Raw genomic sequence first — 63,981 nt, 5'->3', positions numbered from 1 at the left:
GTTGAAGCGCTAAGCGAATAAAGTTAGATTGATCTTTTTCCCTTAACTTATGGTTTTATAATCCAAAAGTAATTTGATATAAACAATAAATTTGTATGCACACTGTCCAAAGAATAATTTTTTTAATTTCTCCTGAAAGAGTTCTGTTTTGCGTAGTAGCTTAGCGGAACAGTTAAGAGAATGAGGCTAAATTTTTTTTTTTAGACTACATGAATACATAAGCGGAGCGAGTTGTATGAAAGAGTGCGGACTCAAGAGTTGAGAAATCCTCATTCCCCGTTCACCAGGCGATAGTAGTCGAACTGTACTTTTCTTTGATTCTATGATACACCAAATAGCGGTTTGCCCACCACATTGAGCTGCACGACTCTTCAAACAGTCGTTATGCCCGTTTTATGTATTGGGAACGTTACTATCTAAAATTAAGAAGTGTCTAAAGTTTACGCAAGAAACGGCCAGACTTGTCATAGTGTGCGATACAGTTGACGCTTGACAGTTAGTGTATTTATTATCTGGTTCTCATGGCAATCGAAGCATTTGAATGTAGTCGGTTCGCCTGCCAGACTTGCTCAGAGGACATTGATGCAAAAAATCGTGAGCTCTCAAAATCACCACGCCTCGTTGGCGAGACTGAGACAACTCCACACTAAATTTTCCATTGTTTACTTAATTAAAAGGGATCGTTAATTCTAGCATGTATTGAAGTGCACCAATAAGCCTAAAAGATGTTCGAATGCAGAGAAACTCTCAAGTTAATAGCAATCAGACTTAAGCCCATGTCTTTTAAAAACTTAAATCTTAATGAAGTTTAAAATTTGTGTCCATATACAAAAATTTACAGTTTACTACTTAAAGAGGGGATCATCCTATATTTCTACCTTACTGAATTCTTCCTGGAGAAAAGTTGAGTCCCAACGCCATTTTATATTGCAATGTGTTCGACTTATCAAGCTTTTAAGAAATCCGACCCTCAGTCCGCACAAAAGAAGGCGAGTAGTAGGGCGACTATTTAGTGTATATCTTTAATTAGTTAAGTAGTGAACTGTATCGCCACAAACATATTTTCTTAAAATTCTGTGCTCTTCAAAAAAAAGGGTGGAAACTTTTCACATAACCTAATAATTTTTTTATTACAATCGTCTATTAAATTAATTTTTTATGATAAAAAATTTCATTTATGGCCCATGCTAACCGCGAAATAGGTTAATTTTCATATTTTTTTAACAAATATATTGATCAAGTGATTAAATTATAGAGCTTTCTTCTAAGTAAGCTATTAAAAAATACTACTTGCATAACTAATCTAATAAGTTGAGTACACCATAACCAGTTTTGATTATAAATCTTTACTTTTATTCTGTTCAATGAACTTTAATATTCTTCCTTAAGCTAAAGCAAGCCACTATGACAGTTTTGTTAACTTACAATTTACATCACTTTACTCGAAAATGGCCTTTAATACAAAAATAATACAGAGAGCTCCGTATATAAATAAAAAAATACTAACATAAAGCCTGCAAAGTAATGTACTTTTACAAAAAAAAGTTATTCATAATTTTATTAAAAGAGCTATGAAACAAAATAATGAAATTTAATCAGCCAAAAGAATTATGTAAAACTTCGGTACTAGAACAGCGCTGAGACCAAACTTTTATGGAACGCTCCTGTACAACCTATAACATCAGAGTTAAAAGTAACCTGAAAATTAAAAACTCCTAAACAAAATGCTTATAGTAAAATAATAATAACTAAATTAAAATTCCAAAAAACGAAATAAAACCTGTTCAGCCGCTAAATCGCTCTTAAGCATTCGTAACTTTTGTAAGGATGACTGATAGGCCTCGACAACATCATCGTTGTCTCGGTCCTCCAACTTCTGCGTCCTTAGTTCGTTAACCTAATAAGTTAATATACCTAATTAACAATTACAAAGATAATTTATTTACTAGTAAAAAAAAGAAAAAAACCTCTTTTTCTGCCTCAGCTATACAATCTACGATGCACCATTCTCTAAATTTATGAGCTTCTGCGAGCTGAATAAAATATTAATACCTTTACCCTTATGCTAGGTAAAAAGTATAACAGAGCTCAATTTACCCCAAACAAAATATTAAAACCTTTATCCTGAACGATTCACATAACTCTCGCTTTTTTTCGATGGAGCACTGATTCTTGAAGGTGTCAGTGGGGATGGTGGTATTTAATTTTTGAACTATTAAATCGTCTAGTCTCCTAAGATTTTTAAGGGATTGTTTAAAAACGTTGTAATCTTTGCAAGATATACGTTCCGACTGGGTCATTCCAATATTTGCAAATTTTAACAAAATATACAAGTTTAGCTAGCCCAAACGTACAAACCCAGTGACCCAGAAAAAATAACCGTTGCATGAGGCCACGTGCTATACCTGGGGGGAAGGATTCAGTTTACGGCTGTTCTACGATTGCGAGTTCGGGTGTAAGTCTAAAGCAGTTTGTGTTGTTATGCAAGCATCACAATATTTTAATTTTATGCTTAATTAGACTACGTAGAAAGTTCCAACCCTATCATAGTTTATTTATTAACTTTATAATAACAGTGTAGTTTTACAAAGTTATACATTGTATTTAAGTTTAAATTCAGAAAGCAGTAAGATAGTTTTGTTAACAAGAAAACGCTTTAGGTCACAGATTATTAAGGCCGTGCAAAAGCATTATTATTATAGTAATAAAGCTCATCCAGTACGTGCCAAAAAGCTTTTTAAACCTACACTTTCTTAAATTTGAACATTAAATGTTACCTGATACAAAGGAAGCTATCACAGTAATTAAGTATTTTTTTTACCCTTGAAATGGTTAATTATAAGGAGGGTTCCTTGTTTGTTTCGTGAAAATTTTAATAAAAGTTATAACTGATTCAGAGAAGTGTCAAGAGTTTCGAGCTTTCACTTTATAATTAGGTTATGACTATTTAGAAGTACAATTTTTACAATTTTCGTTTCCCAAATGAAAGCAGCAAGGGCTAATAATGTTAAACTTCTACTAATTTTAACTTTTTTACATGAAATCTGTTTATAGAAATCCTCAGCCTTTCTTAACGTGATAGTGGTGCTAAAAAATTTTATACTCTACGTTATTTTTATCTACTGCTTTCGCTGTTATTTTACTACAATAGCCTTGATAATGAGCCTACCATTCGAAATAGTCACTAGTACTTAGGTGGTTTATCAATATTGTTATTTAAATTGATAGTAACACGTAATAACATATTATTCTTATTCTAAAAACTTATCTAAATATAAAAATATTTCAAGTACCTAATTACATAAAATTATAATATTATTAACATTTAGGGTAGTTCCTAGTGCTCCATCTGGTTAAAAACACCGAAGTTACGAGCTCTTAACAAGGCGATAACGTCCGCCCCTCCGTGGCTTGTAATAGATCTCTTTAGCCAGTAACTGGTTAATATACCTATAAGACCGGTCTAGGTGATGAGGTCATAGTGTGGATAAAGGTTGTGAGGGGTTCAAAATTGAGGTTTCAATATAAAGCATCGTGTAAATCAACCACGGCGTACCCGATGTGTGGCGTAGAAGTATCTTTTATTTCACTTAAGCGAAAAGACTATCACCGGTGAGTTCGTAAGCCCAGGTAGCAGAAGCGTATGTTATGACTGGCCGGATACCAACACATGCAAGCATCACTTTTGTGTAACGACAGCCTCTTCTGGCACAACGTAAAAGATAAATAATTTAAGCAGCCGTTTTTTACTTTGCCACAACAAAGTTTACGTACAGCCTTTGAGAAAACTTTTATTAATGATACCCATATATTTCACCTTGGAGCCCCAAGAGAGGCGATTTGTGGCGCAGCGAGGCCAGATATTACGTGATCATCAGAGACCGAAAAAAGAGTCGCGTCGGTCGGAATCGAACCTCAGACCTTGAGTATGCTGCGTCGATGCTCTTAATCGCTGAGCTTCTGCAATAACTTCGATTCCGTTATGGTGTTTTTACGTATATATGACATGTTGTACCTCCATGTTAATAACCACCAGGTCGGTTATTTAGCCGAATCCTAGGTGCTCTTTCATTAAGCCCAAGCAGATCGCGTGCTTACAAAGCATTAGAATTCATGAGGATGAGGTTATATACGAGACCATCAAAGATTGGAAAAGAGAGACGCGTCGGTGGGAATCAAACCCATGACCTTGAGTTCACGCGTCAATATTCTTAACCATGAGCTACACCGACAACTCTCGATCAGGTATGATATTTTTACGTAGTTAACCTATTAAGTGTGCTACTTCGTGATAAAAGGGGCCTTGGTTTTTTCTGTATTAATAGTAACTTTCAACGACGACACCAGTTGGCTAGCTTCGTTAGGTGGCATTACGGATTTGCCGCACAGGCCGGCGACTTTGACAAAGAGTAATTGCCGTATAATATCCATATAAAACAATATATGTAGGTGGGGGTTGATGGGCTATGTCACGTGAAGCACTTAAAGAATAAAGAAAAGCTGAAGATAAGGGGTCTTGCGGGAGTACCGCTCTTAGTAGATTTAAAGGTTTGCGCGCATCGCCCACAAATGTATTGAAGAAAATGTTTTTCAATATTTGAGCACGGTAAAAAGGACAGTAGAGAGGGTTATGGCGTGCAATTTGCGAAGCAAGCCCTTGTGACAAACTAGATTTTAAGCTTTTTCAAAATTAAAAAAAAGGCGAATGTTGCCTTTTTATAATTTAAGTCAAGAATTGTCCACTCTGTCAGACAAATGCTGTTGCGTCGTTATATGCCCTTGCCTAGACCTCTGGCAGGGCATGACTTGCGCGACAAACTCTATTAAGCGGCGCAGTATGGGGCCTCAGCTACTTTGCCAACTACTGAAAAATGAGCTGATAGGCCTATGTTTGTTTAGCGTAGAGGCCGGTCGTGGTTCTTCCAAATAGCATCACAGTAGTCGTTTTTGGTAACAGCTGGTAAGGAGCCCGAAGGCAACCATCGAGTTGACGAGGCAACCGTCACCATTAGCATTTGCATCACTTTAAACTGGTGATACCCTGGGGGCCGAGGGCCTTCCGTTTCGGTGGAGTGTTAATAATCTTAATGTCGACTTTGATGGTTGGCTTAAACTGCTCTTCAGTATCAGAAAGGAAGTTCAATTCACAAAGCATCTTGTCACATTTATCCGGGCTGCCTTCACCGTAGCCCGAATTTTATTAAAAAAACTGGGGGATACAGTCATCTATGCACTATGAAGTACTGCCTATATAATTCGCTGGACGATTACATTCAGTCACCCAGTCTATTGTTATAAATACACATTTACGCTATCAGAGTTGGATATTGATGCCGCAGTCTTTGCCTAGAAGCATTTCCACTCTGCTTAAACTAATAAGTATTCTAGGCCTTTTTACCTAGGGATGTCCACTTTCATTAAACAAATGTTAAAACAAAAAAGTCTATAAAATAATTAAATTACAAGTTCAAATAAATATTAGAAAAATGACTAAGAATATCGCGGAGTTTTCATCATGGAAATTTTTAAGTTCTTTTAATCACACCATCTAAATATTATGATGACAGCATTAAAAACTCCGCTAGAGATAAATTTATTATGTTTACGCAATATTATTCTTGTTTTCTGAAATATTTACAATTACTCCTCCTCACTAAAACTTGTAGCCATTGCTGTGCCTAATGTTGTATCAAAAATGAAATTACATTAAGTATTTGAACCCTGCTTAGCATAAAAAACTGTGGAGCTAACGGTATATTTAGTCGTGAGACATTATTATTAAAGCTATTATTTTTACCGACCACCTGGCTCTTCAACTCGATATTCATTAAAATCAACTTTTTGAATTTAAAAATGCGCTGATGTCGTTTTATACCCATTCTTATAACTAGAAAACACCCTCATCTGTAAAGGTTGCGGAGGCCCTGATAGATACGAGTTTAAACAAAGGATGAGATGGAAAGGTACTATTTCAGTGTGATCAACTTAAGTGCCGTGGTAAGCCCTTCAAAATGCACCATATTCTAAGACTTTGAAGCTACAACTAGGGCTTATAACAATATGAACACCAACGCTGTTGTATTCTTTAATCTCGGAAACGCTTCAGTGAAGTGTGACAGCGCGGGCTATTTATTAAAAAAATCGAGGTTCAGGTTCGAATATCTTTAAGATAAATTATTAAATATTGTTTATTAAATAAAAAATTTACCGTCTAAATTTAACCGGTTATCTCAAAAATTAAGGGTGTAAATATTTGTTTAATAAAAATTACTTCCATTTATGCTAGTTTTTACAGTTAAAAGGAGTGCCCAAATCTAAGAGGCGAGAGATAAACTATATTCTCTAGCTCTATATACACTGTTCTGGCTATATAACTCTAACATACCTATTTGTACATTGGAAAAAATTAGTTTTCGTGAAGCCCTAATAAAGGTTTACATTGAGGTGGCGCTCTCATGTTAAATACTTGAGAGTAATTATTAACCCGAAAATATTAAAGAGGCTCTATTAATTATTTTATAAAAAGGGAGAATACTGCTAAAAATGTATTATAACCATTGTTAGTAAACTAAGTAATTTAAACTTAAACAAACTGCTCATAATAATTCGTTCATTTGTTGCATAACCACGGATGCCTGGTGGTTCGTGCGTGATACTCAATAGCAGCATGTTGGCTGCCCTTTTGGTGTCAACCAATTATTCATTCATTATAATAGAGATCAAAAGCTAAAGAAATACAGTGGCGTTCAGGTAGTCACCAAGCCGCTGTTGTTCTTACTTTTAATGTGGGCCGGTACAATACTTATATAAGACCTAGCGGCTGCTTGAATCGCTTCCAGTGAGCCCCTATTTTCACCATGAATATTTGTAAAGTTAGTTTTACATAGTAAAATAACAGAAAAGTATACGTAATTTTTTATGTTATCTTATAGATTGATTTATTTATAACTCCTTTGCCGAGTACTTGCTTATAGCCGGTAAGCAGACAACGAAATTCTTGGCCCTTCGAAGCGGTACAAAGATAATAATTTGATTTAATTTTCTTAGTATGTCAAACTATCTAATAGCTTTGCACTTAGTCAGACAAGGGTTCGTGGCTGTAAGTATAACTTACATAATCTCCCAGCAAAATTACTCACTTTTAAAAGTTGACGTTCTTCTTGTAAATGACTCTCCAGTCCTTTACATGCAAAATTAAACTAATAATACGCTTCTATACACAGCTGGGTTTTAATACTGAAACGTTTCCTCTTTATGGGCTAGACTGAGCACGTAAACTGAAAGTCTTTGTGCCGCACTCTAAATGTTGCTCTTTAAAAGTATATACGTTTTTCAACGGCTAGAGGATCGCTTGTAAGAATCCTCGCATCCCTTGCCGTCCCGCAAAAAGAATTAGAGAACTTCTCTCGGTCTTTCACAAATATGAGCATTTCATCTTTACGGATGAATGCCTTTGCCGACTTCAGGAATGCGGTGATAGAGGCTTACATCGAAATGGCGACACGTGAACTTACCTACCGCTCTAACCGCCTTTTCTGTGGACTTAAAACCCTAAGCAGTAGCGTGGCTGCTTCATAAAAGACCACAAGGCCGTTATGGGAAAACTGACGCTAGACAGCTTACACCAACGTAGGTACACCCAATCTTCCAATAAGAGGTGGAGCTGAGCAAAGTAACGAAGGGGACTACTAGAACTTTTGAAGTGAGTTAGGTTAACATCACCCCTGCCACTGCGCGACAGCTATATAGAAACCGAAAGCAAAGAAATTAAGGCAAGACTTTTGCGAACTATTTTGCTAACAAGTTTATTCCGTCAACCTCCCCCACCGCCATTAACAAGTTTCATAAAAAAATTTCAAAAACGTTAAATAGTTCTCATCTCATGTTATCCAGTCTAAGTATAACTTTGCATTTCTTTGAAGTTTTAACGCTGTTATCAATGCTGAGATTATACTTATAATCATGTATTCATCAGTTCTTAATGTGCTAGGAATAGCTATGATATGAAATCGTAAAACCTTTTTAAAGCATCATTGTTTTTTATTAGAAGCGAAATGCCATAAAAGTTTAGAAACCACTAAGGCTAGTACCCTGTTGTCCAGTTATTAACGAAAATTTTAGTAAAAGAAGGAAAAAACAAAAAAAACTCTAGAAGACTTAGGGACCCTTTCCCTTGATTAATTACGTCTATGATCCCTTCCGTTTGAGGTAAATAGCCAAATAACTGTTAAATCCATTGTCAAACTGTGCAACGTTCAATTATAAAAAAAATTTAAATATTGACCATTGAGAACCACTTCGGGTTATAAGTCAGGTTTTAAAAGACTCACTAAAGTCACCTCTATTCAATACTACAAATTTATAATAATTTTTTAATAGGCTGTTTCTTTTTTATTGTTTTTGTTATTTAGGCTTAACGACAGTTGTTAATAAGGACTGCATAAACTCAGTTGTAAAAGATGTTAGGATACCCGCGCTAAAAAAGAGCTAGGCAGGCCATAACGTTGCAACTTATAATTGAGAGAAAACTCGGAAAGTTTGATAAGTGCACTCACTTTTATGTTTCTATAAATGAATTTTTTTTTAACTTCTGTTGATCATTTGAAAAAAATAAAATTAATAAACCGGAGGGCCTTCTCATGTACTCACCTATGGGCAACACTTGATTACTTTTTCTTTCTTGCGTGCTATACTTCAGTTGTATATTAAGAACACGAAGAATTACATATCCATATCTCTTCTAAAACGTTGCTGCAGTCCAATTATTTGCCTAGCTCTAATTTCAATGAAAAGAAAAACTTCTCAATACCAATTCTGCTAGTAATAGCTTATTTAGTTTGATAATTTTGCCTTCCCCCGCCCTAGTACTTACCGTTGATCAGAAGAGCCATTTATATATTTGTATTTATGCAAACATATTGCATGTCGCAAAAGTTATAAACTTATTTCACTAGGAAAAAAGAAGAAATGAAACATCACTAAAAAGTCGAGCGACCTCTTTACAGACCCGAAAAATGCGAGTTGTCATCGCCGGGAAATTGAACCCGCGGCGCTAAGGTTTGTGTGACAATGCTCTAACCACTGAGCTACGGTGATAGCCCACATCTTCTGTCGATAAATTATGTATACAATTCTTGTTAGTAAGCCTCGTCTAGGAGGGTGTGTTTAGAAAATAACTTGGACCGTATATGTACACACATAATGTTAACAGCTATTGTGTCAATTTAATTATGCTTGAGGTAACAGTTGAGCTAATGTCAAACAAATAGTATGTGTAGCGAACCTTATCATTTTGGAAGTTTAATTATCGTGCTGTAATGAAGTACCTTAAAATAGGTAATTGTGCCAAAGAAATCACTTATTCATATTGATATTGTGCTCCATCAAATGCGACAGTCAAGAGGTGGACTCAGTTTTTTAAAGAATTACTAGAGTTATTCAAAAACGATGAGCACCCAGGGCCATCTTATACGGTGGTTACAGGAGGAATTATTAAAAAAGTGGAAAAAGACCCTCGAAGTTGGGTTCGTCAAATAGTAGAGAGACTGAATATCAATAAGGATAGTGTTGGGTTGGATATATCCTTCATAGTCATTCACTATGCAAGATGGGCGCGCGTTGGGTGCCTCAAAATGTTAACCCGGTCAGGTTGGGAATGAAGAGTAAAAAGTGCGCGTGAGTTTCTACGTTTACGTGAGCACGGTTTGGAGGCAATTTGTCATCGCATTGTAACCTGTGATAGAAATGGATTGCTCAGTACGATCCAGAATCCAAAGAAGAGTCAAAGGAAGAAAGGAAACTGGGCAAGTTCAAGGTTTAAAGAGCGACTATTAAAGTTATGGCAACGAAATTCCGGGATAGCGCAAGGATGGTTTGGTTGATTTTTAACGAATAATGTGCTGACTTAATCAACCAATTGCGCCAAGTCATTATTGAGAAACGCAGGACAAACTCTGCAGAGGGTTTCTCCTATTAAAAAACAAAGCGCCGTTTCACACAGCTCGCTTTGCAAAGCGTGCCCTATGGAATAAGGGCCTCAAGGGAATTAATTACCTACCCCAACAGCCCAGGTATGCCTCCAAGCGATTTTTACTTTTTCAAAGATTCAAGAAAGTCGTTACATAGTAGAAGATTTTTGCATGAAAACGAAACGAGATCGGTAATAGATGAGAATTATGTAGATAAAGTTTCGGAATAATTTTCGCGAGATAAAACAATCGCACGGACGATATGGGAGGTGTATTAATATAGATGGTGAATATATTGAAAAATTAAAAATGTATAGTTTCTGAAAGCCAATCTTACTCCTCTAGGCTTCATTTCCACCGGTGAGCCCTCGTAAGTATAGTTTACGTGAGCCCTAAGTCAATTTCAGTTTTGATATTTAGTGTTCATAGGGTTGGTAATTCATTTAAATAATGTTCTTGATATAAGCATTGTAAGCATTCGATGAGAGGGAGATGCTCTGATAAGCGCAAATTTTTCATTTGGAATCTGCAAAAGATTTTATTGCACTCAGCAAGTTATTCTAAAGAGTAATTAACTGGCTCTTCATTTTTTCAACGCAAAGCCGGAATCGCAAACAACCAAAGGAAAGTAAAGACCCTAAGAAGACCCTATGTACTATTTTCTAAAATGTGCTCTAATTATTTAAAGGTAAAAAGTAGCGGTCTTTAAAAGAACAGGAGCACCCTAACTTCATTAATTATATAGAACAAAATACCATAGTTTTGCGAAGAGTTCGCCCACGTCGAGAAATACGACTATATAAGGGTTTTGCTCACATGCTAATAATTATCTTAAACAGTGTTCAAGGAGGGAGAGTAATGACACTATATAATAGAAAGCTTATTTTTATATTATATAATATAATTTTACAAATATAAGCATAAGCAATTTTTAAAGTCCTGTTAAGTGTGTGAATTGCTTGCACATTTCTTAACAAGTCACTTATCCTACTATGAACCATATTTTCGCCAATAAAATAATATGTGAGTTAACACAGCAAAAGTTAAAAATGTATTTAAGTAGTTTTCTCGGTGTTAAGTTCTAGCAACCTTTTTATGAATTACTTTATCTGACGCTTTTTAAAGTACTATTAAAAAATATAAGTAAACGACACTCAAGTGCCATGCTTTATTTTCTTGCAATTTTAGAATAAACAAACTTCTGTTTCTACTTTCTATTGCCAGTTACCTTCAATACAATAACTAAGTATTGAGGGGGAATCAATTGTTTAACTATTAAATGATTTTTAAAAGACAAAGTTTATATTATGAAAAAGAAAGGGGGCCACCGACACCATATATCCTCCATAGCAATAACTACACACTTATGGAGTTAAATATTACTCTTTAGTAAAGAATCCAAGGAACTAATTAAATGCACTGCTATTTATATGACTCCAGTTGAAAAAAACCATATTAACTAGTATACTGGCAGAAATACTGGGCTAGTTTATAAGAGGAAACGAAATATAACAGAAATTAAGGTTAAAAAACTTTAATTATAAAACCTTGTAAAGAGACTCAGGCTTGGGATAGGCACGCCAGTGACGTATTTACAAGTTAAAATTTTATTGTGTTTAATTGAAGTAGCTTAAAGTTATTTTTCGAGAAAGGATAGAAGGTAAATTTCTTAAAAAAAATTAGCCCTTTAAAACTTGAAACCGAAAAAATAGCCTTTAAGTTTATCATATAAAATAACCCACGCACAAAACTTCTCAATAAGTATTTGGTCAATTGTTTTATAAAGCTACCCACTCTAATACACTAGGTTAAATAATGTTTACGAACAATACCCGAGCGCTATAGAGCTTACTCGGTGATCATTTAATTATCATCGCAAAAAGGTAGCAATTTACTCTCAAAAAAAATTTTTTTTTTATTTTGATTCAAGGATTAAAATATCATCTTGAACCAGTGTCTGGAAAGCTGGTAAACTTAAGGAAATGGGGATGCCGTAAGTCCTGTGTAAACTTTTAATTTTTGCGTTAGGTAAATCTTTTCGTAGTTCAACCTCTAACTCTTCGACTATGCTTCTAACCAGAACATTAGAGGGGTAAATTCTTACAAGATGCTTTGAATCTAATATTACTTGTAACCGAAGATACCCCCTTACCTTTTTTAAAGCTTTAGTTGAATTAGAAGGAATAATGGATTGAAGTTCACATGAGAATACGTAATACACTTTAGGGGAAAAAGCAAACTCAGGCCCTTCTTGAGTACAACTTCTTATAAAAGAATTTCTTAAAAGACGTTGACAAAGGTGAAAAGCCTACAGTATTATATAAACATAAAAAGCAAGGATAAGGAACACTATTAGCAGTCAGCAATAAGAAATTTAAGTACACAAAACAAACGACTTACTTAACATAAAAGTTAACAGTAATAGTTAAAGAAAAAGCTCAAGGTATACTTATTTTAATAACCAACGTTAAGCTAAAAAAGCACATAATAGAGAGTTTGATATAAAAATACAATAATCAACACTTATGATATACAATAAAAAAATCCAAAATGTAAAAAGAGTGTATTATTAACAAATAAAATAGGGCAAACTATACCTGAAGTTCTTGATTCTTCGTATCTTCCTTTTTTGAATACTTATTAACCAAACACAATACTATGTCAGCTCCTGTAAAGCAGTTAGTATAATAAAACCGCCCAACCCTTTTATTTTTTCTAGGAATTTCAAGTAATAACTGTTCAACCAAGTTTTGTAAGTCATTTAGTTCTTTAAGCCAACTTCCAAAGGTGATTTCTGGTTCTTCAGAGGAAAAATTTTTCTTATAATCTTTAAAATTTTTCTTTTTTGTTTTGTCCCTCCATGACGGCTTTGGAGTAAGGCTATAGGTAAAAGAACATTTCAAAGATTGCTTTCGACTTAATTGTCCAGTTAGAAAGCTTGACTCTCTGTTAACGCTACTATCTTCAGTTTTCTTTACTTCTTTATTAGAAGTTGATTCTATTGAAATCATCTTACTAGAGCCGCATAATTGACTGTGGATCTCACTTCTGGGAACTGAGGCAGATATCGTCCTCCTAAAACTTTTTAATTTACCCCAACTGGCGAGTGTATCAAAAAAGGATTTGCTATGCTGTTTAAAAGGTATCTCATGGGGCTCCTTAAAAGCAGGATCACAGTTTTCCTTTTGAGTAATTCGACAGCCCACTCCCCGCTCTTCCATGTAGGAAGAGAAAAGTTATAACAGAGACCTACGTAACTCTATTTTTTTAGCGTTAACCACAAATTAACTGCATGTGCGATAAGTGGGTAACTATATTAACCAATAATTTTCAGTTGCGAGATATATAGGGGCCCACTAGAGTGGCTAAGAAAGTACGCTTTTATAAACGGTTGGTCGGTGTGCCCTAGGGATAGAGATTTGATTGTATGTACTTAAGTGAACCTTTGATAGTACAACAACCACGAAGTTGTAGTTCGTTAATTAAAGGAGGTATCGAGCTTTCCAGCTGGTTAAAAATAACCAAATATATTGTCGCAGTGCCTCTAAGTATTTTGACTAAAAAAATCATTATTTTAAATGCGCAGTAAAGTGTTGCCATTAGTACTCCTTCCGCAATAATTTATTTAAAATTTTAAGTCGTAAAAGATGCCCTAAGTAGTGTACGCCAACAACTTCCTGAATAATCCTTATATATACGTCCAGGTGGAGGGGCTTCTTAAAAAAAGTCAATTTACTAATCACCTGTTAGTGACGCCATTCGGACCTTATACCACCGCTACTACCGCCCATTTGTTAAAGCACGAAGACTTAAAATACTCTTACTTCCTTTACTATGTATACAGGATTCTCCTTAATTAAAATACGTTTTTTAAAAATACTTCATCCAAATTTCCGACTAATTAGAGAACTTAAAAGTAGGCGGATGGACCTTGCTTATCCGATAAGAGCGTTGCTCTTGATTAAGCTCAAGTTGCACGTTAATAGTTATCCTCTTAGTGTGTTTGGAATCTTAACTCCTCAATTTCATTTGTATTTGTTCCGTTGTGTTCTTTTAGTGAGCACTGTGTTTTTAGGTGGGCACATCACGTTATAACTTCCATCAGTCAACAGTCCTCCCAGGGCAGTAAGTCATGCATTTAGGTATCCAGTATAAATTAAGGGTACAATAAAATTAATGTTTCCCATAAATTAAGACGTTAGAATAACCATTCTCCTTTTACCCTTTTCTATGAAACAACCCAGAAGGTAACATCATTTTTTTGGTGTATATAAATAATCTATTAACCTAATGAAGCAGATTTTTGGGTACACCACCAACTTTGAATGATATCAAAAGTAACTTAAATAAAGCATTTAGGAGCAGGAAAAAAGTTTTTAAAATAAAGCTTAAAAGGGGCCCCAGGTTTTTAATAAAAATTAAGAGAAAGAAGAATATAAATATCTGAAATTGCTGGAAGGGAAAGAGCAGATTGTACCCCTTTATAAAAAAATTGAATTAAAGCTAATATGTCGTAAAAACAGAAATTTTAATTTTTAGTCCTCTACTGTCGTACCGCTCGAGTTGACTGTAGCGCTTATAACAATGAAACTGATATAAAGAGAGGTAGCAAGTTTATTGAATTATTGTGCGATTGCACCCAAAAAAAAAGGACCAGACATACTGCGCGTGCAATTCATTCGTTTAACGGAACAATTATTTAAACGTGCTAAGGTGGTGTTCTTACCAAAAAAGGTATCTTCCGTGAACCCCCTGGCAGAACCCAACTAATTTTTAGGGTATATAGAGAGAAAGGAGGGGGACACGCTTTTAAGCAAGGCTTGGACGCACAATGTTTAGCACTTAAATAGAAAGGGAAGGGTGTTTTAAACCTGTAGCATGTGCACCTATACATGCCTACTGAACATAAATTTTAGGGGGAGGGGCTCAACCCTTTCTGGTTCTATAAACCTCCCAAAATCAAAAATATTTCCAAAGGTGTTGAAGCAGCATACTGCGATACCACATGGCAAGTGTTCCCAACTAGGGTTTAAGATGCTAGAGTTGAAACTTAAGGCTCCTCAACTGCTCGTGAATGTTCGCCTCGTCGTCATGCAGAACCAGGCTTGTTTGCCGGCTAACGCACGAACAGCAATAAGGAGAGGAAAGGCCTCCGTAAAACTTTGGCGGTCAAATTGTATAGCGATTACAACACCCCCAAATATTATTGAGGCCATTAAATGGGTGCATAGAGTGAGCGTGCCCAAACTACAGCTGGGATAACAACAACTAATTATACTCTTCTATACTCAACCATTCTGTCGGCGTAGTTTCAAATATCACAGCAGGTTTTTCCTCCCAAAAGCTACTTGATTAGACGAGATCTTCTGAGTAAAAGGAAATTGAACTTCTTCAGTAGCATCTAAGTAGTCGCTTCTGAAACCTTAGAAAACCCCAAGCAAAGTGCACCTATTCTAAACAACTCATTTGTTACTTTGCTAGTGCCGAGTATCTTATACCACCACAAAACATAAAAATCCCTTCAATAATTGCGTTCGGTCTGATGGCTTCGTTAACGTCGGCATTCCGGTTGTTTTATTATTACCAGCAAAATCCAGTCCCGGGGCAGCTCTTTACCCCAAACTAGTTGCTAATTAGTGCCACCTTTTCACTGTGACTTTTAGCAACTATTACGCCATTATCCTATAACGATATTAGCGTATGGATGTTTCCACTCCTCTTGACGAAGCGCCAGAGAGATGGTCACCAACCATTCAAACAGACTTGCAACTCAGCAGTTGAAAGGCCTTTATAAAGAGCTTTAAGCTCTTTTTGGATGTGTCTAAGGATTTACGGTAATAATGCGGACAATACACGCATCATATAATAGAGTGGGAGTCGTTGAAAAAGGAAAAAAGGGGATAATGTCACATCAAACGTTAACATGCTTTTCATTTAGTTAATTAAGAATTTTGTACAAAGTTTCGCCGTGACAGTTCACTTAACATGAACGCGACTGACAGCTAATTCGTAGTTAGCTCATACCACGCCTTAAACTTTGTTGGCGGGTGACTGTTTCCTATGAACGGCTACGTCGTGCGGCACCTGTGTTGCGTACTTTTTGAGTACACCTCAAGTCCACGACTCCGCTTGTTTCAAGCTAAGTGCTTGAATTTGGAGTCTTTACAGAGAAAAAATGAGAGAGCTGTATTCGTAGCACAACGACCCAGCTATGCTCAACAGTTTGTTGGAAGGTTTGTATTCTAATCCATAGGCTCCGTGCCAGCCGAGCTGAGGGTAGGATCTTCTTAGTCTAAGACTACATCAGAGAAGCAACGCCTTCGTCGAGCTTGTCAAGACGAATTAGAGGCAGAAAATCTAATTGTCTTAAATAATTTTGCACCGGCCTCAATTTCGTCTCTCATAAAGAAGGTCACTTCTTTACACTTTAAGAAATTTTAAGCGGTTCGTCATTATGGAAACGCTTATAACTGGAATTTTACTGCAATGGGATAAGAACAGTTGCAAGTAATGCTGTATCACCAAATCCCACTGTTGTTAATAATTTTCTTTTCGCGATTCAATCACCGCTTCATCACGCAATTTGTTCTGTCTTGATTCACGCGAAGTTACGGTACAGTTTTTATGCACTGTGATTAATGCGGTTATCTTTCGCAGGAGCTCTAAATTTCTGTCTTCTTGAGCAAGTGCCCAAGTACAAAATTAGTGACCGCTGGGGCGGTTTCTGCCGGGTCTGGTGCTTTGCAGAGAACTGTAATACGCTGTAGGACAATGAGAAGTCAGCACACTGTAGCATCTTAATGTCGTCTATAGAAGGAGTGGTTGGAAAACGAGCATAATTAATAAACTTTTAATATAGATAAATTATTTTAAATTATAGTTACTTGTGATTGTCATGACTGTAGTTGTGAGTTATAAAACTGTGACAAAAACAAAATTTTTTCTTGAATTAATTGCAGCCTACCTATATCTAGAAAAAAAAATTTTTATAAGGCTCTTTTCGAAGTATAAAAATTAAATTGGCAAAGGTTTGACAAAGGTTTGGCAAGGAACGAAGCACAGGTTTATAGTTAGAAAGTTAAGTATTTAATAAATTACATAAGCATTTGCTAAGCTTGCCAAGTAAAAAAAGTCCATTTTAAGTTTCTTTTCGGTATTACGTGCTAATTGGCCTCGAGCTAATAGCCAGTAACGGCTCTAACTCTCTACTATATTTTATGAGCACTTAACTGATGCAATCTTTGCAACTATTAACTTTAAGCTTTGCTTATTAGCTTCACTTCACTTTCTATAGTAACTTAACTTAGCTCGTTTTTCTTTTTCACGCTAAAGTCGGCTCGACCTTCACTTTATGAATACATCCAGGCATCAAGGGGTCGGGCCTAATCTTCCTTTTTTAAGAACAAGGCCTCCTACTCAACAACATAACACTCCTCTTTCGACTTTTTCTTTCGAGTCACAGCAGTCGACACAACCTTCTCAGCATATACTTCGAAACTCACAATCTAAGCCTAAAGCCTATTCTTTATCAACACACTACTCTCCTTACAACTTATCAATACCCGTTCCAACGCAACAATCCTCCTTTCCGACTTTAAATCACCACGAAGATGGCCCTATAAATCATGCTCACGAAGAGCTTATAGAGCGCTCCTTTTCTAATAATCGGTTTTTGAGTGTCAATACTACGAGATTGCAAGGTTTCTTTTATAATGTTATAAAGTGAATTCTTTTGTTTGTTCTTTACTCTTCCGGCTTTTTACTTTACATTCTTTTTAGATTTTCACAAGGCGTCACTTAAATCAGAATTTAGTTTGTATAATGAAGACTTTCCCGCGTTACCCGGCACCTCCACGGCAAATTCTATACGTAAATTCATTGATAAATTTAAAATAAATAACTCGTTTTCAAGTCTATCTATTATTTAGTGTCATTTTTTTAACTTAGATTTTTCTATGAACTCGCCGTCGCTTCAGACACAAACACGGGCACATCAAGACCCTTCAGCCCCTTCAGATTCAATCGAATCTCTCGAATCGAAAACTTCAGAAACTGAAAGGAGCACTCTCTCGATGCACCCGCCCACACCTCCGTCGACTCAAAAAAAGAAATCGAGCGACTTAAAAAATCAGTGTTTTTCCTCTGCAATCACCCTGAAGAAGTATTCTGCTCCTCATAAGCACCCTCCCTCTTTATTGAAGTCTTCTCGCGCGGGACAACCCTCTTATAAGGCGCAACAGCAGTCTCAGTCTGTAGCGTCGGTGGCCTCGCAAATCCAGCCGCCTCCTTACTATAGACCCGCCCCGTTCCAGCAGGGTCTGACTACATGTACTTCGCATTCCCAGCCGTCGCGTTCGTTTGTTGAGCCAAATAACTTCTCGGGCCAACAGGATCCTTATGGCATGCACGGTCTTCTGAGAGCCCTTCAAGTGGCTGACACGGATTGGAATTTACTAGCATTAGGCCTGGACTTATCTACGCTGGGTCTGAACTTCAATTCAACAGAGTAACCTTTATCCTTCTACTACGTTATGCTTTTTGTGTCCTGTTAACTAGCGCACTGTGTAGCTCACTCATTTCTTCTGGGACCAGCGCCTCGCCCTCAAACCCTGAAGATGAATACAGGGCCCCCAGCTGCTATATGTCTGTGGTACACTTTCTTCCATGGGCACTTGCCTAATAACCAAACACCTCTTTCACAGCCGCCTGCACTCCCCCTCGCCACCTCAAAGATTAAACATTTACCAGAGGAGTGCTTGTTTTATATATTCTACGCTATGCCGCGTGACGTTTTGCAGCAGGCGGCAGCGGCTGAACTGTATAATCGAGACTGGCGCTTCCATCGTACGTTGAAGCTTTGGTTCACTCGCATGATGGATTCGGGACAAACTGGCGAACCTCCTGAGAAGAGCTCGTTCGTATACTTTGACGTGGTCACTTGGCAGAAAGTAATAATTGCGTTGCATATAGACTAAAGCTTTACTAACTTTTCCTTGTTTACGGCACCGCCTACCGCACCAGCAAATAAAAAAGGACTTTCTCCTGTCCTACGACCTAATAGACGACGTAAAACTTGCGCTTCCCTCGTGAATTTATATGATGGCTGTAAATATCCTACTTTGTTTTTAATGTTAAATACCGCCGCCTGCCCAGTTTCCAGGCACAACGTATATTTGCTTACATTCCCACTAATAAAAGTTGACATATTTGCTCCAGTAAGTTTACTACAGTTTTTAGTACAAACTAAGTTATTTCAACATTAATAAGCCTGACGGGAGGAGGCACATGTTATCAAAACGGTTTTAGGTCTCTAAGCTCTAGTTCTAAATATTTTTCAGTAGATAACAAAACCTTATTTAGTTGTATGACTCTAAAAGTTTTGTAGTCTGTAAAAAAAATATTTAAGTAACGTACTAAGCTAAATAATACAAGTTGGCCATAGCTTGGAGCCTGGTCACCCAAACTTATTATTGGGGGCAAGAACACCTCTCCCCTTCGTTCTAAGACGTTTTGAGTAGTTAATTTCGCCTCCATAACTTTTAAAATTATTGTCTACTTAAAATATAAGCCAGAAAAATTAATTACGATGAAAGTTAGTAGTACGCAATGGAAGCTGAACTCATTTACTTCTTTATCCTCCTTACACCAAATCCGGGATCAAGATTGTTAAACTTTTCCTTCCTCTTTGTTCGTGGTTCGCGCAAGTATAAAGCTATTTATTCAAGTATACTCAGTAGCGCAATACCCCTTTACCTAATACCCTTAAGCTAAATATTTAAATATTATAGCAAACTAGCTAAAAAATTTATAAACCTTCAGAATGGTACTTGGAAGCTACATGTACTTGACGGCTAAGCCCTAAGTAAGAGTTCCTAATAAGGAACACAATTATAAAAACCTACTTTACATAACTTTTATTACAAAACATAAAATCTTTGGTTCGAAGTTAAATGAACACTTACTCATATCCGTAATCATGTAAGTACATAGCTACCAAAAGGACTAATTAAAAGTACTATAATTAACAACAACTTTTTATAAAACCAAAAACCTAATTCTTTAGTGTAAACACCATAACAATGCTGTAAAGATACATCGTACGCGGGAGCCCTTTTCACTCTTCGTAGACAATCAGAAAAAATTATAAATTGAAAGTTGTTACTTTTTGATAACATTTAACCAATACTTCGTGCGTAATAAGCTCTCTGATTGGTTCTTTTTGCTTTCTATATGTTTCAAGACTATACAATAATCCAATCCAAAAAGGTGCAGTGTTTCTAATGGATAATCCCTTTTAGTTAAATGTCTGGTAATTTGAAAAGTAGCCACTCTTTCGAGCCTTGATAAATATAATATGCAAACTAAGCAAATAACTGTACACTATAGTCCACCAAAGATAACCGAACTAAGTTATTCGTACGAATATTATTAGTTCCATGAGTAAAATAAGACGCCTTTCATCTTTTTGTAACAAATTTTTTTTTTGATGCAACCATCGATTATATTTTTATTTGTATTTTTTTACCAATTTAGCATATGGCGTTCACTCTAATTTTTTAAGTAAGAATATTGGCTAGTAAATTATTTCACGTGGTTATATCAGATGATCTTAAACTGGAACATCAATACACGGTCTGCTATTGTTATCTTAAACATTGTAACCGTAAAACCACATACACATTCAAGAATTCGTAGACTGCCTTATAGTAATGCCCCGGCAGCCTGTCACTCCTTTTTTAAGGAAACTTTTTCAGTTATTATTATATTTTAATTACGTTGCTGAAGATATTTACCTTAGTATATATTTATTAGCATGGTTGATGATGAGACCACTGACAAATGCATAAAATGGATGAATTCAGGTGACGGATTTGTGCTTCTTAATACAGGTTTATTTGTTATCATTGGTATGGAAATATATTTTCTTACTTATTTTATTAACTATTTCTTCATTGAAAGACGAATTTTGTAAAGATATTTTACCTCTATACTTCAAGCACAACAACTTTGCCACTTTTGTGAGACAATTAAACATGTATGACTTTAGTAAAGTGGCCTTGGTGGATTCTGGTTTGCTTATTTTGTAATCACCTCACCCACTTTGGCATTTCACTACACTTGTAGGCGTTGTTCAGGTAGGCGACTTTCACACCTGGCAATTCCGCCATCCATTTTTTCAAAAAGGTCATCCAGAACTTTTAAAAAACATCCGCAGGTATTTGTAGAGCGTCTTTATTAATTTTATATTTCTTTTTAGTAATATATAGCGTTTTCTGAAATCTTCTATGTTTATTACAAGAAAGAGTTACCTACCGCCCTCCGAAAAGCAAAAATATTTAACTGCCGAAGAAGATTCAGGTGTTGTTTCTTTAAACAAGAAGTTTGAATACTTAGAAATGGACAACTTTCAACTTGCAGGTATTTAATAATTTAAGTTGTAGGTTTTTTCTTTTTTTTTTCTTTTTTTTGTGCAGAAATGGTGCAATCCCTTAAAGCTGAGAGTGCTGAACTTCGAAGGCAGAACCGAGTTCTTTTGGAGCGCAGTGAGACTGCCGTGAGTCAAGCGCACGAACTGCAGTTGACAGTTGAAAAGATTCTTAAAGTATTTTTCTACAATCTTCGTTTCTGCAGTGGGGAGCCTAACTTTTTTTCGACTAGTTCCTTGCTTCCATCTACTCTCCGGAGTTTGTTAAAGCACAACTAGAGCATGCTGAATGCTCCTCATTCGGTGGCAACCTTAGCGGCGTGCAGGCCATAACAAATGGAGCTTTTCTGGGGTAAAGAGCTTTATTTTTTTTTATTTTTGTTAATCTTACTTAATTTGTAGGGGTTCGGGGGAAGGAACCATCAACCAAGAAGTCGATGCTCTACCCTTACCATCTCTGTGCAGCACAGAATTGGCTCCATCAAAAACTCTCTGGCACAACTCCCCTTTGCTTCGTTCAAGCCAGCTGAGCTTGGATTTGGGTGGCGCCCACAACTGGTATGATAAAAGTATTAGTGCTGATGCCAGCAAATTAAGCCGCTACAGCAGCAACTACAATAAAAATAACAAACTGAACAAACTTACTAATAGTGATGTTGTGAGCGTTAACAGTAATAATATTCTTTCTCAAAGCCTTGTTAGTTCCTCCCTTGAGCTTTACGACGGCAGCGTTGCCAGGGCTCACGGTTTATTAAAACGCGATGCGGACCAAGTCTTAAAGAGTCCAGTGTTTTTCCCGAAGGCTAGTGAGAACAGCAAGAAAGTCTGTGACGATGTCATTCCCAACGACACTACCGCGGAGGCTCTCCCCCGCCACGACTCTGCGCCGTCCGCCTCTGACACGGACGTGGAATTGGACGGTTTGAACGATCCGCCGTACGACTTGATGTTGGCTTCTGATCCCTCGCTCTCGCAACTTTATCCTATCGAGTCAAGAGATAAGTTCCCCTCATCTTCAGAAATAGAAGCTTCTGAACTTCAAGAGTTTGACTTTTTGTTAAAATAGTTTATAATATAGTATCAGACTTTTTCAGCTATTGGCTTTCGTGTATAGAATATACAGCCTTTAAATTGATAATAATTCCGTTAATTTTATTCGCTGCGCAAGGATTTAAATAAACTAATATTAAATCTTAATTATACTATATATAATATCTTTTTACTTTGTCTGTAAGCCAGTAAAGCCTTATGGGGTTTTTGGTTGTCTCTTTACTGCATGTTTGTTCTCTTTCGTCGCGGGCAACTTGGTGGAAGGCATAATTCTTGAGATTAACTGTTGCAGTGTTTATAACGTCAAAGATGGCTAAATATTAATTTAAAAACTTATTATAATACAGCTCTGGAAAAATAGAATTAACATTTGCATAAACGTTTTAAGTTTAGAACTATAAACAAAAAAGTTCGTTAATTATAGTAGCAAGATAAATATTTTTTATTATTAGGAAGCCGTAATTTACGAACCCATCATACTAATTACTAAGATTTATAGCAAAGTTTTTCTCATTAATATTTCGACCTTGAAGTTTTAAGGAGTGAAAAAACCGAATGAAGCTACTATTAGCTAAGACACTTTACGTGGGAAGGCTGTATGATAGTAGTTGGCTATACCCCTCTTTTTAAGCTTAACAATTTTAATATTTTAATTAGTAGAAACGGGTTTTCATACACAACCAGTAACTTAAAAAAAATGCAGAAGGCGAGATAGAAGCTTACCAAAATAAAATACTACCCGTGTAAACCTTAATATCTACGCACACTTGAACAATAATTTATAAACTGTAAGTTTTATCAGACGTTTCTTTTCTCTGATTTTTTAGTTTCGTTTTAACGGTTATCATGACTTGGACTGCAATTCAACTTTGGAAGCAGAAGACTAATATTTAGCTTTAAAAGAGATCCTCATATTGCAGACAGCATTAGATACTAGGAGATTTCTAGTTATACCAAGGTAATTGCGGTTTGCATTTTTACATTTACATGTTTGTGCCCTTTTACATAGAAAGCTCGATTTTAAATTATGTTTGTTTGTTAAAGAGTCGTTAGCTCTACCATTTTGTTCGTTTCTTATTTATTCAGTTAATATCTTAATTCTTTTCTTAAATGTAGTTGAGTCCTTTTTGGTTTATTACATTCTCATACGTCAATATCCGCAGACAGATACTGCAATCTACAACGCCAACGCATCTCAATTTTGTGAAAGGTAAGTGTTACAGATTGGATCAATTTAAAAAAAGGCTTGCTTGTTGCCAAAGTTTCGTTAAGCCATCATTAAGCAGGTTAATTACCACCTTTTAAGTAAATTTTATTTTTAGTTGAGGAAAAAGAAAAGAATTGTTAAATTTAACTAGTGTTGTTAGTAAATACGTATTTTGTGAAGAAGAATAAGATCTAAACACTTTTATTTCCAGCTTATTGTCTACTTTATATAATAAATTTTTATCGAAGCAGGACAATTAAAAAAAAAGGGGCATCTTTTTCTAATGGCGTCCCTTTGTCTAGAAAGGGAGTAGGGCTTTTTCTAACTTTACACATCTTTGTCTTTAGATGCTCCTCAGTTTTCATTCCATCTTTACCTAGCAACGGTAAAAGCTCTTTGCCTATGACAGCACTTTATAGTTTGTATGGTTCTTACTATTTTGCCAATATTAGGGTTTAGGATTAGGGTTAAGGGGGGCTACTATTATAAAATAATATTTAAAAAGTTACTATTATAAATATTGTCGCTACTGGATAGGTGCTCACCACCCTATCTTACAAAATGTCCTTTTTTAAAGTCTAAGGCTTGTCTAAAAGTTGTAATGCAGGAAAAGAATTAGTACCTGTAATAATTTTAAATGCTTAGTCTCTTTCCGCATTTTAAGTCTTTAATTTTTTTTTTATTTTTCCAGGTAGTGAAATATTGCTTATAAGGTTTCTATTTATCTTACCTGAAGTTGCTTTCGCAGCAAAATAAATTGCCACCGAGTTCATACTGTTTTATAATGCGGAAGAAGGGCAAGTTACGACCGCCTATAATACATGTATTATTAGTGTAGGATGTATTATTAGTGTAGGCATATATATTGCTAAAAAGTTAATTTTTTTTGAATTAAATAGCAGGTTTGTAAGAGAAAAATATCTGTGCACAACCCCGTTCCTCCATACTTTGTTTTTGCAAATATATTTTACCTTTACAGATGATTGTCTAAGGTGAACTTGCAATAATGCCTTAGTGGAAAGTTCACGTTTTTTTTCTTGACTAGCTTGTTCCATTTTTATTGCCGAGTCGTTGTATAGGAGCAAGTATTTATTATATTTTGTTTCTTGGATGGAAATGGCTTTATACAAAGTTCTAAAGAATCTTATCAATAAATTGTATTTCGAGTTTTATTGTGCAAATTCCATTAAATTTTATACCATTTTGGAGCGTTTCAAGAAAAGAGCTTTTCCTTAATATTTTTGGTTGTGTTTGTTCTGCTTAACACTTTTGTGCCTAAATGTTATTTTAATTTTGCACAAGTCTATTTAAAAGGAATATACATCTTTATTGCCTGCCCGTGTGAAGCTACTATTTACAAATATTAATATATGGACGCTTGCATACTAAAGCCGATCATAAAAAAGATCTTTAGCCGCTTAACTCGTATTTCCCTTCTCCAGAAGGGGTGTACGCTCCCGAAGGGCTGGAAAAAGGCGGATATATAGGCTATTCCCGCCCCGCCTTGGTCAAGTGTGGTAGAACGTGCTAAAAACCCACCGGCAAAGACAGTAACAGATACAAAAACCCTGAGACCCCCTGGAGGCCATTTAGCAAAGCGCCGGGGAGCCTGCGTTACCGCAAAAGTTTTATAAAAAAGAGATATTTATATGCATATTTAGTGCTATCCAATTTGCAGCTTATAATTTAATACCAGTTAAAAAAAAATTAATAACCCACATGATTAAAACGCAAATCCATATTTTAAGTCTACATTTTGAACACCGCAAAAAAAACAGTGGTGAGATAAACAGAAACTTCAACAAATAAATTTTTTGGGGTGTGTTGTTGATATGATCTAACACTCACCGAACGCGATACATTAAAAAAATTTTACCGAAGCTAATGCCATTAGCGTTACCTTCAGTGGGAACAACTTTTAAACACCAGTACAGTTGATCGACTTGTATATATATATGATAAGACTCTTATCGCTTAAAAAGAAAATGTACCCTTTAGTTGGAACGGAAAGCCTGGGTAACTGATCAGTCTTTAAGTTACTAATTAAATACGTAGAGCTATCATATTAGAATTGAGAGTTGAATTCATAGCTCAGTAGTTAAAGAGTATTAACGCGCATCTCAAGGTTGAAGTTTGATGTCTTTGCGCTTTTTTGACGTTTTTATCAAAGACTTTTTTCTTCTTTTTCTCGTATAATTCCTGTTTTTCTTCTAAAATTTTCTTATCATCAGTCAGTTTACTGTGTTCAGTGTAATGCCTTAATAAATTGCCCATAATAATTTCTTCTTGGAGCTTTTAACAACTAAATGGTTTTCTTATAATAATTCGTTATATTTTGCTGGCATTTTAAAAAGCATTAAAGTAGGCAAACACGCCTAACACGTTGGGCAATGTTATTACAATAAATATATCCTCCCAGCACTTCATTCCCATCCTACGTGCCGTTCTAAACACCTTTTTGTTAAGCCTTCTTTATAATCTTAATGGCCCTCTCCTCCGCGACTTTCTTTTTCGACCTTTTTGTTTGCGTATTAAACCTCGCTCTCAAAATTGTACTAGGAGAAGTCCGCCTCTATGGTTTTTTTATTTAACGATTTTCTTCCACACTAGGCCAATTAACGCGATTCCGCCCTTGTAATTAGTCTTTAAACGAGGTCATTGACTTTAGCGGAGGAATGCACTGATAAGCATTCGTAAGTTAATCCGTTGCTCTGATTATATATTTAAAGTATAATTGACTCAGGCAATCTTATAAATGCCATTTACCAAATCATAAATGAAGTACAATAATAGGCATAATGGAACGTTTTAAGAGCTTTTTATAACAATACAGTTGTTTTACAGACAGACATACTAAGTATATTAAACTAAAGTCGTATAGAGAAACTTTTTGAGTATTATTTATCTGAGCTGAAAATTTTATATAAATATTTAATTTTTAAGGTTACCGGCATTATAAAGGATTCTTAAATCCAAATTAGAATTTTAGATTATGATATGTTGAATTACACAATTAACAAATGTTTACTTCAACAAACACAAGTTATAATGAATGCTTTTTATGAGCATAATGAATTCACATTACTACAAGCAGCTCGAATATTTTTATTCATATTTTTAAAAAATTGAGTTTTTAAGGCCTAATAGATAACCTCTAAGGCACCTTAAAAGGCTTATTATACAATATACTTTAGTTTGTAAATCAAACTTTATTTTTTATTAATATTATTGAACTCGATACTTTAATAAATGCTTTCCTGCCCCATCAAGGTTGGGCGTCCACTTTTTGGTTTGGTGGGAATTCTAATAGACAATAGTTGCAACTACTCTATTTGAACAAGTTTACATTTTGTTGCTAGTAAGTTAACCTCTGACGTTGTGTTTTATGAAAATCTTTCTCATTTTATAAATATCCAACTTCAAAATTTTAAACGTGTTTACTAGTTTAAAAATTAATACCATTTAAATAAGAGAATTTAGATTTTCAAAGGATTGTTGCCTGCTCAAAGTAATCTTTTTTGGTCATTTTTGTTTTCCCATTTTTAGAATATATCATTTAACTCAACAAAATTTTTTAAAATGACTTCTTAAGTATTACTTGTATAAATTTTAAGCAGATTTTATAGCAGCACTCTAGTTTTATACAAGCATTTTCAAATCCATTGGGGTCATATATATACATATATTAGACAATACTATTTAGCTTCATGACCCAAGAATACAGCTAGCTAGGCCTATCCAAGTGCTACGAAGCTAAAACTAGTACAGCAAACACTTGCTCACTATCAAATGGTACTATTTTGCCAGTAGAAATGAAGAGATAGCCTAGTTTTTAACTAGGTTGGTATCTAAATGCACTGGGAGTACAGGAACAGGATATAGTGCTATTAACATCTCATGGTACAACTCAGACATGCCTTTTGCACGTAGTTATTCGCAAGAAAAGGCAACGTAAGAACTATCACTTAGCAGTCTACCCAAAGTTCCATTTAAGATTTAACGAGCTCACATTTACATATTAAAATAAATGAATTCAGGGGGCACTACCAGTATACAATGCGTAAGTTAAAAAACTTTAAATTGAAAGAATAGCGAGCCCTTCTTGCGTTACTCGATTAGTCTAGAAGTTACAAAACTCAATCATTGGAGCGAGACAGCTCTCGCATGTGAGTCACATAGAGACCAGTCCTACGTATGCTACTAACCGTACTGCCTCACCCTAAAACATAGGTACTATGGAACCTACCGAAGGCCGGAAGCCCCGACGCCTTTTTACCAATTAAAGTGCATACCTTTCGATACGATTAATTATGGTCTAGAAGCTATTCGCAGTACAACGCTACCCTCAGAAAAGAGTTGAAATCAGGAAGGTACCATAGTCACACAACTTAGGTTTTTTAGTCAGAAGTCCTTCCCAGCATCAACTCGGACGATAGATTATCTTACTAATAAAATAACCTGATTAGACAGTAACCCAAAAAAAGTTTAACAGTAAAGCCTAAGCAGCGTAGGGGGTGACAGGGTCCGAGGTATTCTTCTATATACGCTGCAAGTCATTTTTAGATGGCACCTAATCAGCACCTTCAACTGTAACTCACGGGAAGTTTCAGGGTTGCCGGCAAACGCGCAATTTAGGCCGCTTAACGATAGCGACCTGGGGGCGTTGTAATAAATCAGTACTTCTAAAGAGTGTACAACACTGAGCGTCAGCTAGCAAGAGAGAATAAAAAGGTAAAAGCTACCAGTCATATGCCTTGAAAGAGAGACAGCTTTACCACTAATAGCCCAACCTACATAACTGAGGGAGAACCCTAAGCTTAGATAGCTGACGCCTACGCAGCTCAATGAAGGATGACCGCGCAAGAAAGCGTTTAAGATACAGACAGATAATGAAGTATTAAATATAGAAACGCTGAAACACGCGCAAGCGTCGAGATACGTCTATCAATTAACGTATCTATTATACAAGTCCGGTGAAGACCTTAATAATGAAAAAAAAAAACTCTAATAAGGACAAAATAGTGTTATTCACTAATAAAATAAGGTTGCAAGGTTTAGCAGCTTCCATGATATTTTGTTATACATAACTAGCTTACGACACCCCTTTAAATTTATAATTTTTCTTTATTACAAATAAGGTATAATTCCGAGTAAAATAAAGGTTAAATAGTAATTCTATGTTGAAAGTAACTCATTTTAACAATACCATTCTCAGCTTGTTCGACTAAAGGAGAGTTCGATTGTCCAGGTCATAATACCTGTTATCAAAAACGCGATAAATCGCGCACGTTTCTCAACTAATTAACTAAGTATAAAGCTTATTGTAGTGGAAGAATGAAGTAGAAAGCTTCACTTAAAAATCTGAGCTTTAAATTAATGAGCTGAATCCTTCATCTAATTTGGTTGCTCCTTTTTTACATGATGACTTCCATTAATCGTTAACTTGGACCTGGGGCTGTATACTAGATGTGGTTGGTTTAATTTCCAGAACGAGTTTTTTCCTCCCAGGTATTCCTCGTTTGTTAACCGGCCTACGGTGATGTAAGCAAATTAACACATTAACGTCTCTAAAAACTAAGCTGTTAAAGTCGTTACGTACAAAATAATACGGACTAGATTCGACCTCGTTTATCCTATGTTGTTTTTTAAAAGTGAGATCGTGTTGGCCCGTTCAAGGCGCATACAATTTAAATAATTTATCGATGCTCTCCCACCTTCAACCTAAAACCAATCGTTAATGCTAAGCACTCCGAAAGAGTTTAGAAGCCAATATTGTTAGTGAGCTTAAAGTATAAGGCATTATTAAATTTTAAAGCTAATTGCAAGTTAGCTCGACTAAAATTAAGATTACTCCCTAGTTTAAAGTCGCCAGTGTCTCCCCGTTCGATTGAGAAGGTTGTTTCATTTTGGAAGAAGAGAAGACTCTTTTTTATTATCCTATATAACTATAAGGATGGGACTTAACTTGGTAAAGCTAAAAGGTTTATACAGCTTGCTTGGACTCATTCTAAGTATATACTAGATAATAGCACTGTTTATAACAGTTCTAGTCCGATACCAGAATAAATTCGATATAGGAACTAGCACCAGTAATCAGAGGTCGAACCGAGCCAAAGGACAGAGCGAACAGTACGCCCAGCCCAAAGCTGGCCAAGAGGAAAATAGTACAATTAATATATACATTTACAACGTATATATAGTAACGATACTGTTAACCAGTCTATAGTCTAACTCTGAAAAGCTAAGGGGCTTATCGTTCTCTCGTAACGTCATCTTTGTGGTCCCACAACTAATTTCTTAATGTGCAAGATGTAAAGTAGGTACCTGTAATTATCCTGGTTGTTATTCCACTTCTCTTCCTATAATAGCACCAGAAAGGAAGGATCGAGTCTATGATAGCAAGACCAAACGTGCTTACTCTCCAGGGGAAGTACTTGATTGCTCTTCCTGTTTTCTCTTGCTCACTCCTAGGCAGACAACCAAACTTAAGTTAGATGGTGGAATTGACCTGAAATTACAGCCAATCAGTACCTGATGGAGTTGAGGTCAAGGACCTTAATGGACTCTCCATTCGTCATTACTAAGCCCCTCTCGTAAGGCTAGATTGTTGGCTTGTTTTCCTCAAGGGGAATGAAAAGCAGGTATATCCAAGGGAGTAGGAAGAGTTCGAATTGAAGTTCTTTTTCCCTAGGTATGCTTAAGAATGAAACTGAACCATTGACTACACTGGAAAGAACCAAGGTTATACCACTTAACTACTCAAGCATTTTTCGTTAATAAAGTTCTACGTTAGTATGACAAAGTAACTGACTAACACTCTAGAAATGCTAGCTACAAAAGTAGAACAAAAAAAAAATAGTTATGTTTCTCATAAGTGCCAAGCTTAGAGTTTTAGTGGAGGTTCAACTAGATTTTGGCTTTTAAGACTGTAAAGAGGTTTAACTATGCACTTTTTATAAAAAGGGCCACAAGTAACTTAAAGTTGGTGGTATTTTCAGCTATTGAGCAAAGGATTTAAAACTTATAAAACTAGATAAATTGAACACTTTAGTTGGAGCCAAAATTGTTATGGTTCCTCAGAATAAATAAATTGCTACAGAAGAATTGCGATTAGTTAAGTAGAAAAACAGCGTAGCTAACTCTTTAAATTTACTAGCGCAGTGGGTTCTTAAAATAATTGATTTCTCTCTGTATACATTTTAAGTGAGTTAGCAGGTTTTTGTCATGTAGTTACACTAAGCGGAAACTCCTAATAACTTATATGTTATCATTTTAAGTCAGCTCTTTATCTATTAAGGATTTTTAAATAATTTTTTGGACTTTTTAACTTATCAAATCCAACTGTATATTTCTTTTTTAATAAAGAAACAATTATGGATATTAATTTCTGTTTTTTCTTAGGTTATATTAATAGTACAGTTTTAAAATTTTTTCTCACTAATAGCCCATGGTAAACCAAAAATTGTTGGAAAGTTAGCTTCTACACTTTTTTTTTTAGATAAACTAATATGAGTTTGTTAATATTGGTCAAGCAGAACAAAGCTAATGAAAAGGTATGCATTAATATTCTATACAACCCCCTCATTTATGAATAACCTGATCATCTTTAAAGCGAACATTTTGCATCTTAAGCGTCTGTAAGAAGAGCACGTCTCCTTTTAAGGATTTGTGATTTAGGCGATTATCTTGGCTTTTGATGTTTCTGCTTGAAAATTGATATTTTCTAAAGTTTTAAAAAAAAGACCTATCTATGAAAATAACAAGCCTTCTGTGTTGCCTGTTCCAAATAATAGTTTTGAGCAGTATGTCTACTCACTACTCGTGCCGCCCACCACGTTCACTGCTGTAAAACTTCAGATTTGAATTTTCGTTTCAGCGGTTAGCTAAAAAAAATACTTTTGCACTCAAGTCTTTGCCGACTGAACGATATTTCAACTTTAAGTGATCAAAAATGCTTAGTGCCGTAGTGGTAGGTCCTAAAGGTTTACATAAAGGTGCTTAGCTGGTCTACTTTCCTCAAACATAAATACCTAGTCTTTTACGTGATAAACTATTTTAAATTAGGAAAATTTCTTATCCTTTTTTCTTGTTTAAATATAAAAGCCACTTTAATTTTTGCGCACGGTTTGGGAGATTCTGGTTATGGCTGGTCGCGTACTTTTGAACAACTGAATCTTAGCGGCATTAAATATGTTTTTCCTAATGCGTAGTACATTATTCCAAGACCACACATGTTTTGTAAACATTAAGCCTTTCTTTTAGGCCCTCTATACCTGTTACCTTAAATAATAATATGATTATGACGGCTTGGTACGATATCTATCAGTTAAGGTTGTCACTGCGACTTAAATTTTTTGGAGATTTCCTACACACATTTTATGTTATAGTGAAGAAGCAAAAGAAGATGAAGAAGGGGTGAAGAGAAGCGCCAGAGAGAGTAAGTTTTGTTACCTAATAAACCATTTTGACCTCTTAATAATCCTTTTTGGGCTTTAGTTCATAAACTTATAGATCATGAAGTGGAAACTGGACTTGCTTCTAACAACATTTTTATTGGAGGTTTCTCGCAGGGGGCAGCAGTTTCTTTGTATGCTGGTATATCCTTTTTCTTATATTCTTCTTCCTTTCTTAGCCTTTTTTTTGCTCCAAAGGAATTACCTACCCCGGTAATCTTGCCGGTCTTATAGCTCTTAGTTCGTACTTTCCCCTTCGGCGCCAGTTTACCTCTTTTTCTGTTTCAAATAAAGGCGTTAAAATTTTTCAGGCGCACGGTATTTTTATATATACTTCTGAACTTAAATTCCTTCCTTCACTTAAACTAGGAAAGTACGACGACATTGTGAGTTACGAATGGGGAAAAAAAAGTTATGAATACCTAAAGAGTCTTAACTTACCAGTAACTTTTAAGACTTATGAGAATTTGGGACATCACTCTTCTGCAGAGGAAATGGCTGACATAAAATGTTTTATCCAAAATCTTATTAACAACTTTTAGAGTTGTCTTTTCGCCCTATATAATTAACTCCTTGTTAATATTAAAAAACTGCATGGACTATTATCACATTAAAACATTCGCACTTGTTAGAAAACGCCTTACTAAAAAGTTGCTTTCATTAATAATACTTTCCTATAATAATTAATAGTAATAATGTGCACTTTGTTAACTATTATTTTAATATAAAAGATTGTAAGATAAACAGGTAAAGAAGCCTATTAAACTCATGGCGCACCTATGCATTTCAAGAGCTTAATTTGGAATTTTTTATTAGCATAATTTATCAGGCATACTGCAAACTACAAGATAGTTGGCCCAAAAATAAATTTATCCCTTTTCCGTTATTTATAAATATCTTTATACTCTTATAAAAGTTCATGTGATAGTTTGCTATACAAACTTAATACATAATTTTATTTAATTGGTAAACGCTTAGGCTATTGGGTGTTCCACCATCTATCGTCTTCAAGCGAGCTTAGCCAATCTCCGGTAAAAGCGTTATTATCATCTTTCTCAACCCCACTACCGTTGCTATTATAATTTTCTCTCTCGGCTTGGTAAGGACTTAGTTTACTGTCCTTTACCCCATTTAGCACTTCTGGTAGGGTTATGTCCACGCTAGCTAAATTGCTGTCAACTCTTAGAGAGCCTAAAGTAAGTAGGGGATTCTGTGACTGGTCGTTTCCATTTAAAAGCTCACCACCTGAAGGGTTGTTTAAAAACGATGAACTTGGTTTAAAATTATTAAAAAGTTCCGTCCCCATCAGCGCATCATTTTCGAGGCTTGAATTAAGAGGCGACATGAGTGGGGAGTGAAACGGGGAAGCTAAAGGTGAACTAGCACAACTACTAATTTGTTGCACAACTGGCGAACTAGACGCGAAGACCTTCTCAACGTTAACAGTTTTGGCCATTTTTAAGCGATTTGAGTTGCGCACCCGCTTCATTAATTTTCCAGTCGTGTTAAACTTTTTACGCGGACTTAAATAAGTGCCGTCGGAGGTAAAAGAATTCGCGAAATCCGGATTAATTTTCCAGCGAACAATTTTTTTGCCATTTGGGAAAACCTCCATGTCTTTTTGAAAACAGCGATTTACTGATAGGTTATGGCGGACACTGTTCTGCCAACTAGACGACTTGCGAAGTTCAAAGTAAGGATATGCATTTGATATAAACTCATAAATTTCGTGCAACGTTAGTTTTTTCTCCTTTGAAGCGAAAATACTTTGGGCTATCAAGCTTGCGTAACTCAAAGAAGGCCGGTGGGCCTCTTCAGTGTGACTTGAAGCTACTCCTTTTTCGCGTGGTGCCATTGTCTTATTAACATTGTTAAGCATCTCGACTCTAGTTTTAGACGGACTTGACTTGCAGGTCTGTAGTTGGTTATTTATAGCAGTTTTCCTTAATTCTTCGTTTCTATCACTAATTAAAGGAGGTGCGTAAACCATGGGATTAGATCTATCTGCTACTGTGCAATTCGCAGGAAACATTGAAGGCGCATTTTGAGTTGGGCTGTTTGGGCTAGAAAAGCTCGCACCATAGGGAGTGTGTTGAACTAAAGTTGGTGCAACTACTTGTCGCATGTAACTATAAAGTGATGGCGGCTGAGCTAAGACTTGTGGTGGTTGCTGAGATAGGAAGGAAGAGTTTAGACCCTCTTCCTGTAAAGGAGCATTTGATATAGGAGTAGAAGGAAGACTCGAACAGTATGATTGACCCCGGGATAGCAGGTGGGACACCCCGGTGGAACTTGACAAGGGAGGCGGAGTAGCTTCCCGGCCCAGCTGTTGGCTAAGGTTATTATGTTGTTGAAGCTGATACAGTCTTTTTAGGTAAATTTCTAAATTTTCCTGGTTAAGGGGTTTCGCCTCTTGAGTACTCGTTACGTTGAGGGAGCTAAATTGAGTATGAGGAAGGTTGCTTCCAGAGAACTGCTGATACTGAGACAAAACTAAGTCACCTACTAAAGAGGTTTGTTCCGTCTCAAATATCTGGTTTCCATCCTTTATAAAATTATTTGCTGAAGTTTGCTGCGCACTACGTTGAACAAAGTTATCATACGGTAAATTGAATTGGTAAGCTGGTACTATTTGACTAGTAACTAAACTTGAATAGTTAGAGGTGGAAAAAGGAACAAAGTTAGAAGGCTGTACAAATCCTTCTAAATTTTCCGACTGGTCGGATACACTTTTCATTTAAATTTAATAGGCTCTAATGCTAAGCTAGGATCATAAATCGGTATAAAAAAAACAGTGGCTATGATATTAAATATAAACCTTTTTAAAAAAAACCCGTTAAAATTTTTAAAGATTTCTTGCAACCCACTCGAACAGGCAGCAACCTCTCGGGAGCCAAAAAATTAATCGGAAGCAGTGAAAGCTGACGTCAGCCCACCCTCTCTTACAGGACACCAAGGTAGAGGATCTGAACAGGCCAATTTAACTGTCTGGGATAAGATAATAATATTAGTAGTGCATTTTGAGGTCCTCGTGAACATATCAAAAAGCGAGCTTTCATCATGACGAATCATAGTCCAATTTTAAGTATATTTGTGGTTATCAATAGAGTTTTTAAAGAAAGTAATTCTTTTATTGGCTTTCTTTCTTACTGCATTGCCAAATATGGATTTCCACATTGACCTTTAATAGAGTATCTGGGAAGATGTAAGGTTGAAAGTAAAAAGTAAAGGACGCTCTTTAACTATTGTTAGGACAGTTGGGATTAAAAATACACATGTAGTATTAAGTAAAAGCAAAATTTTTATAGTTCAAGTTGGTTAACTGTAATTAACCAAAAATTAGAACACAAAATTATAAAAAATCTATTATTATTTGTTATATTCATTTATATTTTCTTAAGCACCTTGACATTTTAAGTAATAAGCATTTAAAAACGTGGTCTAGAAGTAGATACGATCTAATATACATCTATAATTTAACCAATTAAAAACTATCAGCCTTCATGGCACTACTCAGGTAGTTCCTCCATACCACAATTAAAAATCGCTTATTTAAAACGTACAACTGTTTGAAACTGAATGGTTAAGTTTTCTACCTTTAAATTTCAGACTTAATTGCAGAGATTTGTATAAAACTGAAGGATCTTCCCACTTTCTTATGTATACTTATTTTAATGGTAAAATCCACGTTTTTTTGACGCTCTTCCTTCGAACTTTTGTGCATATTTAGCGTACACTAAAATTGCTTAGTGATTACTGCAGGTAAGTATAGCGAATTATATCCAGACGTTCTACCCTTTTTTTAAAATGTACAAGGACTGTAGCATCTTTATTTAAACAATCGATAATTTATATAGAAAAGTTAAAGGTAGTGAGTACAATAAAATGGTGGAGGCATAGCAACTGTTAAACTGGATATCGTTACAAAAGCCATAATATCTTATCTCAGCCTGTGGCTAGCACTATAACGGCAGTGCACCGTTATAAGGTGGGAATTTCTCTAAGGCTTTACCTGAAACTGTTTATCTCCTATTAAATTTGCTATATATTGTGAAGCAGCTAAACACTAATGGTAAAATGAAAGAAAGGCACGTTTAAAAACGAAAATATTAAAAACTACTCCACAAAATTGTATTAACTATCAATTATATAGTACATGGTAGTCGGTTATTCCGGGCTAAGATGTACATTTGATTAATTTTATTTACGCCTGTAACAATTTAATAACCAATTAAGTACTTTCAGTGAGCAAGGTATAATATCACTTTAGAACTTAAAAAATATATATTTTACTTACTATTTACATCTAAACTATTTTTCTTGACTAGAATTTATAATTTTTGTGCTTTTTACTCAAAAAATTTATAAGCAGTTTAAGGAAATCAGAATTATTTATATTTAATTTGTAAAATACTTGGGATTGTTTAGTAGACTAACTTTAGTGATAAATTACTTTTAAAATTGCTTCCCAGTTATATTAAGACAATTTTTAAGACTTTTGATTTATAACAAATCTGCTTACAAAGAAAAAAGGCATTTTAATCGAAATGAAGGTCAATAGTTTATTAGAGAAAACTTAATTAGAATAAAAACATCTGCACCAAACAGATTTGTTAGCTGTCAGAAAATTAGGACCATGTTTTTAATTTAAATAGAGAGTTGGTTTCCTTTTAATTCCTATTTTACCATATATTATTGTTAAATTATGATCACTTTTTAATAGTTTCCTCTGCTTTAAAAGGGAACCCTTATTAAACTGTTTACTAACCGGTTAATCTGGTTGGTTTGGAAACCTTAAACTTCTGACAAATTATTCACCTTGACGGTTTCTAAAAATAAGTACTCTTTGCACTGAGTAATTTGTACAGTGTGAGGTTCTAAACGGAGAGCTTTAAACCGCTATTATTATTTGTATATTTATATTCCCCAACTCCACTTTTTTAGTACGAAAAATTAATTTATAGTGCCTGTTGCACATACAGTATTTAAAGCAAATATTAGTATCTCTTCAATAAAAATTTTAGTCATTATACCATACTTCTAATATTAAATTAATATTTATTTAATGGAAAATTTTTATATCACTGCACGTAAATAACCTGTGGATTGGTTCCCAAGGCAGACCTTAACTAAGCTAGTGAATGTGTGTTAAAACTAGTTAGTAAATATAGTTTCTATATTTATAAACTTGGCAAGCTATTTACCTAACAAAGGAAATCGTACGCCAAATCACCACCGCTCAACGATAAGTAATTCCCCATGGGTAGCAATGCTAGTTAATACAATATATTTTTAAACGTGGGCCCTCGATTTGAGATTGTACTGAGTAAATTCCACTGTTGACATAAGCAACGTCAAACCTACTTTGGGCTCTTTTGATAAAAAGATAGAACACATTTTTAAGGATAAAATGACTAAAGCGTTATGCAAGTCAAATTTAGGATTTAAGACTTCCCCATACGAAAATTGCTCAATGACTTTAAAACCAACAGAAAAAAGTTATTTATGGAATACTAATATGTCTAAAAATTATTGTATTAATGCAGTTAAAAATATTATTTTTAATTAATTGGCCTGCCACCCACAACTTTTTTATAAAAAAAACCGAAGGGTTAGATTTCGCTAATGGGACTGTTGGTAAGGGAGCCTTTCAGGTAAGTAAGCATGTTAAGGAAAATAGCATGTGGTTGTATAGGGATCGAGGCCGTACTATAATATTTTGATCACCACTTTACGTTGTTAGGAAATTTTAATAATAGGATAAGGATTATAATTTATAATACAAATTTTAGACAAGAAACTCAATATCTTTCTAATATATAAGAGCGTTACACAAAATATTATGTTTACAATTAAATTTTACGCTTAAATGTATTAAATATAATATAATTTACTACGACCATAGTATTAGTAAAATTTCAATTTATTAATAAATCGAAGGTAATTTTAAAAAACAAAATTTTACAAGTTTTTAAACATACCACCACTTGTTCAAGAAAAAAATAAAATGTCCCAGTATTTTTAAAAGGAAATTAGTTGACTCCCCTTAACTTATAATCACATTGTGAGACTAACTTTTCTTTTAACGCGCACATAAATAATATTTCAGAAGCGTTACTTTCTGACAATACTATTGGCCTTTTTTAAAGCATCATAGGTGTTTTAACTTATATAAATAAAAATTTTTGTAACTCTAGTCAATTTTAGTCGTTAATGACTACGTATCAAGTAAAAAAAGCTAACACAAAGTCGGCCTTCTTAACAAACGTAAATTAACGAACTACTTAGTTATCACAGATGATTTAAAAAAAATTTACGGGAGGCCTAACTTTTTCTTTTTTTTTTTTTTAAAGGTTATATAAGAGAGCATAAAAAATTTTAAGTTTATGTAAACTTGAAATGTAGTGGAGCACAAAGGAGTTGTTTTGGCAATAGTAACTTTTCCATATAGTCAAATTAAAGTAAAATGTTTTCGGAATTGTTATAATATTACCAATGGAATAGAGAGTTATATGTTAACATATATCGTGTATAATTTTTTTAAATTGTCATTTACATGTATTTCTTTTTTTAACAAAATTGGTACCAATTTAGCATGTATTATTGGTGAGTGCCTTAATGAGTTATCTGTTCGGGCATAATTCAAAATTAATTAGCAGTTTAAGTATATTATCAGTTAGACTTTACCTCCTTTAATAATTGTCTATGGTGTGCGAGTAAAACATAGTGTGAAGGATAAAAAAAGGTTGTTACTTTCTTGTAACCTTAGGGCTGAGATTTTATTAATAAATTAAAAGATTGTATGGATCTATTATAATAGTTAAGTGTCTAAGGAAGAATAATAGGTTTGGGATATATTAAAAAAAATTTAGGATAGGAAAGAAGGCTAAAGTTAGGTAAGGATAAATTTGGAATCCAAAAATGAGTATAGAGATAGCTACAAAATAACTTGATAGCTTAGAAAGCATAAAAAAAATTGAGCTATAGTTAAAAAAAGGCATTATAATAAAAAGGAAATAATAGCTTCTAAGCGTAGCTCTTAATATTGCTCACTTCTAGATATACCACCATGTTGGGATAACTTCATTAAATATAACTGTTCAAAGTAAAACTAAATGTTTTCGTTAAAAACATTAGTTCTTAGTTACGAGCTGTTAATGCGAGGAGCCGCCTGTTTAAAATAACACTTCCCTAGAAATGCCCCGGCACTAACTAAAAGATATCCCCCTCTTAAGAAGAGATCCATATCATTTTCAATTAGTATCAACCTTCATGATACTTGTCAAAATGTTATGACATTTCGTCCATTAATTATCGGAATATTAAAATTTTGGTAACTTGATTTTGTTATTTTTCAGATAGTGGGTTAAAATGAGTTTCGTGTGTTGATTAAGCAATGTTTTTCAGATGGGAACTACACTGTCCGAGCTAAGCAAAAAGGTATCTTTGCTCCTTCGAAAACAACGATTTGTTGGTGGTTCGTTGAGTTCAAACTAGACCGTACAGGCACACATCATGCTGAACCTCTGAAAGCCCAAATGAGGTGGTTACTCCGAAAACATGAATAAGCCACAGAAATTTCGTAAATGATTGTAAAGTAAAGTTGCGTGAGTTAGTTGACATTGCACAGATGTTAATGGAACGTGTTAAGTCGTTTGGGGGCATGAGAATTTTCTGTTCAAAATGAGTACCGCGTTTGCTCACAATGGACCAAAAACCACTTGTTATAATTGAGTGCGCGCGGTAGGGGCTGTTTGAGCGAAATAAAAATTGTTTGATCGAATATTGTATGAAATCTGAATGCATCATATACTTCAGAGACCAGTCCACAGTCTGAAAAAAAATTATAGCCTCCTTATATTGAGATGCATATGGCATACTTTTTATCGACTACCTTAAACAAGGAATAATCACAATTAGCGAATTTTATACAACACTATTAGTAGTTCGATTGAAGAAGGAAGTTACAAAAAGTAGCCCCGGATGGTGGTGGGGAGGGAGCGCTCTTTTATTAAGCCAGAGTACCATGTCACTAGCCGAAACAAAGACCTATTTAGAATCCAAAGACAAATCGTCCTGCAAAAAGATGTAGAAATGATGGCAAAGTGTTGGGTTAATTGCATCGCTTCTTCAAGGGAACTCTCTTGGTTTATAAGATTAAGTTTTCCAAAATTATTGTTTTTAATTAATTAGTCCCTGGGTTTTACAGGCATAATATAGAAGTTTTTAGGAATCAATGCGGAAAACCTTACTCTAGAAGGTACAACTCCCTGCCACTTATCTTATCATTAATCACAGATAGAATATGCATCAGGCAGAGGTACTTCATTCAGTCCGATCCAAGAATCAGCTCGCCAGGGGCGTTGGCTCAGCGCCCTCCCCTTAAAATATTTGGAGAAAATGCATCTCGCGTTGCACATATGGTTTTAAGACTGAGGTGGACTGTGTTCCGTTAACGGTAAGGGCTTTTAACATACTTTTTTAAAATTTTTAATTCAGAAATTCATCGACTCGTTCGTGTATATCACATTTATATTTATTGAAGGTTATCCAGAAGAATGGTTTTTTTTACATACCCTTATTATAACTTATCTTACACTTCCAAAAGATAAAAGGTAAGAACCTTATAAAATAAAGGCAATTTCCTCGCAGTAATACTTTTACAAATGAAAGCACTCTCCTCTTTAGATGAGGAGTTGATAGTCGGGAGGGCAGACTAATAGCAAGTGCGCGGCCAATGTGTGGCCCAAGTGTAGGGTTCGAGGGGCTTTCCTGGTGGGTAGTTTATCACCGGTCTTTTGGTCACACTCTACTATTGGCGCCAGCTGAGCTGGTAATTACCCGATGTTCCGCAGTCTTCGGGGCATATATTTTACTCCTTCGAAAGAGTGCAACAAAGCGCTTACGTACCCCAACCTCTCATGGGGAGAGGAGTGAAAATTAAGCTCTGTCGTCGTTCAGAGATCGACCACTGTATATAAGTGCTAAAAAAAAAGAAAAAGAAAAAATCCCAAAGCTGTAAATTCACGAGTGCAATTATTAAAGGCAGATGACCTCGGATTTTCTAAAATCTTAAGGCTCATAATAGGGCTTATGACTCTTGAACTTAAGTGCCAATTCTGAGAGGGTTTCAGGACCCAGAAAGAAAGAAAAGGGCCCTTACACTTATGCCTCTGAGTTATCCTAGTTTAGCGTTTAGAGTATCCTACACGACTTGCTCATGAAAGAAGGAGGGAGGTGAAATTGTGCACCCTTGTAGCGGTTTAATCGCGCCGGTTTATCTCGAGTTCATCTGTCCGCTAAAAGGGCATATTGCATGTGATACCTACTTTGAGTAGTAACATAGAGAACAGTTTTAGGAAAGATGAAAAATTAAGTGCCATACTACCAGCTTTAGATGTTAGAAAAGGTTATATAAGAGCTATATGGCTGCCGTTATTTCTATCTGTGTGTAGTTGCGAGTTTCTAGTTGAATCCTCCTTAGTATCTAGAAAAGTACACAAATGGGTTTTCTTAATAACCAATTAGGATATCGTATATCTGACTTAGTAAGTAAAGTACAACTAAATGTAGCTTATCAAAAAAGTCACAATATAATAATAATACGATTTTAATCAGCAAAAAAACAATTCTTTTTCTGGAATTTGTCTAATAATAGCTTTCAAAGCTAGTTAATTATTGTGATATAATTTGCAGTTATTTACAGTCCTGTAGACTTTGGAACTCGCAGGGTGCGGTGACTTCAGAAAATCAAGCAAGGAAGCGCAAAAGGAAACAGAGAGGCTATACTGTCTTTTTAAATCACTTTTTCTTTCTTTACAAATACAAGACAGTACTGGGAAATAATTTTTTTACACATTAAATCAACAACTTTATTACAATTTAGTTTTATAACTAGAAAAAAAAATTACGTTAATGCTAACATTAGATTAAGAGTTTTTAAAATAAGCCATCTAAGAATTTAAAATAGACCTTTTTTACTATTCTGGCCATACTGAAACCATCACAAGCTGAACTTAATAGTATTTACAGCCTTTTAACTTTAAAAACAGTGAGTTAATGGGTGTGTTGTTGTCGCACAAACTTTAAAAAAAGTGAAACTTTCTATAAAAAGAAACGCTACTCACTACTATTGCTCCTATTTTAAATATAGTATTTTGCAAAAAATGGCTACCTAGCATAACTATTTTAATTTTACCTATATACATAAGCATATGAATTGGTTGCAGTATAGCATAATTTTATTGTAGAATGTTAGGAAAAGTAATTATACGAGCATTACGTTTATTACTTGAAAAATTTTATAATGAACCTACAGCATAACTAAAGTTATAACATTGGCTGGTGTTACCCTCGACACATGACCGACCCTTTCTTATAATGTGGGCTCAAATATATAATATGAATTACCTACCCCACACCAATCTTGAAATTATTTTCTATGATCATACATGTATATATTCGAAAAAGTATAAAAAAGTAACAAAAATATAACGTAAAAGCAAATAGTTTCAAAAGCCATTTTTAATGTAAAAGTATGGGTCCGTGGGCGTACTTCTTCCAAAAGGTCGTTCGAGCATAAGTGATAGTGAAAAGCAACAAATACGCTTCCAGTTGCTAGAATTTCCCTTAGCCTTAAAAATCACAGTTACTTCAAGAAAGTTCCTTTCCGTTCATGGAATTATTTCGAGGAGGTGACCTGCTGCTACAGTCGCCCAGAACAAGCACAACCCCGCTCTTCACTTCCGAGGGAGGCCAAGACTGAAGCTCACTGGCGTTGTTATCCTTTCCAGTGCTCAAGACGTGGAACTTCTCCCGCTCGGTATAATGCAAAGTGCTGGCGCCTCCAACACGGCATGTCCCCACCGTCAACGAAGTAAGACTGCTGTGACGCCGCGGTTTGGAAGCGTATGTACTATAAAAGTAATACAGTGGTTGGTCGTGAGAAGCAAAACAAAACGAAACTGCGCACCGGAATTCTTGAGATAAAGCCGTGGAAGAACCAAATGTCCGGTGCGCCTCCAAATTTGACTGTATTATGCAAACAAGGTATCAAGCATTTAGTAAAGAAACTAGATTTAAAAACATTCCAAGCGCATACTTTTTCTCTATTAAAAGGGCGGAAGCCGTGCTGGACGGCGAGCAGTTTCGACTCGTTGCTCCCAACTTTAACGTTGGGTTCGTCAATTGGCTGGTATTTCTTTAATCTTTGTTTCTTCTTATGAAGAGGATTATTTTCCAGCAGGAGCTCCTCCAACTCGTAGGTAGCATCGCAGTGGAGCTGGGGTACCTCATCAATGTCGATGCCATGTGCACAAAGGCCGACTTACTTTGCTCTCCGAAGGCACAAACTCGCACTGGATCTTTAGACTCTCTATTTCCTTCCACGTGACATTAAGGCACTGATAGTATCAAGCATAAATGCGATGAGCTATGAGAATGCTTCTAACGACGCCTTGCCTTAAAATACTGGTGAGCCCTCAGCTCCTCCATACAAGCAGGCGTCCCCAGCCTATTGGAAGGGTCTCTTTCGAGCAAGCCTGCCAGGTGAATTGGTTAGGCGGTCACTATAACTATATAGCTAGAAACCTTTTAAGAAACTGACGGTGTTTTCGTCACATTTTTCTGGCCATACGAGTTCCACTGCAATTAACGAAAGTTCCGATTCTTTTCCTTTGACTGCACGCGAAAGCTCGTAGTACGGGTTGCTTCCCGACAAAAGTTCATACCTTCGCCAAAAGTGCTTATAAAGTTGTTGCAATTAATCAATCTAAAGATAAGCAGCAACATGGTCACGCCGAGGCTCCACCAGTCCACGCCCGGGCCGTAGCCCTCCCCTGCCAACATTTCGGGCGCTTGTAAAGAACCAGTATTAAAGGAGAACGCTCACCTCAAAGGTGCATCAATAAAGCAGGCTACCCATATAGTACTTCGTCCCCGCACAAGACTTATGGGGCCTGCTGTCCTTCCGCAAAAACGTGGCAACGTTGAAGTCGGCCAGATGTACCTTGTAAAGGGCAGTAGACTTAGTCATAACGCAAAAGAAGATAGCAGTGTGCTGAGCAACTAATAAAATTCACATAAAAATATTGATAACAACAATAAAAGGTAATCATAGCAAAAAAAGTGTACGGCGAAATTCATTTAACACTTACGTGCCCTTTATTATCTAATAGTAGATTGTCTGGTTTAATGTCGCGGTGAATAATGCTTAAAGAATGAATGTATTCAAGTGCGCAAGATATTTCTGCCATGTAGCCCCTTACCTAGGCAGTACAATGAAAGAAGAATGGAGAAATTGCTGTTAGTTGCTTTAAATTATATCAATAAAATTCGTGGAACAAGAATATAAATAAGGTTTTTAAAAACTATGCATGTCTACACGCGAGGGAGTAAACTTTCCATATTTATTCAGATGAAAACGCAAGTCGCCACCTAACATGAGATCCATTACCATGTACAAGTCCTTAATAAGTTTAAAATTAAAATAAGTTAATTTATAAAAATAATTCTAAACTTTCAATTAACGCTTAATATTGATATAAAGCAAGAACTTCAGGATCTTGGAAAGCAAACCACAGGTTAACAAGTAAGTTGTGAAACAGTAATCCAAGGATTTTCCTTTCTCTTAGAACATTTAGAACAGCATTCTCATCGATACAACGCTGCTTATTCATATACTTCATAGCATATAACTTTCTTGTATCTTTTTTTTTTACAATGCAGACCTTAGAAGAAAGAATAAGATTTTTAAAACATTACTAATTTTTCCTATTACCTTACCGAAGGAACCCCTCCCTATCGCTCTTAAAACTTTAAAATGTTCAAAACAAGCTAAATTTTAATAATTATAAAATTATTGATCAATACACAACTAAGTTACAAAACAATTTACGCCAAATAATTACGTTCTGAAGAGAATTCTAGTTTGCTTTTGGAGTTAGTTACACCCATTTTTAAAGCAATTTCTTGTTTATATATTGCAAACTAATATAATAAAAAAAAACTTAATTAATAGGAAAAAATGATTAAAAAGGTTTTTTAACTTAAACCCCAAAAGTTACTGATTATGTCTTTCACGCATTTTTTTAAACATCAATGAATGACCAAAAAAAGCATTGGCTATTCTTCAACTTGTATGTAACTGAGAGACCCAGCTAACTCTCGAGTAATTGGAGGAAACCTCAAACTGATTAAAAAAAGTAAAGATAGGAAAGATTATAACGTTTTCGTTCTAAAGACCGTTACTACATAAAGTTAATCAAAAGGCATAAGAATACCAAGTCGTTACTACTATACCCAGTGATTTACAGTTTTGAACGCAAAGTAGGTGACTTGAAATACTAGAAAAATTGTTTAAATTTAGAATTATCTCAATACTAATAAATTTTGTAAAAAATTATAAGCAGGGACCCACAACGATCCGTTTCGATTCTTTTAAACTGCTCTTGTATAATAGTTTCTTTCCTTCCCCAATTTATTAAAGGTGCTTTAGCCCTGTATAAATTATATACAGGGTGGTAACTAACAAAAATAAATTTTTACTCGTTATGAATTGTTATTTTTTAAGCACATAAAAAAGTTTGAAAGCTATTAATAAAGGGTTTTTATCTTTAAAAATTAATTAAATAACATATTTACACTCACAAGCAAGAAAAGTTACTACGGTTTTTTCGTGAATGGGCACATGTTACCTCGAGCACCTAATTTTTCACCAACCCTGGGATCGACTCTTAGCTAAAGGCTTGCGCCCGGTGGAAAGCACCTCAATTATTCTTGTTATGTTCTTTTTAGTGAAGCACGTCTTACGTCTCTTTTTATATGATCTCGATTCTTATTTAAACCTTCATGTCTTCTAAGTTTCGTTCCTAGTTTTATAAGCTAATTATTTATGTTTGATATTATTTCCTTTGAAATAAGTTGTACTTAGCCTATATCACACTTTATTATTCGTTTGTAACTTTAACTTTATCATCTTTATAGAACTCTTTTACTGCTTTTAAGTCGTATCAGTGATCTTTTTTATTAATTTTTCAGACATTCCTTTAAATAAAAAAAAATATGTTGGAAATCATTTTTAACATATATGAGTTAACAAAAGATTATAAGAAATTCTTCATTATAAATTGTAATTATGATATATTAACCTGTGAATTATTTGTATACTAACGCTTGAATAGATAAACCAATAATTATTTCTGTTTACTTCCCTTTTTTGTTTTAAGTACCCGTTTACATGATATCAAGGGTGTTATTTACCGCCAATAATTCCAAAAAAAAAAGTAGATAGACAGCTTAGCAGCACTTCAAATATATATTAGATAGCACTTGGCTCTATTAAAGAGATAAAGCTGTAATAGGAGAATACAAAGCTGTGTATAGATCACATTATACATGTTTCCTCTTCTCGTGAGAACTATTATTTTATAACAGCGAGTTCTGAAATTATATTTTATCGCTATTATTAAGTGTTCATAGTGCGTGGATACTTATTTTAATAAATAGTATATGATAACCTATTTAATGATTAACAAAGTTAGTTTTTTGGGGGACACAGAGATTAAGATATCGAACTATTTTTATAAAATATGGCTGGCACACCATTCGTCAAGCTGCATACTACTAGAATAATGTAGATAATAAATTAAATTTTAAATGAATTAAATAGATATCATGGCTTACTTATAATACATTATTTAAATGTGCGGACATATTTGTAAAATTATTATTTTTACCTCCTAATATATGCCAATATTATTATAAAGGTAGTGTTTGCAAGGAAGCTTTAAATGAGTACCCTTCACCTTAACAACTAAATAAATTAGACTAATATAGTCCATAAATGTTTATATATTTTTACAATATAAAAAATTAATAATCAAAAGGACATATCTAAATCCGTTCCGGCGTTAAAAATGAAAAAAAAACATAAATTTTTGAAACAGTAGGTGGTTAGGGTTATATTTAGAATAATTTCGCCACTTATCAGGCACGGTTATGAGGGCGAAGTTAATACGCAACCATAATAGACCGAATAAGAGGATTGCGTTGGTATAAATCAAACCCACAACCTTGAGTGTCCGCTTCAATGCTCTTATCCGCTAAACTACGGCAGCTCTCAATCTCGGTATGATGTCTTTGCATGCTTAACCTGATAATTTAGAAGTGTAAATAATATAGGGTCTAGTAAAGTTTATTTTTGCCCGCTATATATGGAGACCTGCTGTGATTCAGATGAGTTTTTATGGGTCGAATTAAATTTGTCACCAGTATCTTTCGATCTCTACCAGGACTTACTTCATCCTCCATTATTCTACTTTTATCTTAAGGTAGTGGTGATTTTTCGAAAGCTATTCTCACACTAATTTAGTTTAGTAAAGTATTAACTCCTCCTAGGTACCCTATAACTCAAATTATGCACCTTTAAAATGGCAAAAACGAACTTATTGACGTTCAAACTTTATTATAACTTTTAATAATAAAATTTTTGGTCATTGTACGCGCAGTGACGACGTGTTGGGCGTATAAAGTTTTGAATCACTGATTATAATAAAGTAGAATTTTCAATATTTCAGGCTTTGCTTGTAGTACTTTTACCATTTAAAATCAAAATAATACAAATCCAAAAAAAAAGGACGAGCAACGACATACTTAACCCCCCCAGTAAGTGCATTAAAGAGTTCATACTTTCATTGCAAACTAGGGAAACCAGTTCTATATAAATATCTCTTAAGTTAGCGCAGGATCCATTAATGAGTAAAATGCTCCCCACCTCAAATAGTTTTTGAAAAAATGACCCATAACAGCTCTTAAAACGCTGTCCTTCACCAGGACAAATGATGCTAACGAGGTAGCTAACAGCCCCCAAGGTTTTCATAGCAAGATTTTCAAAACCAGCAAACCCGTACTGTACGTCTTCAAAACAAAATAAAGCTTTTTTGATGTTATAAGAACTTTCACCAGTCTTAGCCTTTATTAATTCAATTATTACCGCGGCAGGATCCATGCATATATCCGACAATATTAAAGATTCAGAAAAGAATATAAAAAAAAACACAAAATAAAGGAACATAAAAAATAAAAGAAAAGGAATAGAAAAACGACGAAGGCAATTCCTCCAAGTCAATAAAATAGAGAGCGAGTAACTTATGAGAAGAACAGAGAATACCACCAAGATGAAACTAAGAAAGCCCAAAAAGTAGAGAGAAAAGTGAAGGTTACTAAGCACTCTTATCAAACGAGAACTGTAAGATGTATAAGTCATTATTGCCTGTCTTAATTTATGTAGCTGCTTTTCAGTGGTTCCCGCTGTCTCCCTAATTATGTTGATTCCTCTTCTTAATAAGAATACTAACACTTTTAAAGAAACTGCACAGGGCTCCTGAGGTTTATAATCGCTTTGGTTCCGAGCTTCAAATTCAAGCAATACCACGGAATCCTGAAGATCTTTCGCCTTGAGCAAGGCGCGCAGCTGAAAATCTTCCAGAGCTTTTAAGGAAAACAACATCTTCCGATTTCCGTAAAGAAATAAGCACACTACAGCTATTTTAAGCAAAAAAAAAAAAATTAATACCAACTGTAATTGACCAAGCTGCGTTTCGTAAAAAAGTAAATTCTTTGGGCGTAACATTAACTTGACTAACACCAATAAAAACAAAAAAAACAATAATAGTGGCAATACGGCTAAAGCTGCGGTTGTTACAGCAATACCCGCCCAGTAAAGTTTGTCACTGTATTTGAACTTTTTAAGCCCGAACAATCTAGGCAAGCCGTGCAGTAAAACTATATACGCGGTAGGGACGTGACGGTAACCAAATAATATAGAGTTGATACCACCCCAACTACCCGTTTTGATGGTAAACATGTTTTCGTAATTAAAAGTTTTAAAAAAGGATAAATATTCGCCTCTTTTATAAAAGGTGCACGCGGGAGACTGAATAGAGAGCACACTATTAATTACAGGGACTGTTAAACCAAAATCCTTCAGAAAAGAGCTCGTCTCAGCTGAACTACACAGACGAGGGGCAACGAGTTGTGCGCTGAACTGCATAGTACATAATTCTTGTTCAGTACATCCAGCCCTGGTAAGGACCATAAATTTCTTATGGGCCAGTTCTTTGATTTTTTCACTATCAAAATCATCTATTACTGATGCTACATAAGATTCCCAAAGAACAGGAAAAAATCCTGAATTCCTTAATTCTGGAAGTTTCTTTCTATTTTTCATGTTTATCCAAAACATAACTTTTCCTTGAGCTTCCTTTAAGGTTGGCCAAGTTATTAAACCTTTTTTTTTTTGTTGAAAAAACGCCTTATTACTAATAATTTGAGAACGCCGAAATACTTTACCCACTTCGGTTCCTAGCAAATTCAAGTCAGGATCTATAAGATTTGTGACTTCATTCTTAAAATAAGGTGGTACATCACTGTTACACATCACATGTAAACACAAAATTATAGGAAGATCTTTAGAATTACTAGCTAACCAGTGCTTAATAATTATTAAAAAATCAACTAATTTCCCAACAAAAAGTGGGTTATTAAAGCCATTAGGGAGTAAAATAACATAAATGCTCATCTCTTCAGAATTTGGTTTACCTCGAGCCGAGTTAATGTTCGTGGGAGAAAGAAAAGAAAAGGCTTTGTCTCTAAATAGTGTAGCAACTTCAAAGGCGCGCGCCCCATCTTGATTCATTTTCTGATTTAAATAAAAAGATAAGTTGCCAATAGCCTTATAACTGCTGGGGTTGACTAAAAAATTAAAAAGTTTAAACGTCTGGCTTAAGGTCAGTGGATCACCCCCGCCAGCCAAAAACTGAATATTATTCATAGTTAGACTATCGTACTTAACGTTGGAATAGTTATGTGTTTGACGCAAACACAAGTTAAACTGAAACAATTGAAATAAACAGGTTAAACCGAACCAAAACTGGCTCATGCTTCAACAATAAAAAAGTTTCTCCTTTTCTTTTGCTTTTGAAGATAAAAAGTATAAAGCCACCTATAAAATTATTGAAAAGGATTAAGTAATTACCAAAAAGAGTAAAAAACTGATAGAACCATATCGCAATATAAAAAAAATGACTATTAACATATTAACCAAATATGACTTAGCGCCCTACCGCTAAATCTTTAAACTTTTACAAAAATTGTATTCTTTTCCAAAAGTGTATTCTTTTCCAAAAGTTTGTTTATAATATAAGACACAATGTGTGGTCTCCGACACTCGCATAATTCTAACTGAAAGTTTTAGAGCACAGTTTTGGCAAAAGGAAGTTTCTAATAAACAAAAAATTTATAATATAGACCAATTGGAATGTATTGTCCACGTGTCAAGCAAAAAGTCAGGAGCAATAATCATTTTTACAAAAGGAAAATTATAAATTTAAACTAGCAAAAATAAAAACACGCGCGTGGTTGTTGTTCTTTCTCCTCTCTTTTCTTCCTTCTTTATTCCTTTCTGTCTGTTAGAAAGTGAGGTTAAAAACACAACATTAAAAACCGAAAAATAGAGTCGCCTCGGTGGGCATCAGGCCCATGACCTTGAGTATGCGCATCAGTACTTCTAATCGTCAGCTTCAGCATCAATTTTTAATCCTGGTTGGGTTTACATACTGAACACCTGTTAAACCACACAATTTCGTCAGGACCTCAACTCTATTCTTTATACGAAAATTTAATCATATCTTCGCTCTTACCATATAAGACTGACAAGGGAAAAAATTATATTACTAGCATTCATATTGATTAAAGGAAAGCTGTCTTTTTATCCGTTGTATTTTTTTACGGGTCAAACCCCCTTGTGAATGTGGCAGGATGTTTATAATAACTTGTCTTGCTTCCTCTATTAATTAAGTGAAAATTAAAATTGAACTTCCTTTTTTCGAAAGGGGGCTAACATTTGGGAGGCTGGCTGGTAGGTTGCTGGCTTAAATCTGAAAGGTTGGGTACCATTTTCGCGGACCTTTAGTTTGTAAAACGAATTATTTTTATCGCTAGATACACTACTGGGCTTTTCTTTTAGTGCCTCAAAAAATTTACTGTGAAAATTATAATACTAGGCTATCTATGCTCGTATCAGTTACGACTTAATAGCTTATCTATTCAGGGACGTTATGTAAGCTTACAATGCTAGATAAGAAGACAAGAAACTTTAAAACCGATTTAAATGTACTATAAAAAGCTTACACTATATATAGTCAAAGATTAAGACAATTATATGTTTATAATATTCTTTTCCTATAAGTTTAGGTAGATTGGTTAGCCACAAGAAGCCTTTGGCGACGGTTTGACAATATCAAAGCTTTAATAAATTGATTGACCAAATATATATAATACACTAAAAAAAAAAATATTGAACCCGTGGTGAACAAGAATTCATTAACTAAAAAAAGTGGCTTAGGACTATACACCATTAGTAATACCGCCCTATCACTTTTTTTTTTATAGTAACAGATTCAAATTTCTAAACAGTATATTAGCAAGAATGAATAATACTAAAAAATATATATATATATATATATTTTTTCTTATTAACCACGAACAAACTGCACAAAACTATAGGGCGCTGTTCTAAGCGTTTGTTTAATAGATATTTCATAACATAAGAAAGTCCTAAATTTAAAACGTTCCCAGTTTGACTGGTTTAACTTAAACCGAGTGGTGTACAGGGAACCTCTAGGTAAATGCCAAAGTAATATTATCATGTAAACCTGAAATTTCAAAAGTGGTAAAGTGATTAAGACTCATTTTAAAAACAAGCAAACCATTGAGAACTAATGTATAACTTATTGGAAGTGCGAAATATTATCAATAACCTAGAGCAACTAGTAATGATGTGTACTTGAGTACTATTATTAAAAAATTTAAAAAGCTTCTATTATTGAGGATTTCAATGGGTTTACCCGACATAATTAAAATGCCGGAGAAAGTAATGCGTATTAAAAGTCCACCAAGAAAAACAATCGTTTTAATGAAAAAATCAGAAAACTAGTATTTGGAAAAATTTAGAAAATACTAGCTTGTTTAATCGAAAACATTATTTGACTAAATTTTACAACTAATTTTTTTTTTTCAAGGAAAAAGTCAGACTCACGACGTAAACCTAGGACCTATTGAAATGATTAGAGCCTCCTTCCTCGTATGCAATCGCCTTTCCTTAGTGTCCCAACTAATTTAAATTATGTTACTACTTAAAATTTATATATTGCTATTCTCCTATTTAAAGTTTGGATTTATCGGTTATATAGCTTTTCATTAAAATATTGTAGATTAGTTTTTATCCCTTCCTTATTGGTTGTTTTACACGGATATGCTTTGGTGATTTGAATTTGAAAAATTAAGACTTTTTTAGATTGGTAATTTTTTGTTTGCAATTTTCACTTTTAAGCATGTCTTATCATTAATTAGAAATTTGTCTTTTTAGCACTTAGTAGGTTTTCTGATAAATTTTTAGCTACTTACATTTAAATAACCTGCTATATGATTCTGAAAGAATACTATATTTTTTCGACAAAACTTATAACAGGTAGGTCATAGAGTGAAGATATTATATAACATATATATATAATTACGTCTCTTAAATTAATAAAGAGAAATAAAAAATCTACGACACCAAAACAAAGCTGGTATACTTTTATAAAACCGTGGGACCCCACGGGATACAATTAAGCAATACATGATCTAGTTAATTAAATATAGTTCAAAGTACAATAGAATCCAAAAACAACAAGAAAATAAGAAAGGTATTACACCAAGTATAGAACCATTTCTATTTACAGAGTTAACAATACAAACACATTATGAAAATTTAAAATGCTCTAAGCTAATAAAATAAACTCATCTAAGTCAAGCTAACCCATGAATACAATTTCTTTTACAACCGTTTTAAAAATCTTATAGGAACAACTTTAAAGTCAGCTTCACATATATATGAATACAAAAACAAGGAACATATGTTTGAAGAAAACAGGGACCACTGGATTTGAACGAATAACATAGGATAAATGTAACCTCCGACACGATTTACAAAAACCAAAAACAACGTCCTACACACTTAAAATCTGTTATATTTAATCAGTTATTATGGTACCAAGCTCAACGCTCCCACTTACTTTTATGAAATTATATATTAGGCTATTGAACTCTAACAAAAACAAATACCACAGCATAGAAGTGAAAAAAAAAAAGATTTGATACTATACACGACCATACTAATGAAAATGAAACACTTAAATCTAACAGTCGGCAAATATGTAAAGAAAGTGACCAGTAACCCTTTTAGTGCTAAGCAAAAAAGAAGCAAACCAACAGATTTTTCACGAATTGAAATTTTAACATTTAGTACAAAAGAATACTAATTAGACTTGCGTACCTGACCTTTGATGAAGTCAAAATGGCGGACGACAAGAATTCAGGAGTGAGAACCTGGAAACGAGTAATAATTTTTAAGATGGCATAAAGGTTTCACAATTATACCCATTGAAAACAAATTAAAATAAGAAACCGTTTTAATTATAACCTAAAGGTTTACTATAAAAACAATTATTCTTTATAAAATCCGTCTTACTTTAAAAGTTCTTAACTAAAAAAAGCCTAAACTACAGAAAAGTTTTTCACCTGTGCTATACATATAATAGTTTATTAAAAAACCTCAAACAGTTTTGAATTTTTAGCAATTTTTATACTTTCGTCATTAGGATTTTTATATAAAAACCCAAATAGTGTAAATGTTATCACGAGTACAAAAAATGTTTAGTGAGCTCTTATGTGTTTATCAAGAATTTACCTAGTTAAAGCTAGCACACTTATTCTGCCTTTGAAGGTAAACAAAGCCATTTTAATAAGTAAATGTGCATACAGTGGGAGTGGAATATGATATATCCTCTCCCTGCCTAGTTGTTAAGAGTTTTAGGCTTGGCTCAATATATTTTTGTAAGGCTCAGAAAGGATTACAATCGACCGAGACTCGATAAGCTCAATGTGTTACGTTAACTCTTTAACGGGCAAAACTCTGGGGCTTAACACAGATTTGTTTTACGTTCAGGGGTGAATAAATTTACCACTTTTTATGTTTTGTTAGTTGCTGTCAAATCCATTAGGACATGGTACTCGAAATTACCAGAGATTTTGTTTAAGAGACCAACCCTGTCGTTTAGGGTCAATTCCCATAGATCTTCTCTTGCAAACTGAACCTAGGCGACATGTGGTAAACATAGTAACCAGTAACCTTTAAGGGGTTAAACTAGTGGGTGGTACGTGCAGCGCGAGTGCTTTGAGCTCTAAAAGCTTAGTTTTTATTCCCCTTTTAGTTGTGTATAAAAGTTATGTCTGCTGACAGGGACTCCGTGCTCTACTCTTATTCCAGCACTTACATGTAAACTTTTAGATAATTATTTCTTGGGGAATTAACTATGTTCAGTTTTGCCTTAGGTTTTCTTGTGGGACAAATTACTTTAATATTGCTTGTGACCTTTCTAATTTGGCAACTATTGTTAAAAAAAGTTCCTCCCAGACGTTCTCGTGTATTTTCTTGTGAAGCATCTTTGCTGAATTATGAAAATAATTTAAAAGGAAGGGTGGCTTAAATATTGTGTTTTTCTCAACGGCGTTTAATTTTTACTTCTAGGGAATCTTTAGCTCCTATTCTAGACAACGTTTTCCTACAAAAGTTAAAAGGGACAGTGGTTTTAATATTTAACTTAAACTTTTATATTTTATAACAAGCTTAATAATAGCGCCATTTTACGAGTTAAACAGAATGTTTCAACGTTTATTTTTAGAATTTTATGAGAAGGATCGGCTAAAAAATTACATTTTAACAAATACTATTAAATATTTAGAATCCCCTGATAATCCTTTAAGAGATTATTTGGTTATATACATATTAAACTCACCATTTCTCTCTCTGTGTTATTTTTCAGGGATCGGTAATATTTAAAAAAGTTATATTGGATCCACTCTTTCCCGAGTTAAAAACGCTTGAGGTCTGCGAATACCAAAATTGCGAGGTAAAAAGTGCCTTTTACGCTATTTTTGTTTAAATTTGAGGCTATTTATCCTCCTACTTAGACTTTTATAGGTGATATCCAGTACAAAGGGGTAAACATTATTTGTTTCGATGCTTCCATTCTGGTGAATTGGCCCATTCAAGTATTTTTATATGACTACCTTATTTAATTAAATTTAATCTTAAAAAAAGCAAATCAAATAAATTATTATTATAAACCCGAAGGTATAACTGGTCTTTCCATTCATAATATATTATTTTTGTGAGTAAAGGAGTTAGCGAGCCTTCCACTTTCAGTTGAGATTCTCTTTAACGGATTCTCAGGAAAACTGTGTGCTCAGTTTTCCAATGCAGCGACTGGGCGTTATAAACTTTTTTTCCAGGATCTACCTAAATTTGATTTACAGATCGTGACCGTCATCGGCGCTGTTCTTTCCTTTATAATATTTAATATGCGTCACACCTTTATTCTATAATTTTTATAGGACAGTCTTATACAAAAACCTCCAAAAGTGGAAGAGTTTATTGTGGCAAAAATAATGGAGGCTGTAGAAAATGCTGTTGTTTGGCCTTCCTTTTTGGATATTTCGCTGCCTTTGGATCTTTTGGATTAAAAATTCGCGTGTTGATGTAAATAAGAGTATGCTCATTAAGTATGTGTATTGTAATTTTTTTGGTTAAGGAAAGACAGTTATTAAATTCAAGTAAACAATTTTTTTTACTAATCCGAAAATTATGAAAGCATGTCAACCACTAATTCTATATTTAATTGCTTGTAAAAGATTTGCTTATCTGATTAGGAGGTTATTAATATGCTATTATGAGTTTTGATTTAGAGATTTCTCCCAGTTAATCAGCACCAATAATATAACGGATAATCTTTTTTTATTTCCATATAAGCTATATATGGATTTTAAAATTGTTTTTTGTTTTCATTATACTTATCTTCTGAGGAGGTATGAAGTTTTTTATAACTTCTCAACTGTGACGAGGTTTTTGTTTAAATAAGGTTAGTAAAGTTGAATAGTGACTAAACTAAAATTGTAAGGAAAAGGCGAAAGGTACTACTATTTACATCTAAGTCTAAATTACCATGAAATATACGCCGATTAAGTTTTTAGCTAAATAATAAACCTACTAAAATTCTAATGTTACAGAAATATTTTGTTTAATAATAGAATAAATATAGGTAAAAGCGGTTTATAGACTCGGTTATGTAATAACCTTTAAATTGCCACATACTATCACTTTCGAGTCTTAATATTGTATTTAGCCTCAGCGGTTTGCAAGTATGTTTTACTAAAGGGTTAAGCTACTTACCTGATGATTTTGTAAAATTAAACTTTTATTTAAAATTATTGAGTCCGTTATCGTAAACAGTCAGCTCGTTTTTCTTAAACAGTTTATAGAGGTATTTCACAGCCATGTTCTTAACTACATATGACAACTTGCCTTAAGATTTGGCTGCTGCAAAAATCTGTCTGCTTAAAAGTTAAAAATATCTAAATTGTAGTATATTGTTAAATCGATGGTTAGTCTTTAAAGGTTAATACAAGGTTTGATGGTATATATGCATCTATGCGCTTATTAATAAGTCCGGAACTCCAACCAAAAGTCTACCAGCGATAAGTATCCTTCACATATAATTTGTTAGGGTTAACAGAACGTACTAATTAAGGCGCAATAGAAAGGCAGTCCAATATAAAGAGCTCTAGCGACATATATGGATTTCATTGAAGATTCAATATCGTAGAACCAGTTTTACTGTTCGCACTAAATACATGATGCGATCTACAAACACGGTCGTAGAAAAGTTCGTAGTTAACACATCAACACCTATACGTTACTACGAAAACACATCCTGGCTCGTGCTAGGAGGAAACTTGATTATAAAACCATCGCAGTAAAGAACAAAACGACCTTAGTAATAATATGCTGCCCCCTTTCCCCTAAAGATGGGCGCGCACTGTTTGAAGTGGTAGGAAAGTTGATAGTTTCATAGAAACGCACAGCGCTCGTTACACACCTTTTTTCGAGAGCGAGGTATCCTTAGCGGAATCGTCCTTAACAATAAACTGTCATGCATTAAAAACATCACTCTTTTTTATCCTTATACTCAGGCGCTTACTGAGCTGTGTAAAAAACATTATCTTAAAAATATTTTGGTTTAAAGGAGGTCACCAGCTACTCAGCAACTCTGGATGTTTTCTGAGCAAGTGACAAAGGGATTAACAAAAACAAATATACATGTGCTGTTGTTCTGTTTACCGCAGTTCATAACTTAAAGGAACCAATACAAAAATATTAGCTCACCTTCTCTCCCCAATTGAAACATTTCTACAACGAGCAGTTTTTTAACTAAACTTAAAGCGGTCTATTCAGATTTGAAGGAACACAGAACACACTCCTGCCATAAGACTTCTTGCTTTCATTCATCCTATTTTTGACCTATATAGCAGACATACACAAACCAACTAGCTTAACAAATTAGTTTCGTTGCTGTAAAACTTATGCAAGCATACGTGAGGAGAAACACGCTTTGATTCGCCAATGGAAACTTATTTTATCAAAGTTTAAAAGAACTACGCAGATACAAAATATTTATATATTTTTTATTGGTAATGCATTGTATACATTTTGTGCATTTCATTGGATTTAATAATCTCGAGGAATTATTTTACATGTGTATATAAAGCCTTCTTTTACATGAAAGTTACAGCGGCTATTCGTCTCAGTTTCTGCTCCTGCGTTAGCAGATATAGTTAGTCGATTTAGGAGTCTACGCATACCGTCAGGCAGTTAATATAAGGAGTTTTTACCCTTCAATGGCATGGCATAATCATTATTAAAAGATATAAAAAACTAAATGATCAACCAAATTGCCATTATGAATACGCTAGAGCTTCATACACAACAGATTCTCTTGATAAAAGCATATTGAATACTATGTCATGTATAAGGCTAAACTAGCGATTTAACTACCATATCCACGTATATACCCGGATAACTGCTTTATAAACGAAACAAGTTTTAGCTAGTAGTTGTGACGTGGAGTTATTGGGCCTAGATTATAAAAAAACCAACTAATCCGAGTTCTGGAAAACTATTCTGAAGACTACAAGTGCGCCATAGTTTGTTCCAAGCTTTTCCTACATCGCGACTTGAAGACCCTATTACGACATTACCAACGTACGGTCAAAAAGTTTATTCATTCATAAAGTTACTTATGATGCAAGTTTATACAAGAACTACGGGTGACCTTGGCAATAAGCTTTTTATGTCTGATGCTCCGGTAAGTACTAAACTAACCTTAATAACCTTATCATCCTCTAAACATTTGCAACAAAATCAGATTAAGACATCTATGAGACCTGGCTATAGCATATAAGTTTATTAAAAGATGCGCTTAAGGGTCTCGAGCATTTTTGGATATCTGTTATCATAATAAATAAATTGAGAAAGTATAATAAAATTTGTCACAATTTTTTTTAAAAACAACTAGCTAGACTAATAGTTACTCGTTCCAACATAAGAGCAAGTATGTAAACAAAAATACTTACTATTAACTGGAAGATTAATAAGTTTAATCTACTCCCACTGCACGCATTAAGGTATAGAGTCCTGATACACCACCTTTATTAAATAATTTCATTTTAGCTTTCATTTCATTATATACAGTTCATTAATCACATTTACGAGTCAACCGATTTTAGCAATTATTTAACTAGAGCAGTGGGTAATATAAGATTTTCAACCCACCAACTAAATATATTTTAAGGTTTAAAATTTACTCAATTGACATATTATTTGAAACATAAACAAAAGGATGTGTTAGTGATTACTTAAACATGGTATTTATTTTGCATTTGGAATTTTTTGTTTAATTTTATAAAGTATATAAAAAAGGTAAATAGTAATAAACGGGCAACGGGTTTTTCCTCATTTATTACATCTCCTTTTCATTTTTTGTTGCTTTTTTCGCTTGCCTTCTTATTAGTGGGGCTCGTGTTTGATTTTTCATTGCGCGAGCAGAACATCATTTGTTAAGGTATCGCTAACATACCATATCAGTACTACCTACCGAGCCGTTTAGTTAAGTTTATAAGCGAATAACGTACGTGAAGCTTAAAATGGTCGCTAAAGTGTGGTTGTATGGTTACTGTAACTCCTCTCGGTTAATGTTGCCAATTAGTATTTGACCTTTTGACTACTTGCATGAACACCTACTCGTTATTTTGAAAATATTTTAGAGCAATTACCTCTGCTCACGAAAGAGTGATGGCCAACTCGCGGAGACCGAAAGGTATTAACAAAATTTTAATTATTGTTCATAATTGAGATTTCTTTTTCTTGTTTTTTAAGACACTGAGCTATATCAACAGAATTTGCATGCTTGGCAACCCATATACACACCTGCTTCAGCCGCTTTCATCTTAGTTATCGCTGGTGTGATTTTTTTATTTATTGGAGTTGGCGTGTTAACTGCTTCGCGTAAAGTAACATTTTATTGTGAGTCTTAAGTTAGCGGTAATTGTAGTTCTACACTTCAGATATGGAATTTTGAAACTGATTATACTCACTGTGTTGCCCAAAGTGTTCTAGTAAATAAGGTAGAATAGATTAAAGGTCTTTAGTTCAGAACATATACTTTTTGACAGGCCAGATACACGTCTATATTATACATAGGAAAGGAAGGATGTTACTTCTTGGAATAAAAGTTGTGCGGATCTTTTATACAAATCTTATCAAAATGCCTCTTCTTTACGTTGCCAGTGCATCGACGAATTTACTATAACAGCGGACACTCCCGAACCTGTTATAAGACTTTTCATTGTTCCTCTTAGATTTTATTTCTTTAATGCTTCCTACTTTACAAACCAGGTCTTTTTTTACTACGGCTTTCGAGGCTATTATCAGAATTATCGCCAGTATGTACGATCTCGTGATGATAAGCAACTTCTTGGCAGAGGTTTTCTAACGTACTTTTATCTATATTGCGGTCATCAGTAGTCGTGTGGAATAAGAGCTGAAAAGTCTTAGTTTAAAGAAAACGTGTGAACGCACAACAAGAAAAAAAAAGTTCATTATACAAAATAAAAGAAGAGAACACCTTGACCTCACTTAAGAATTAGATTTACCTGTCTAAAGGCTATATTACTCAGCCTCTACACTACTAGGCCTCAACCACGAGACCCCTTGCGGTTCATTGGCTATTGATAACACGGATCGTGAAATTGCCCCCTGCGGACTCATTGCCGAATCTCTTTTTAACGGTTCCTAGTTGCAGACATCCCGCGGCATCGTTATCATAGGCATGTGTCAATAGATTCTTTTACGCTGGTGAAGAGCGCGGCCTTAGCGGATGAACACATAAGAATGGACGGCGAAGGGATCGCGTGGAGCACAGGCAACTAACATTGTCTCTACAAGTGGCCCACTCTAACTGGAGTTCCACTGGCAGACGTGCGCGATAAGTTTAGGAATCCTCCCGGTGACTTGAAGGAGGCCTTTAAGAATACAGCGGCGCCCGGAAGCTGGCCAGACTACGACGTGACGTCCATTGGCGGAGGTGGGAATAAGCAAGTTAATTGGTTTGTATCTGTTAATAAAGACATTTGACGGATGGTATCCCTTTCAAGGGCTATGAAAACGAAGACCTCATCGTCTGGATGAGGACAATGGCTACCCCGGATTGGCGAAAGCTGCATCGCATTCTTCATGCTCCACTGAAGGGCGGTAACTATAAACTGACCATCGAATACAGTAATTGTTAATAAATATGCTGCCTGGCATTGTTTTTAACAATAATTTGCACTTGAGACTACCCCTCCACCATTTTCGAGGGCCGAAAATTTTATTTCTTCACGACAACAACCTACTTTGGGGGAGGGAACGCAACTTTGAGCACGTACTTTTTTATAACGGGCGTAGTTTATATTGTGTTGGGGTTCCTCCTCATAGCATGCCATGCGCGCTATCCCAGGTCTGTACTTTCTGAACATATACATCACTTTATATTAACAAATGCCCGTTATCAGGAAACTGGGAGACCCCAAACTTCTTCGCTTTTCTTATACCTCTAACCAATAAATGAAAACCCTTCTTTTTTTTAATTGACAGAAAGTAATTACATTAAAAAGTCTCATCCCGGCTTACTAGCTTCTCTTAGTTCATTTTTTTTTGATTTCATGTATGGATACGAGGCTGCACAAATCCTCCGAGGACCTCTTCTTTTTAAACTTTTTACTTTGCCTGATAGTATCATGTTTGTTCTTGACTAGTTACTGCTTAGTTTAACTTTATGTAACAAAATGTTGAACCAAGTAGGTGTAATAGTTCAGCTGTGTTTTCGAAGGACAAACGTGTAAGGGGCTACTTTTCCCAGATCACTTTCTAAAAAGGGCGAAAAAAAATCTTCTCGCCAAGGCCGCCAATTGTTGTTGAAATCAAGTACTCCATCCACGCCTATCCACTTTCTCTCGCCATTCGCAATCCTTACGAGTGATTCTTTAATAGCGGGATCACTTTCAGAAGACTTGTCTAGAGAATAAAATCTAAGCAAAACCGTGGGAACATTAAACTTTTGAGGTGCTTTCTTGGTCTCCTCTTGAATACAAGAATCTGCTGCATCGGCGGCTGAATGAGTGAAAACTGTTTTTTGAAAAACAGGAAAGGCTACTTCCACTTTTGCTTCTGGAAGGTTCGCCTCCGCGGGAGATGAATCTACAAGAAGGCTAGCAGCTGAGAACATGGTCTCCTTACTGTGATGGCTATTCAAATGGTCGGACAATAAAATTGGTTTGGGTGAGAATTCTTCTTTACTTCGAGGGGCGGGTCCCGTGACACTACTGCAAGCTTGTAACTTTTTATCAGAAGACTCTTTTTTGGAATGCCGTGTAGTATCTTCAGCAACTTCTTGCTTCCATTTTTTAATTATAGCTCTGCCTAACATAGAAATTTCTGGAGCCAGAACTTTAGTGTTTTTTCTCATTTCGTTCAGTTTGGAGCCAATTTTAGTAGACTGTAAGAAGATAAATAAGTATAATTTGCACGTATAACTAATATGGTATTTAACTTTATATAAATAATTACCTTTAAAAGGTAACGATTCATGGTTACTTTTTGCAAAGTTTTTAAAACGCGAATTACGCCACTGTCAATACTGAAGTCTTTCTAAAGGTTGCGATAAGTAGGTACCCACAGTAACGTACAAGAAAATATAAACCTTCTTTATATACTTGTCAAGTTTAGTACAACATTTACGAACAACTCTTTCAACTTCCTTCATATTTAAAGCCTGAAAAAGGTATTCTAAGAGAAAAGAGTTGAGGAATGAAGAACTAACGTGGTCCCTCCTTACAGAGGCCACTGCTGTTATGCCCTGCTACCAATTGAGGATTATTGTAGACTCAAAAGCATTGCGATAGAAAGAAAGGTTCCGGACATAGTGAAGAAAAATGAGAAAAGGAAAAATGTATAAGTATATAGAGCTGATAAAATAAATTTATCCTCAAGTTAGTTTGCTAGTAGGTGATGGTAGTATCGAAAATTTTTAAGCCAACTCTAAAGTCGTGAACTATTTTTTTAATTTCCTCTTATATACTTAAAAAAGCTCGAAGGAGTACTATTTCCAAACAAGTCGGTTATTACAGGTACTTCAACGGATCTTCCTTTGGGATAAAACTTTTTTGAAAATTATAAGGAATATGTAGGTGTGTTTAATCGCTATCACACGAATTATTACTGCGCAATCAAATTGTTTAAACTTGGTTACGTCCGACCTCTCAACTTTAATTCTAGTTACTTAATTCCCCAAGCTAAGAAACTAAAAAACACAGTTTAATAAGATTTTTTCAGACAATTAAGCTGACCAATTTTACAGCTTTTGATAGCTTTCAAATAATAAAAAACAATATTTATGTGGAAAAGATAAAGTTTAAAATATTAGTTGAAAAGAAAAGTAGTTATAATAGAAACAGAGGTAAACAATATGCAAACAAAAGATAAATAAGAAAGCTTCTGATTAATGATAGCAGGAGAAAAAGTTACTCAACACCGAAACTAATAAGTTAAAATTCGTTTTAGTGAAGTTTTAGTAAAGCGAAAAACTATTCTTTAGTCTCTTATTAAGTCTAATTTTAAACATCTTCTCTTTAGCAAGTCCTAGAATTAAAAATTAGTCAGCAGTTGTATCTCTTCTTAACTCTAAGTTTTATTAAACGCTTTAAATTTGCATGCTTCTTTGCTTCAAACGGATATTAGCGTTATAAAAATATTAGCAACAACCTTTATTACAACGTATTTTCGTACGCGACATCCTTTAAGGGGATTGTATAAAAGAAACTGTAGACTTGCTTAATGTAATTAAAAAAAACTAAATTTTTTAAGTGCCATATGAGTGAAAATGATATAAATGGCCTATAAAGGTTGCTTAAATAGGTCATAAGTATAATGAATATGTTATCCGTAAAATTAAATATTCGAAATTAAAAGTCTTAAAGAAAGATGATATACTCAAAAAAATTGGAGTGAGCTTAAAAAACTATTTCCTTCACGAAATTTATTTAAAGATTCCGCCTCAAAGACGGGGGTAACGGAAAGAGAAAAACGTCGAAATAAAACACCACACAACTTTATTCTTAACTTTTCAAGTTTCATCCGTAATATACGTTTTCACTTAAAGCCAATAATGTAAGGAGTAGTATATTTAAACCTTCTCAAAATTTAAATAAATGATTTTTTTTTCTTTAAAAAAAAAAATACAAACATTTAAATTTTTTAGATTATGTAGAAAACTGGGTCCCTTAAGTTTTAATATTAACTAAAGTTCTTTAAAAAATGAGTAAACGTCCCGAAAACAAAGTACAAAT

At 34.7% G+C, this 63,981-nt stretch overlaps 8 protein-coding genes and 1 long non-coding RNA gene across 13 annotated transcripts; 5 read left to right on the top strand and 4 right to left on the bottom strand.

Annotated features, from left to right (window-relative positions):
* Window positions 1-1,595: 1,595 nt before the first annotated feature.
* On the bottom strand, window positions 1,596-2,320 carry LOC135122036 (protein MIX23-like). Its single transcript, XM_064046292.1, has 4 exons — window positions 2,118-2,320; window positions 1,968-2,033; window positions 1,781-1,897; window positions 1,596-1,673 (listed from the first exon to the last, which is right to left on the bottom strand). Exons 1-4 carry the CDS (start codon window positions 2,298-2,300, stop codon window positions 1,596-1,598), a joined length of 444 nt encoding a protein of 147 aa, XP_063902362.1. The 5' UTR covers window positions 2,301-2,320.
* A 14,878-nt stretch (window positions 2,321-17,198) lies between these two features.
* LOC135122030 (uncharacterized) lies at window positions 17,199-19,099 on the top strand. The gene is made up of 6 exons (XM_064046285.1): window positions 17,199-17,668; window positions 17,748-17,837; window positions 17,916-18,474; window positions 18,537-18,618; window positions 18,671-18,916; window positions 18,990-19,099. Exons 1-6 carry the CDS (start codon window positions 17,320-17,322, stop codon window positions 19,056-19,058), a joined length of 1,395 nt encoding a protein of 464 aa, XP_063902355.1. The 5' UTR covers window positions 17,199-17,319; the 3' UTR covers window positions 19,059-19,099.
* A 1,555-nt stretch (window positions 19,100-20,654) lies between these two features.
* Window positions 20,655-22,535, top strand: LOC135122032 (uncharacterized). The gene is made up of 8 exons (XM_064046288.1): window positions 20,655-20,721; window positions 20,781-20,857; window positions 20,928-21,038; window positions 21,093-21,183; window positions 21,268-21,386; window positions 21,443-21,570; window positions 21,627-21,745; window positions 21,796-22,535. The coding sequence occupies exons 1-8, from the start codon at window positions 20,678-20,680 to the stop codon at window positions 22,457-22,459; spliced, it is 1,353 nt and encodes a 450-aa protein (XP_063902358.1). The 5' UTR covers window positions 20,655-20,677; the 3' UTR covers window positions 22,460-22,535.
* A 9,018-nt stretch (window positions 22,536-31,553) lies between these two features.
* Window positions 31,554-32,682, top strand: LOC135122038 (acyl-protein thioesterase 1-like). Its single transcript, XM_064046294.1, has 7 exons — window positions 31,554-31,644; window positions 31,754-31,856; window positions 31,913-31,981; window positions 32,038-32,087; window positions 32,147-32,245; window positions 32,302-32,421; window positions 32,473-32,682. The coding sequence occupies exons 1-7, from the start codon at window positions 31,602-31,604 to the stop codon at window positions 32,643-32,645; spliced, it is 657 nt and encodes a 218-aa protein (XP_063902364.1). The 5' UTR covers window positions 31,554-31,601; the 3' UTR covers window positions 32,646-32,682.
* Window positions 32,683-33,039: 357 nt separating this feature from the next.
* On the bottom strand, window positions 33,040-35,030 carry LOC135122027 (uncharacterized). Of its 2 annotated transcripts, none has more exons than XM_064046281.1 (2): window positions 34,922-35,030; window positions 33,040-34,867 (listed from the first exon to the last, which is right to left on the bottom strand). In XM_064046281.1, exon 2 carries the CDS (start codon window positions 34,838-34,840, stop codon window positions 33,083-33,085), a length of 1,758 nt encoding a protein of 585 aa, XP_063902351.1. In that variant the 5' UTR covers window positions 34,841-34,867; window positions 34,922-35,030; the 3' UTR covers window positions 33,040-33,082. The 2 variants fall into 2 exon arrangements, with proteins under 2 accessions (XP_063902351.1, XP_063902352.1); XM_064046282.1 differs by having other exon boundaries at window positions 33,040-34,862.
* A 5,757-nt stretch (window positions 35,031-40,787) lies between these two features.
* On the bottom strand, window positions 40,788-45,200 carry LOC135122035 (serine/threonine-protein kinase 32A-like). The gene is made up of 17 exons (XM_064046291.1): window positions 45,150-45,200; window positions 45,012-45,090; window positions 44,882-44,937; window positions 44,658-44,831; window positions 44,486-44,569; window positions 44,259-44,369; window positions 44,023-44,110; window positions 43,892-43,958; window positions 43,693-43,832; window positions 43,564-43,643; window positions 43,434-43,505; window positions 43,205-43,384; window positions 43,076-43,134; window positions 42,803-43,018; window positions 42,555-42,737; window positions 41,014-41,087; window positions 40,788-40,933 (listed from the first exon to the last, which is right to left on the bottom strand). Exons 2-17 carry the CDS (start codon window positions 45,055-45,057, stop codon window positions 40,788-40,790), a joined length of 1,776 nt encoding a protein of 591 aa, XP_063902361.1. The 5' UTR covers window positions 45,058-45,090; window positions 45,150-45,200.
* Window positions 45,201-47,596: 2,396 nt separating this feature from the next.
* On the bottom strand, window positions 47,597-50,318 carry LOC135122029 (uncharacterized). 4 transcript variants are annotated; one of them, XR_010279213.1, is made up of 4 exons: window positions 50,028-50,092; window positions 49,702-49,801; window positions 47,755-48,645; window positions 47,597-47,693 (listed from the first exon to the last, which is right to left on the bottom strand). XR_010279213.1 is itself a non-coding variant. In XM_064046283.1 (4 exons), the coding sequence occupies exons 3-4, from the start codon at window positions 49,796-49,798 to the stop codon at window positions 47,675-47,677; spliced, it is 1,068 nt and encodes a 355-aa protein (XP_063902353.1). In that variant the 5' UTR covers window positions 49,799-49,801; window positions 50,028-50,104; window positions 50,204-50,318; the 3' UTR covers window positions 47,597-47,674. The 4 variants fall into 4 exon arrangements, 2 of the variants coding, with proteins under 2 accessions (XP_063902353.1, XP_063902354.1); XR_010279214.1 differs by having other exon boundaries at window positions 47,597-47,817; window positions 47,876-48,645; XM_064046283.1 differs by adding an exon at window positions 50,204-50,318 and having other exon boundaries at window positions 47,597-48,645; window positions 50,028-50,104.
* Window positions 50,319-54,432: 4,114 nt separating this feature from the next.
* On the top strand, window positions 54,433-54,890 carry LOC135122028 (uncharacterized). Its single transcript, XR_010279212.1, has 4 exons — window positions 54,433-54,478; window positions 54,535-54,680; window positions 54,731-54,788; window positions 54,840-54,890. It is a non-coding gene; the product is annotated as an uncharacterized LOC135122028 (long non-coding RNA).
* A 4,377-nt stretch (window positions 54,891-59,267) lies between these two features.
* Window positions 59,268-61,216, top strand: LOC135122031 (cell cycle control protein 50A-like). Its single transcript, XM_064046286.1, has 11 exons — window positions 59,268-59,414; window positions 59,474-59,607; window positions 59,662-59,721; window positions 59,798-59,926; window positions 59,993-60,080; window positions 60,289-60,384; window positions 60,438-60,518; window positions 60,573-60,694; window positions 60,751-60,874; window positions 60,932-61,094; window positions 61,150-61,216. The coding sequence occupies exons 1-11, from the start codon at window positions 59,390-59,392 to the stop codon at window positions 61,199-61,201; spliced, it is 1,074 nt and encodes a 357-aa protein (XP_063902356.1). The 5' UTR covers window positions 59,268-59,389; the 3' UTR covers window positions 61,202-61,216.
* The last annotated feature ends 2,765 nt before the right edge of the window (window positions 61,217-63,981 follow it).

The sequence above is a fragment of the Zophobas morio genome, unplaced genomic scaffold (assembly GCF_036711695.1).
Source record: "Zophobas morio isolate AGI-343-1 ecotype UQ-CSIRO unplaced genomic scaffold, CSIRO_AGI_Zmor_V1 ptg000837l, whole genome shotgun sequence".
Lineage (NCBI taxonomy): Eukaryota > Metazoa > Arthropoda > Insecta > Coleoptera > Tenebrionidae > Zophobas > Zophobas morio.
The sequence above is the reverse complement of the archived record's forward strand: the minus strand, read 5'-3'. Positions and strand labels throughout refer to the sequence as shown.

Coding starts and splice junctions, on each gene's coding strand:
- LOC135122035 (XM_064046291.1), bottom strand. CDS start 45,057: ATGGGTGTAACTAACTCCAAAAGCAAACTAGAATTCTCTTCAGAAC. Junction 43,385..43,433: donor TTGTGCCTTCGGAGAGCAAA/GTAAGTCGGCCT, acceptor GAGGTACCCCAG/CTCCACTGCGATGCTACCTA. Junction 42,738..42,802: donor CTGGGCGACTGTAGCAGCAG/GTCACCTCCTCG, acceptor GTGATTTTTAAG/GCTAAGGGAAATTCTAGCAA.
- LOC135122036 (XM_064046292.1), bottom strand. CDS start 2,300: ATGACCCAGTCGGAACGTATATCTTGCAAAGATTACAACGTTTTTAAA. Junction 1,898..1,967: donor TAGCTGAGGCAGAAAAAGAG/GTTTTTTTCTTT, acceptor TTAACTTATTAG/GTTAACGAACTAAGGACGCA. Junction 1,674..1,780: donor GCGATTTAGCGGCTGAACAG/GTTTTATTTCGT, acceptor CTGATGTTATAG/GTTGTACAGGAGCGTTCCAT.
- LOC135122029 (XM_064046283.1), bottom strand. CDS start 49,798: ATGAATCAAGATGGGGCGCGCGCCTTTGAAGTTGCTACACTATTTAGA. Junction 48,646..49,701: donor GAACATTAACTCGGCTCGAG/GTAAACCAAATT, acceptor TGCTTAAAATAG/CTGTAGTGTGCTTATTTCTT.
- LOC135122038 (XM_064046294.1), top strand. CDS start 31,602: ATGCTTAGTGCCGTAGTGGTAGGTCCTAAAGGTTTACATAAAG. Junction 31,857..31,912: donor AAATATGTTTTTCCTAATGC/GTAGTACATTAT, acceptor CCTTTCTTTTAG/GCCCTCTATACCTGTTACCT. Junction 32,088..32,146: donor GAAGAGAAGCGCCAGAGAGA/GTAAGTTTTGTT, acceptor TTTGGGCTTTAG/TTCATAAACTTATAGATCAT.
- LOC135122030 (XM_064046285.1), top strand. CDS start 17,320: ATGAATACATCCAGGCATCAAGGGGTCGGGCCTAATCTTCCTTTTTTA. Junction 18,475..18,536: donor CTGAACTTCAATTCAACAGA/GTAACCTTTATC, acceptor CGCACTGTGTAG/CTCACTCATTTCTTCTGGGA. Junction 18,917..18,989: donor ACGTGGTCACTTGGCAGAAA/GTAATAATTGCG, acceptor CTACCGCACCAG/CAAATAAAAAAGGACTTTCT.
- LOC135122032 (XM_064046288.1), top strand. CDS start 20,678: ATGCCCCGGCAGCCTGTCACTCCTTTTTTAAGGAAACTTTTTCA. Junction 21,184..21,267: donor CTTTTAAAAAACATCCGCAG/GTATTTGTAGAG, acceptor GTTTATTACAAG/AAAGAGTTACCTACCGCCCT. Junction 21,746..21,795: donor ACAAATGGAGCTTTTCTGGG/GTAAAGAGCTTT, acceptor CTTAATTTGTAG/GGGTTCGGGGGAAGGAACCA.
- LOC135122031 (XM_064046286.1), top strand. CDS start 59,390: ATGGCCAACTCGCGGAGACCGAAAG. Junction 59,415..59,473: donor CAACTCGCGGAGACCGAAAG/GTATTAACAAAA, acceptor TTGTTTTTTAAG/ACACTGAGCTATATCAACAG. Junction 60,081..60,288: donor TAAGCAACTTCTTGGCAGAG/GTTTTCTAACGT, acceptor CTACACTACTAG/GCCTCAACCACGAGACCCCT.
- LOC135122027 (XM_064046281.1), bottom strand. CDS start 34,840: ATGAAAAGTGTATCCGACCAGTCGGAAAATTTAGAAGGATTTGTACAG.